The sequence below is a fragment of the Lytechinus variegatus genome, chromosome 10, assembly GCF_018143015.1.
Source record: "Lytechinus variegatus isolate NC3 chromosome 10, Lvar_3.0, whole genome shotgun sequence".
NCBI classification, from domain to species: domain Eukaryota; kingdom Metazoa; phylum Echinodermata; class Echinoidea; order Temnopleuroida; family Toxopneustidae; genus Lytechinus; species Lytechinus variegatus.
Genome location: NC_054749.1, coordinates 662,919 through 735,007, shown reverse-complemented (window position 1 = coordinate 735,007; position 72,089 = coordinate 662,919). Strand labels below are relative to the sequence as shown.

General features: G+C 38.5%; 1 protein-coding gene and 2 long non-coding RNA genes across 3 annotated transcripts; all 3 read right to left on the bottom strand.

Annotated features, from left to right (window-relative positions):
* Window positions 1–2,165: 2,165 nt before the first annotated feature.
* Window positions 2,166–6,216, bottom strand: LOC121422232. The gene is made up of 4 exons (XR_005971135.1): window positions 6,090–6,216; window positions 4,775–5,705; window positions 3,953–4,164; window positions 2,166–2,362 (listed from the first exon to the last, which is right to left on the bottom strand). It is a non-coding gene; the product is annotated as an uncharacterized LOC121422232 (long non-coding RNA).
* A 3-nt stretch (window positions 6,217–6,219) lies between these two features.
* On the bottom strand, window positions 6,220–30,535 carry LOC121422233. The gene is made up of 3 exons (XR_005971136.1): window positions 30,447–30,535; window positions 17,333–17,502; window positions 6,220–6,295 (listed from the first exon to the last, which is right to left on the bottom strand). It is a non-coding gene; the product is annotated as an uncharacterized LOC121422233 (long non-coding RNA).
* Window positions 30,536–38,624: 8,089 nt separating this feature from the next.
* Window positions 38,625–71,870, bottom strand: LOC121422824 (ubiquitin carboxyl-terminal hydrolase 1-like). The gene is made up of 9 exons (XM_041618035.1): window positions 71,760–71,870; window positions 57,282–57,454; window positions 52,730–52,879; window positions 50,692–50,863; window positions 50,152–50,255; window positions 44,263–45,527; window positions 43,354–43,546; window positions 41,469–41,668; window positions 38,625–39,526 (listed from the first exon to the last, which is right to left on the bottom strand). The coding sequence occupies exons 2-9, from the start codon at window positions 57,425–57,427 to the stop codon at window positions 39,327–39,329; spliced, it is 2,430 nt and encodes an 809-aa protein (XP_041473969.1). The 5' UTR covers window positions 57,428–57,454; window positions 71,760–71,870; the 3' UTR covers window positions 38,625–39,326.
* Window positions 71,871–72,089: the final 219 nt, after the last annotated feature.

Below are 72,089 nucleotides of genomic sequence, written 5' to 3'. Positions count from 1 at the left end.
ACTTATCATATATAATTTTTCCAACACTAGAAACTGTTTTTTTCTGGATTAAAAAAGAATACACATAACTGGCAATAGCACCGTATTATTGGGTTTACGGAAAATTTGAAAAAGAAAATCCAATAAAATTTCACTAATGAATATTTCTGAACTATGGTCATGCATACATCAAGTCATCAATGCATTAAATTCTCTTATGATTTCTTTGTCAGGCACTGTATGGGAATTGACTTCATAATTCTGATATCAATAAACTGAACACATACAGGCCATACACTATTAGATTTCATCGGAACCATCATATCACTTGGTTGGGGCCAACCTATTAATTTTGAGATTTTGCAGAATGAAAGTCAAAGTTCCATTCTATATAATTTGAAAATTCTATGAAGGAATTCGTTTTTTTCAGTATCCAAGAGTTGAAAAGAATTTCAAGGGATGTAATTGTGTGCATTTACAATACACTTATCTCTAATTTAACAATTGAAATCGATAATTAGACAAGACATTAATAGCATTCAAGGATAAACAAATCTGTACAACAAAATGTCTGTATCACTATCAACCTTACATGTACATAGCCGGCGGGGGGGGGGGGGGGGGGGGGGGGGGGGGGGGGGGGGGGGGGGGGGGGGGGGGGGGGGGGGGGGGGGGGGGGGGGGGGGGGGGGGGGGGGGGGGGGGGGGGGGGGGGGGGGGGGTGGTTATTTAGCCGAAATGTTTCACAAATTTTTCACTCGCGCAACTTTCAAGACCGAATTTGCATTGCCCGAATATGCGTTTCTGAAGTTCAACAGCATCTTGTAAGTAAATGTTGGACCCAAATTTGCTTAAAAACATTAAATTTTTGTCGTAATTGCAAGAACAGGCGCAAAGATTTGTGATTTATTTGCCCCCCCCGCTATGCAATTAAAAAATGGCCCAGGCTACACGGGGTATATCAAGAAAAAGGAAACCAAACTTACAATGAATAATTTTGAGAAAATATCAATTTTTGCACAATTGTGTCCAGTGGTACATGGTCCTAAACATGATAAAAATGTGATTTGAATGCTAATAAGATGCGCAATGGAAATATCAAATAGGAGTATTGTTGTCACTGATTTGACAGTTTTCCTTGGAAAACATATTGAAGTTGGGTTTCCTTTTTTTTCATACACCCAGTATAGGGCTAAACAATTCTACGACAAGTAGATCCAGGGTAAAAAACCAGAGATAAAACACAACAGGCAAAAACTCTGGAAAACCTTTGGATCCACTTTTGCAGAATTGTCAAATCATATCACTGATAAAAACCTAATCACGATGACATTGAAAAGAAAATTAAATTAGACCAAATTACACGTACAACACAATTTTAAATCTTATAAATTAAACCTAAACTTCAAAATACTCATTTCCAACCATATGCAAAATTATTATTTTGACTCTTTGTAAACATGCCTTACAGAAACAATAAGCAATGCAGATACTTTGAACTGCCTGAAAAAGATAAAAGCTTGGACCTGCTCCTTTGAGCTACACAAAAGTCATCATATAATACATTACATAATCGGGCTCAAGAGTAGCGAATACTTGCAAGTCACATATTTGACATTAAAATATGGTTTAGATAAATTGACACACACATTCTAACTGGCGTTTGGTTCGTTCAATTGACAAGACAGAATTTTTCTATAGAAAATATGAATTTGACTTCTAGAAAATGGTGTTTGCTTCTCCAGGCACCTGGGCCATAGAACCCAATGTTTTGCAATGGATTGAAAATATAAAACAATTATTCTGATTGGTTCCTGGTGCATGTAACAATGATATTGTCTGGCTTTTGCAATAAGCAATTGATTGCAAACATTGGTATTATGTAGCCTTGAAAAGACAAAACGATTGGGGGACTCAAAGGTAGTAACTTTGTCCACCAGGTTTCGAAATTAAAATCAATTATTCATCTGGTAATTCAATAATAATTGCAATCCTTTAGCAGGGCAATTTTTTTTAGCAAAAATGAGAGTTGGGCCACCAAAAGTACACACTTGGTTGAACAGTTTGGCTCGCCAAAGTTTTGATAAATTGTAATGTTTAATAGGGCCACCAAGAATATGAAAGTGGTACTTTTGGTGGACCATTCGGAACATCAAGAAAAAAAGTTAGCGTGGAGCCTTGGTTAGTCAGGAATGAACTATAAGCCAATCAATTTTAATATCTAAGAATATCTACAATCTCTGCTTCCATCAGGCACTGTTTCCATGTATCACATGTTGCTGTGCTGGGCCACCCACATGATCAGTCTGTCCTTGTCTTTGGTCGACCATCTCTCTCACCAGATAGGGGGGGGGGTGTCCATGTTGTATACTGAGTCACATGACCTGAGTAAAGAGGAAATTTTAACATTTTTTTTCAAAAACATTCATCTCACTCTGATTCATATTCATAGAAAAAAAACTTTGTGTACAGGAATATGCACTTCACGGCCAGTCTTATAAAGAGTTACGATTGACCAGATCACTTGTAACAATGGAAAGCCAGCAAAATGAACATAGAAAATGCATATTTGTTCAAAAACACTTCTAGATATAATGTATTACCATAAATTCATTGATTTGACAATTTGGTGTGTTTGCAAATTTTTGGTATAAATACTGATGACATTGATGGATTTCCATAGTTATGATTGTACAACGCCTACTTAGCTTGTTATACGCGAGGCTGAATGCCAAACATTCATACCGTTGCACAAAAGACGTACCATCCACAATGTACCGTTGCACGGCTTTAGGAGGCGACGTCACAATACGATTTAATTCATTGCGCTCAGTAAAAATGAAGGTGCAATACGCGTATAAGCCTGCTGGCTCAATGCGCAATGCTGCCCATGGTCATGTGCGCTTGTGGGATTTTGCTTTCTGCTATCAGTATTTTTGCTCCCATTTTATAGATTACTATAGGAATAAACTCCTTGTTTTTTTTTCATATTTTCGCTTAATTCTGAGGTGTTGTACAACACAATAGTGAATATTCTTATTCATGTAATGGTGCGAGATTTCGCATTCGGTGAAAGAAAGAAACGCTCTATTAAACTCGGCTAACGCCTCGTTGAATAGAGCATCATTCTTTCATCTCATGCGAAATCTTGCTCCATCGAACTCATGCCTATTCGCTATTTGTATATTGTTTGGATCAATCGTAACTCTTTGTAAGATAGGGCCCTGGTATTTACTAGGCCATTCCATAAAGTGGGGCCCTGGTGGGGCCATTCGATAAAGTATGCACATCCGACCCACTGGATGTACAGGACATTTCTGAACGAATTAGGTACGACTGATGACCAGGGTCCCGTAACACAAAGGTTAGCGATTAATCATACGCTCAATTTCTATAAATGACTGGACGTTGTAACCAATGGAATCAATCGTAGAAAGAAGTTGCTACTTTTTGTGTTACGGGCCCCAGGAGAGAACTTCTTGAAACTAGATAATTATTAACCTTCACTAGCTACTTGGTATAAGCCCCTGATATCCTTGCATCTGCTCGAGTCAAAGCAAATCAGTTCATGAAAATCACTGACAAGCTTTCCAATTCTTATCTTTAAAACAAGAGTCTCAATTTTGTTTAATTTCCATGATCAGCTAAAGCCGAAATCAAATTCTTATGCAGATAAAGATTTTGTAAATAAGAGCAATCTGAAAGTAAAGTTTCCTATTTATCCTAATAGTGGAAATTTCATTAATACAGGAAATTCAGTCCCAAACTGTGGAAAGTCTAGTGGAAATGCGGGATGTCTCATTAGCACAAGAACGGAGCACTAGTATTTCGTAACTCACAGCTTTATGAAATGGTCCTTAGGTTCTTTACTTCAGTCATGGAAGAAGAAATGAATTCATTTCTGGATTTTTCTTTCTAAAGAATAAGAGCAGGAATAGGGTAGAAAATAACAGCGACAAAAGATGTTGACCAACCTGCAGTTCCTCTGCTTCTTCTATGACATCATCTCTGCTTTTCACAAGTCTCCCTCTCTGCATAATACCCAGGAACTGGAGCTAGACTTCCAACTGGTGGTAGTGGAGCGGGACGGCTGGGTAGCTAGAGGAATAAACGATTCTTCATCTCTGCATAATAACCACGAGCTGGAGCTACCATAGGTGGTGGAGCAGGATCAAGGTCTGAGTAGCTAGAGGAATTAACAAAGATATTCAGGTTATCAACTTGATTAATAACAAAGGAAATGGCAGATGCTTCTATGACAGTAAGATTGACGATAGAAAATATTAAAACAACACCCACCAAATGAAAATTAATCACTTTTATCACTTCTTAATTACCAATACCTCTATAGGGTCATGATTTTGTTTACAGCTCGCAAACAATTACAAAATATGAAGGAGTGATGAATCTTCAGTTATGATGACAACCAATGATGAATGGCGATTTTTTTTTGTATTCCCCGCCCAAATTAGTTCTTTGACGGCACTTTCTCATTTTGGGGCATCTTTTACAAAATTGGTGTTGAAATGCTGAAGATATCAAACTGCATGAAATAATGTTAAAAAAAGAACCCTCTGGAAGGGTAAATAGAAATTCTTTTTTTTATGCTTCTGTGGTAGGCGGCAGATGAAACCATCACTCGAAATAGGCACTTTCCTGACTTGCATTAAAAATGGTATGATAAAGATAAGACCACAAAGTTTTCATCCCCCTAAACTCCCATGGCAAGGTGTGGGGTGGGGTGATTTTACTGACCAAGACTTAAAATTCCCTATCAACAACCCTGTTCAACATACCTCTTGATGATCTGCTGCAGTTCCTCAAGGTAGTCTTCTGGGGAATGAAGGATGTTCATAAGATTCCTGGTCTTAATTTAGGCTACCTCCACTCTTCTCAGGGCATCTCCAACCAGCGAGCGATAGCAGTAGACATCATCCACCCAATTGCTAAAGGGCCTTCTCTTACCAAAATGGTTAACCCTAATAAGACTGGGGTATTTTTTAAGGTTTTCAAACAATCCTTTTGGCTCATAATGGTGTGATCATGACAAAAAGAAATGTCCACATCAACCACAATGCAATCTACAGAACTGCATATTTGGTTCTTCCAAAATAATTCAAGATTGTGCTAACTTATGCATGGAATTAAAATTTGGCTGTAAATTAAGCCCTTAAAGCCCTCTAAGGGTTTCTGTTTGGATACACGAATTTTTTTTATTTTATTGTTTAAAGTTTCTCATGTAATTCTACCATGTTTTTTTTTAAATTGTTTTTCAATGGAAATTGTTGACAATTTTTCCGATCATAAACACGTAGTTATTTGTTTTTATAAAGTAAAAGTAAAGGTAATAATTCAAAGATGAACTTTGTCTAGAAACAGAATTTTACGGCCCCAGTCTTTTTAGGGGTAAGAGGTACTATTTGTTTTTATCAAGAAAAAGTAAAGGTAATGACACAAAGATTAATTTTTTTGCTAGAAATAAAATTTTACGGCCCCAGTCTTTTTAGGGTTAAGAGGTACATGTATGGCAGAGCGTGGACCTTATACTCTGTCAGAGTAGTAGGTCCATGGGCAGAGAGACACAGCTATGAAGAGGTCTTGATGATACAATGGGTAGGCAATGTAGCATTGCCCAGCAATTCCTGAATAGTTTGAGTTTGGTCGGGAGTTGGGTCGTAAGCTGGCAGAATGACCTGCTGTCCTGATGCTTGAATGATGAAGACAAAGCTGCCAAATGAATGAATACGGGATATGATGTGTAATATCAAATGAACATCTCAAAACCACAGAAGCTAGTTTTTACAGACATTAAGTAGTACAGAGATTTGTATATTATGATCATGATTTCTTTTCTATTCAAATGGAAAAGGTAACACATTCACATCATGATCTCCCATGAATATTAATCATGAAAAAAGAGAATGCGAGGTTGTAATCTTACATTCACTCTTGATAACTGGATAAGAAACAAATATTCTCAAAACACAAAACACAATGAATTTTTTTACAAAAAAATCAAATGTTATGAATATGATTGCAGATTGTTGACTTCACACTACTAAACATTATTGACAAATTTTATAAATTGAGAACATAGGGTGAGGTGGTTACCTTGCAAGTTTTGTATTTGACCTGCTAGTAACTTTTGACCCATTTGCTATGCTGAGGTCGTTGACTCTGATTGCATCTGTACAGTGATGGGTTGCATAACTAGCGAAGATCAACCATTCGTTCAGGTACTACTAACCTATACAAGCAAATAAAGAAAAGATAGTGGTGTTACTCAACCATTCGTTCAGGCGCTAGTCGCTACTCACCTATACAAGCAAATAAAGAAAAGATAATAATAATAGGCATTTATAAAGCGCCATCTATCTAGAAATATTCTATTCCGAGGCGCGTTGTTATTATTATTCCGGCTTTAGCTCGAGCTGCCTTCCAGCGCTCATGCATTCAAGGAATTAATCCTGCCGGGTACCCATTCACCTCACCTAGGTTGAGTGCAGCACAATGTGGATAAATTTCTTGAAGGAAATTACGCCATGGCTGGGATTGAAACTCAAGACCCTATGTTTCAAAGTCAGAAGACTTATCCACTGGGCCACAACGCTCCACTCCAGATAATGTTGTTATCATGATAATCTTAAGGGCAAGTCCAAGAAAAGGTCACCCTAGAAGGCAAAATTTCATCTTTAATTTAAGAAGTTATCTTTGGTGGGGTAAGAAAGCCCAAATGTTGAATTTTAAAATTTCATTAAGGAAAATTTGATAATATGCATATTTATTCTAATTTGGGGCACCTAATTTGCATAATCAATAAAATTGGTGTTACGTATGGGACAATTATAAAAACTCATAGAAAATGAAAACAAAACTTCTGAGATTTAGTCATAGGTGGGACATGGACCCCCTAACATCTTATTACTTTTGGCAGAAAAAAGTGGTGTCATCTAATTAATTATGCAAATTAGGTCTTGTCCAAGGATGGAATGTCCCATACGTAACATTTTGAGGATGTTTTTTTAAGTTATTTCTCATAATACAATACATGTACTTGTAATGTTGCATCTCTGGGAAGTTCTAATTTATTTAGTATGAAAATGTTATACCACAAAAAGTTTCAAAAATAGAGTTTACTTTTTAATTAAAAGTTAATTAAAAAATTGTTACGTATGGGACAACATGTTACGTATGGGACATTTACACACAATGTCAATGGGGAGATTTGTGTACAAAGTGAATGGAAAAAAAACAAATTTCAAGAGTGCTATAAATAGTGTATTTACCTTTCCTTTAGTTTTTAAGGACTGATTTGTTATGAATACTGATTAATGAATACAATTGAAGCAAAAAAAAATTGAAAATGGAAAAATATGAAAAAAACAAACAAAGAAATACATAAGAAATTCATAAAACCATGAAAAACAAGTAATAAAAGGTTGAAATTGCTAATTTCCCCTTCAGTCATATCAAATATGTCTCTGTAGAACATTTTCAGAGAAAGATACTCTTTTGTTATTTCCATTTTTCAAATTATTTCAATTTTTTGAATTATGGGGAAAATTGTGTACGTTCTCTATGGGGACGAAATGTCCCATACGTAACTGTCCCATACGTAACATGTCATTAATTTGTTTAATCAGAGTCTGTAATTAGAGAGATTTGGCGTATGGCATGAAACTTGCCATAAATATACTATAGAATTGTGACTTCTATCACACTAAGTTTCAAGTTGTCAAGTGAAATACTTTTCTCTCGAAAAGGTCAAGGTCAGGGTCATATGTCACAATTTTTTGCATGATTATTCTTCTCCTAGGTGTCTACCATCATGAGGGTATTCAATCTAATCAAAGTCATTTAACACTTTTTTCGGGTCATTAAACCCTCTGAAATGTCCCATACGTAACGCGCGCGAATTCTTGGACTTGCCCTTAAATAAAATATACCGTCCCACATTTTTCTAAATAATACAATTGTGACTGCTAAAATTAGTAGTAAAAATTAAATTTTCACATCCTTCTAAAATTGGCCCCGTATTACAAAAAGTTACGATCAATTGGATCAATTATAACTCTATGGAAATCCATCAGTGTCATAATTTTTTCTACATTAAATATTCAAAATGTCTTCTGTAACAAAGGTGAACACACCAAATTTTCAAGAAAACAGTGAATGTATGTAATTTATGTCATACATGTATCTAGAAAACATTTTTAACATTCAGGCATTTTAGATGTTGATGTCGCTGGCCGTCCATAGTTGTGATTGATAGGATCAATCGTAACTCTTTGTAATACGGGGCCCTGAAATGCTTCTTTTAAAACAAACTATGAAAATACTTACCTGATTTTCTTATTTACGAGATAACTCATACATCTACTTGATTTGCTAGTTCAGCCCTCTGGACTGCCATACCCGAATAGAACTCCCAAGGATTTAAAAAGCGCGAGCGCGCCCTCTCCCGTTCAGACTTACTACCCATGATCACCGCGCAACTAGCGTCCATCTTCCTCACCTTTCGCAAGCCCATACGTTGAAACATGTTGCTACGCAAGGCGGAGGGTCGGTGGGAGGGTATCAAGTAGATGTATGAGTTATCTCGTAAATAAGAAAATCAGGTAAGTATTTTCATAATTTACTTCAATAACTCCATATATCTACTTGATTTGCTAGACCAGCACGGACTCAAACCGTAGGGAGGCATGTTTTCAATTGTAAGCCTAAGAAAATTTTAAAAGAAAAAAACAAAAACAACGAAATTTAGGGAGAGGGGGAAAAAGCCGCAGCTGCTTTAAGCGCCGAAGCAGCAAATCTCGCCTCGCTGGACGGAATGTCCTTCAAGTAGAAAGAAGTGAAGGAGTTAGTTGAGCGCCAAAAGGCGGCCCTCAAAAATGTCCTCGAGAGGAATGCCCTGTATACTCAGGAATACTAAGTATCATGGGCCCTCGGCCTAGTGTCAGGAGAACAACATCACCTGCTGACTAGAGCGTAAGAATCGAAATTTGTTGAAAATTTCAACAAGAATCGTGATCGGAAAACTGAAGCTTTTAAGGCTCAGTAAGTGATCAATCGACCAATCTGAGAAGGCGAGATATCTCAGAACCCCTACCGAAATTTAAGCGTGCCGCTTGCTAGTAACTAGCATGCGACTAGCAGGGCACTCGCTTAATAAGCGAGTGCATGCTAGCGAACAGTCCCTGCTCGCTAAAAGATCGCTTAACTATTACTCTGCACGCATATCACACGCTTATTAAGCTAACCGCATGCTAGTTACTAGCATGCCGCAAGCTTGCGCAAGCTAGTCGCACGCTTCCCGCAAGCTTGGAAATTTCTGTAGGGGAAGCCTCCGCGTGGGAGAAAGCGCCCAGAATTCGATATCTGTCTCAAATGCGTGAGGGCAGAAATCTGCAGAATTCTGATAGAGAGCTGTGGTAAAAAGTTACTAGCGGTCCGAAGGGGACCAGGAACGACGGAGAGTAGGGATTTAGGAAGAAAACCACTCGTAAGGCAGACAAGGGTCGAGAAAGCGACTGAGTGCCATCCTGTTAATAAGGAATGCCGCGGACATGTTGCCTATGTAGAATAGAGCAGTCTGGTCAAAACAGCTCAACCGGGCGTGTCAGGGATACAGCGCGGTACACATCACGACAAAAGTGTGTTAGACCGAGTGATCGAGAGAGAACTCAGGATCCCCTTTCTCCCATACTGATTGAAGCACCCATCTGAGGGTGCAGTGCCCGCGGTGGAAGAGGTGGCTTGGCTCAAGCCACCATCGCCGAGAGAGCCCGTGAGGCTAGGCTGCGATGGCTGTCCGCTGGGCGGGGGAATCCCTAGCAGCAGCAAGTGTACGCCAGAGGGAGCTGGCGAAAAAAAATCTGTCACGATATTACGTGTAAACGACCATCAAGAGATGCTCTAAACGAACAGACATCGCCAGATATGATACCTCAACCGTTACATTCCCAACGGAATCGAATGAGGTAGCAACGGCCCTGTCCTATCAAGTTAGGGACGGAAACTGGCTAAGAGTGTCGAAGTCCTCGCTTGAAGAAACAAGCGAAGGAGACTTGAGGAAGTAATCACAAAATTTCCATCAGTCTGCGGTGAGAACCAGTTGTTTATGAAAACAGTCACAAGGCCTGTTTCTCAGGTGATCGTAAGAGCGAGCACCGCCGGCGCCGGTTGCGGCAGCGTGGAACAGTCCGATATCGGTAAGATAAGGAGCTCCAAAAAGCTGCGGGGGGCGGCAAAAATGACGCCCTAAGCAGCGGGGGATGAGAATCTAAATTTCTAAAAGAAGAACTCCAGTGAAGTAAATCACTTACATGGAGAGGCTCATCCACAGTCGGCCCGAGAGAAGGCGGGTCGTAGTGATCGTGGTTAGGAAGGCATAAGCATACATCCATCCACTGTTACATCATCCTCGGTCGTGCGGTGACCCTGGCCACATGCCTTGCATGGAAGGAGGATGAAAGCAGCATGCGGGGCGACTCGAGTGTGCCGTGAAAAAATTTCTAAGAAAGAAGCCGATTCGACTAACGGGCACGGTAAAGACATCCACCGTAGACCACTCCGCACAAGGAGGGAGCGGCGGAGACGCCCGCAAGATTGACCCACATAGAGGGCAGTCTATAAGATAGACAGTTAGAGCTCGACCGATGGTCTGGTGGTGTACAGTTTGGTGTGAACTCGCCGACCCGGTACGGTGGGTGTGCCCAGAAAGTAGGCATAGAATGCCAACAGAGAATCCTGGGGCTTTAAACAAGTTTGAACGCACGTACATAGCCAACAATCTCATGAGATGTACGGCGGTTACTTTCCTCCGAGATGATGTTTACCCAACCGGGAAAGACTCGGGGAACAGCTGTGAATGTCAACAGGAGGGATATCTAGCATATGAAAAGCTGATTCCTTCCACGTATTCGGTGCGGGTGCTGCCGGCGGTGTCCGGGGGGACGACGGTGATGGCAGCTCGGGCAGGGTTCGTACGAGCCGCCCGAATACGAGACAAATAGGTTAACATAACCATAATGCACCGGGTGGTGAAGGCATAGCGATTATTAAGCACAGGAGAACTTTTAATCGCCGTGACATTCAGATCCGATATACATACTCATAAGCTCGGAGAGCTATGAGATAGTGAGACATACCGCTGAGCGGTGATGGTGCTCATATCAGAGTCGCCCTCTCTTCAGCGGCGATCGCTGGAGAACGGGTGTCTGTACTATAGCCCTGACTCTGGCGTTGCAAGGGTAGGAGCTAAGTAAGACAGGGCACCCTTACTTTCGAATAGAAAGTGAGGTTCAGGCCAGAAAAGCGACGGTCCCGTCGCCTGGGCGGACGTGATAGGTTGTCCTCTCAAAGCAGCCAAACATTCTCACGAGAGAAGTGCGGCATGCGGTATGTAAGAGATTCATACCTCCAATCTACGGGCCCGCTTAGGGGGAAGAATGGAGAGTTACCGCTGAAGGAGTCGTCGCCGTATGTGAGCTTGACGTAGAGGGCGAATTCGGGAGTACCTGCATAATAATCGCCCCCCCCCCCTGCCTCTGCCTTCTCGCTAGCCTCGAGAGGCTTGAAAATTTCGAGACGGCGGCGCCGGAGCCTGGCGCTTCCGGGCAGCAGCAGAGCGGGGGTGGGTTTACACCCACGGAGCTGGCGGCTTCCTCGTCGTAGGAGCCGCCTCGTCTAGAGCGACCCCGTCACTCTCCGAGACCCCCAATTCGGCCGATTGAGCTCGGAGCGCCTGAAGAGGCGGGGCGAGAAAATATGGACTCCCTTGCTTCATCAATACCCCCGCTCGGAGGGTAGATGTGAGGTAGATACTTGTCAAGCAGCGCCTGAGCGCTTACTGAAAAGTCGCCCGCGGGATAGGGGTTGTCCTCGTAAAGGGAGTCTCGCTCTATGGACTGAACCGGGAGGTTGTCCAGTAAGCGCCGGGGTGGCCCCACGTGTCGGCTGGGACACGTGCTCTGAGATCGACGAAAATGCTGGAAAGCACACGCGATCTTGGGGCACCCGGTTAGTCGGTGCACTGGCTGGCGATTTAACAGAATCGCTCGAGGATTTCCCGGGTGTCTGGTGGTTATTGCCCACTTGTCTCGCTTGATGCTCAGGGGCATCAGCGGGGTGAGTAGACGTCGAGGGTGGGGTGAACCCGCACTACTCGAAAGCAGAATGTAGCAGCATGAATAGCTGTGACATCTGACCACCGACACAAGGGTCTGAAGGAGGGACGCCCATGGCAACAGGGCTGGCCGACCTCACCTTCGACCTCTTCTTCTTCGCGGCCTCCGCCGGTGTGGCCGGGGCAGAAGAAGGCACAAGAGGCACGGGTGATTTCTTACGATTTGCCGCCCCTGGCAGGGCGGCCGTCAACAACGAAACTTCACCCGAATCTGACGGGGTCAGATTGTGGTCACAGTCTGATGTGTGACGCCTCTCGCGGTAGCAGAATGTAGCAGCATGAATAGCTGTAACATCTGACCACCGACACAAGGGTCTGAAGGAGGAACGCCCATGGCAGCAGGGCTGGCCAACCTCTCCTTCGACCTCTTCTTCTTCTTCTCTTTCTGCGGGCTCCGCCGGCGTGGCCGGGGCAGAAGAAGGCATGAGAGGCACGGGTGATTTCTTACGATTTGCCGCCCCTGGCAGGGCGGCCGCCGACAATGAAACTTCACCCGAATCTGACGGGGTCAGATTGTGGTCACAGCCCGATGTGTGACGCCTCTCGCGGTAGCAGAATATAGCAGCATAACATGTATGACTGTAACATCTGGCCACCGATAAGAGGGTCTGAAGGAGGAATGCCCATGGCAACAGGGCTGGCCGACCTCTCCTTCGACCTCTTCTTCTTCTTCTTATTTTGCGGGCTCCGCCGGCGTGGCCGGAGCAGAAGAAGGCACAAGAGGCACGGGTGATCTCTTACGATTTGCCGCCCCTGGCAGGGCGGCCGCCAACAACGAAACTTCAACCGAATCTGACGGGGTCAGATTGTGGTCACGATCAGATTGTGGTTACAGTCTGTGTGACGCCTCTCGCGGTCAGGGGCTGGGCGATCTCTCCCGATGCTGTCAACGGAGGACGACTTATACGGCAGAGATCCTGACCTGTGCCGGGGGGAGAGAGAACCGCACTCTCCCTCCGGACTTCTGGTGACCCGGTAGCCGGTGGGTCGCATAGCCCTATGGGTGCTGCGGCGGCAGGACCTAGTTTAGGCTTGGAAGCCTTGGCTACCACTTTTTCCTTTGTCCGAGACCGTGGCACCACAGTCTCGGCCTTCCTTCTCTTAGCATCCGACCGCAAATTCGGAATACTGATCGACGCACCCTCATACTCACCGCCGCTGGGCGCTCACCGCGGCGTCCCTCCTGCTCGCCTGGAGGCGGCCGACTTCTGTAACTTGCAATCGGGACGGTCCCCGTGGAGGGCACCAGGTCCTCTGGGGCTGTGTTAGTCCCATTCAAAGATACCTCTCTCTACCTGAAAAAGGAAAAACAAGAATTTTTCTTTTTCTTTTTTTTTTACAAAGATCTCGCTTAGATTAAAAGTGGAGACCGGAGTGGTCTTTCCCTCCTCCTAAAAGGAGTTTGTTTGAGCAAACAGAACAAAACAAGAGGGGAGGGGTAGGGAGGAAGAAGAACCTAAGAATAGTTTAGGTATCTGCCTGTAAGAAAATAAAAAGGAGATCGGAGACTTTGAAAAAAGAAACTCCTACAAGGTTCCCCTACTATATTCTCTTTTTTGTGCCCGAAGGAAAAATTCGAAACAAAAATTCAAAAATGAATGCAAGTTCAGAAGAGAACGAAGTTTCCACCTGCGAAGAAACACAAAAACAAGCATTTCAGAGCAGGAAGAAAAGGGATTGAGAGACAAATAATTCCAGATAAGAGAAATTTTACGATAATTTCCAAGAGGAAAAAAAAAAAAAGTAACCTCCTGTGGAAAGGTAAAGAAATTCAGAACAGGAGGAAGGAGGAACGTCTCTAGTAACGATTCCAAGAGGAAGAACGACACAGTAAATCCTCAAAGGGAATCGTAGAGCCCGCCTGTCGAAATAAAAAAAAAATATATAAGACTAGGAGGGAAGAGGGAATTGAACGAAGAAAACAATTCCGGGACAGGTCAAAAAAATTTCTAACAGGAAGGAGACCCCACCTGTAAAGAACAAAAAATTTTTTTTTTTTTTTTTTTTTTTTTAGGGGGGATTGAATAACCAAACAATCATCAGGTATAATTGCGTAAGCCGAATTAAACAATCCCCGAAGCGTCTGTGAATAAAATATTAATCAAGAATTTTATTCAGAACAGAAAGGAAAAGGAATTGAGCTTTAGGATCCGCCTGTGAATAAAATATCAATCAAGAAATTTATTCAGAACAGAAGGAAAAGGAATTGAGCTTTAAGATCCGCCTGTGAATAAAATATCAATCAAGAAATTTATTCAGAACAGAAGGAAAAAGGAATTGAGCTTTAAGATCCGCCTGTGAATAAAATATCAATTAAGAAATTTATTCAGAACAGAAAGGGAAGAGAATTGAAGAATTAATCAATCAATAATCAATCGAAAATCTTAATAAATCAATTCCAGAAAGCAAGGAAGGAACAGAGTTGAAGATCCCAACCTGCAAAAAGAAATAACAATAACACCCTCGACAACAAAGTGTAGAGGCTGTCTAGAATTTAATTAAAAAACGGCACCAAAAGCCACCACGCTTTGAACGTGAAGAACAATAACCATGACAGGTGGTGAAGGCTTGCTGCCACGTAGGCAGGCCAAGCCCGGTGCCTCGCGAACGCGCTAGCGATGCGGCGCGACGAGAACTCAAACGTTAGAAAAACAATTTAAGTGTCACCAAAAACACGTCTAAAAAGTCACGCCAAGTGTAAATTCTGAACACAATCTTACACACAAATGGAAAGATTGAAATTAAAAGGGAGAATGCACCACAGATAAGCGAAAATAATATACCAAAGCTCAAAAGATTTGAGCTCTTAGGAGACTTATCTGAGCACGTCTTGACAGGTGGCTTGCCGAAAGCAAAAGAGGAAGATGGACGCTAGTTGCGCGGTGATCATGGGTAGTAAGCCTGAACGGGAGAGGGCGCGCTCGCGCTTTTTAAATCCTTGGGAGTTCTATTCGGGTATGGCAGTCCAGAGGGCTGAACTAGCAAATCAAGTAGATGTATGGAGTTATTGAAGTAAATAAGAAATAGGGGAAGTGATTGTCTATTTCAGAAAACCCTGTAATTCTTTTTTGTAATGGAAAATGTACACAGCAAAACTGTGGATTCCTTTTGCAAGGTAGATTCAATGAATTTTCACATGATAATTAAAGAACCAAACAGATTATCCATTTTTATGTAGGCCTACCTGTAAACTCAAAATCGCTATCCCTACAGAAATTCAATGAATTGCCACATGGTAATTAAAGAATCAAACAGATCATACATTTTGATCTAAAAATCGCTGTCCCTACAGAAATTCAATGAATTTTCACATGATAATCAAAGGTCAAGTCCACCTCAGAAAAATGTTGATAAGAATCAATAGAGAAAAATCAGACAAGCACAATGCTGAAAATTTCATCAAAATCGCATGTAAAATAAGAAAGTTATGACATTTCAAAGTTTCGCTTATTTTCAACAAAATAGTTATATGAACGAGCCAGTTACATCCAAATGAGTCGATGATGTCACTCACTATTTCTTTTGTTTTTTATTGTTTGAATTAATATTTCAATTTTAACGAATTTGACGATTAGGACCTCCTTGCCAGAAGCACAAAATGTTAAAATAATGGAATTCCATGTGTTCAGCGAGGAATGAAACTTCATTTCACATGACAATGAGGAGAAAATAATATTCAATATTTCTTTAAAATACAAAAGAAATAGTGAGTGAGTGATGTCATCAACTCTCTCATTTAGATGTAACTGGCTCGTTCACATAACTTTTTTGTTGAAAATACGCGAAACTTTGAAATGTTATAACTTTCTTATTTTAAATCCGATTTTGATGAAATTTTCAGTGTTATGCTTGTTGAATTTTTCTCTTTTTATTCAAATCAAGTTTTTATTGGGGTGGACTTGTCCTTTAAAGAACCAAACAGATCATCCATTTTGATTTACCTGTAAACTAAAAATCGCTGTCCCTACAGAAAGCTAGTGCTCTCAAAACTATTTTACTTTGTGACCAGATCCACAACAGTGTGGAGTCATGCTAGCATTGGTATTTTGGCCACTACTGCTAAATGGATCGAACACATGTAAACACACACAATACAAGAGCTATAAACATAAATATCTGTAGATGTATCTGTAATAAGAAATGTAACTCTACCTTCACATCTGAAATACCTCAAACTTTTGTAAGAAGTCATATCTAGAACTACATGTAAATATTCAGGAATTTTTTTTAATATATGTATATTTATCATTACTTTAATCCAAATTATCCTTCAACTTTCTATTTTTTCTAAGGTGACTGAATAAATATAAGAAAATAACAAAAAAAAAAGATATCTACAGTAGATATGAACATAGACTCTGGGTTCATATCTACTGTAGATACCAGAGCCATCTTACAAGGAGTTGAAATTGATCCAATCAACCACAACTATGGAAAGCCAGCAACATCAACATCTAAGTGCATGTTTTTTCAAAATGCTTTCCAGATATGATGGACATTAAATAATTTCTACAAGTAAATTTACCTTATCATTTGAATTCACTACATTCTTATTATTACTTCAATGCAGATTATCCTACCACTTTCTACTTTTTTTCTAAGGTGACTGAATAAATATAAAAAAATAACAAAAAAAGAGAAGATATCTACAGTAGATATGAACACAGACTCTGGGTTCATATCTACTTCAGATACCAGAGCCATCTTGCAAAGAGTTGAAATTGATCCAATCAACCACAACTATGGAAAGCCAGCAACGTCAACATCTAAATGCATGTTTGTTCATAATACCAGGTGGGTGTTTCATAAAGCTGTTCGTAAGTTAAGAGCGACTTTAAGAACGACTGGTGATCCCTTCTTGCGGTAAGTGGTATATTGAATTGGCGATGGTTTAGCGCATAAGAAAGGATCACCAGTCGTTCTTAAAGTCGCTCTTAACTTACGAACAGCTTTATGAAACGGCCCCCTGATATGAAAAAAAATCATTCATCTATCGTTTTCTTGGAAATTTAGTTTCCTTCTTGTTCACAAAGGATTTTGTGCAAATTTCTTGTAGAAAAAACTATGACATTGAAGGATTTCCATAAAGCTGAAGTTGACCAAATCAATAGTAATTTTTTTGTGAGACGGGGCCCAGGTGGCCAGCCGGTGTGCACTCACGACTCACCTCAAATGGGATGATCTCACAGCTTCTGATCCAGAGGGGAAGTGGCATCTGCACTTGTGATTTGAAACTATTACCGTAAATGAAAATAATTTGATGTCCACAATACTTCGCAAGAATAAAACCAGGATGGGAATGGCATCTTGACTTGATTTGCAAAATGCAGGAAAAACCTAAATTAAAAAACAAAATAAAGATGAAATAACTATAAATTGAATAATTTTTATTCCACTGTAAACCAAGGATTGACCCCACCACCATACATCCCCTGAAATATATGTGTTGAATGCATGTACATGCATCCCCATGCAATAATTGCTGCCCTTCAATAAGTGAGCTGATTATACTGAAAAATGGTACAGACAAAACACAAAAAAAAATCAAATCCAAACACTTTTAAAGTTATGATGGAAATTCAACAGATACCCCCAACATGGCTAAAGTCCATTGACCTTTGATCTTGGTCATGTGACCTGAAACTCGCACAGGATGTTCAGTGATACTTGATTACTCTTATGTCCAGGTTTTGGCCACAGTTCATTGACCTTTAAAGGTAAATGCTTGTTTTGGTAACGATATCAAAATGAGTTCGTACAGAATCCAATGAAATGACCAATGAAAAGTGTCTGTTTGTATGAATAAAAAACGCATGTGCCAAAAAATTCTGGAAGAAATTGTGTAATTTGCTGAGAAGCACAGGATTCGGGTAGAGCGTCAGGCCTGACGCTTTAAGCAATAATTACACTGTCCCACGTGCGCTTATCTGTGTTGGGGATCTTCGGTGTGAACATTTTTCAGCGTAGATTTCAAGATTGACAAAGTTCAGTTAATGTAACTGTACCAGATCTAGATCCTCGAAAATATACTGACAATGACAATTAAGCCTTGTTTTACAGACTTTCTCATGAAATCAGTGTTTACTGCAACTACTGGAATTTCTCTTTAATGACCTTTGAACTTGATCATGTGACCTTAAACTCACACAGGATGTTCAGTGATACTTGATTATTCTTATGGCCAAGTTTCATGAATCAGATCCATAAACATTTAAAGTTATGATGGAAATTCAATAGATACCCCCAACATGGCCAAAGTCCATTGACCTTTGACCTTGGTCATGTAACCTGAAACTCACACAGGATCTTCAGTGACACTTGATTACTCTTATGTCCAGGTTTTATGAACTAGACCAATCAACTTTCAAAGTTATGATGGTAATTCAACAAATACCCCCAATTGGACCAAAGTTCATTGACCTTTAATGACCTTTGACCTTGATCATGTGACCTTAAACTTGCACGGAATGTTCAGTGATCCTTGATTATTCTTATATCCAAGTTTCATGAATCAGATCCATAAACTTTTGAAGTTATGATGGTAATTCAACAGATACCCCCAACTTGGTCAAAGTTCATTGACCCAAAATGACCTTTGACCTTGGTCATGTGACTTGAAACTCAGGCAGGATATTTAGCAATACTTGATTAAACCTATGTCCAAGTTTCATGAACTAGGTCTATATATTTTTAAAGTTATGCTGTCATTTCAAAAACTTAATCTTCAGTTAAGATTTGGAGTTGATGCCGTCGCCGTCAGAAAAGCGGTGCCTATAGTTTTACTCTACTACAGCCATTCTCAATTACTTTTTTGGAAGCGCCACATTTCTTTTCCCCCAGAAATTTTGGAATATGAGGCCTTTTAAATTGCCCAGAGGGGCTCTAATTAATAACAGAAGAAATACAAATGCCAACAAACTACACGATATCAAAAGAAAAAATGGCCAGTGACTTTTTCACAACATTCCAATGATACCACTAGTTCAGACTGTTCTGCACCAGATCTATTGGCTGAAGCAAGTGGCGTAATGAGTATAAAAAAATGAGGGGGCTAGATATGGCAGCTGAAGCAAAAATATTTAACTTTTCAATACAAAAATCTATACTTTGACATATTATTCAGTTAATAATACAATATTTTCCTTTCCTTTTCTCCTTTTGTTTTCTTGGACGTGAAACACTTGGGGGCCCCCCATTCCCGCCCCCATCTGTACGCCAGTGGCTAAAGTTACGGTATACGTTCCCTGATTTTCCAAGAGCTGAAAATTAGGCGTTGCACCTCATTAGCGCCCCAAACTGCAACTCTACAACTCACGTGCAGTATCCTGGGGCAGTATCATTCATTCAGTTCGTGTTAGGCAAGAGTGCATGCAGGCAATCACAGAAGGCAATACATCTGAGCATACATGTATTTCACTTATACAACTTCGGATTTTAATTGGCTCCGGAAACAAAGTTTCTGCTTGTTATGTCCCAAATTCATAATCTTTTATGATCAGGATGCTTTGAATATCACATTATTTGATGTTTTACTCTTAAACAAAAAGGATACTCTGGAAATGCAAAATTTCTAACCGTTGAAATAGAAATCCTACAAACAGGGTTTTCAAATCACTTTTTACAGCTCATAGAATAAATAATAGAACAGTATCAATCCTCTATAAAAGAGGTTATCGAGTGCTAAATTTGACAAAATTTGAGGAAATCAATTAAGTGTCAAGTAAAGAGTTTTTGTTTTCTCTTTGTATTAAAATGATCACCAAATCCTTATTTCCAGGTAACTGGTAGATACATTTTTATCTCCCTAATTTTTCTTTATTTTTACTTTTTTATAACGGCTTCCAAGCGCCACCATTTGAGAATCCAATCCCTGCTCTACTATGCAGGTGAGACAAAAACTGCATTGTATGAATAATTATCTGATCGGTGTTGTTACGATACTGCAACAAATAACAATTAGAATATGAAATATGAAGTTTTAAATTTTCCTTTTTTTTATTACAGGAAATAATTATACATAAAATAAAACAAATAATGATCTTACATAAATCTCTTGAAGTGTCCGATGTAAAATCCCGAAGTGATGATGCTATATCCAAGTAATAATCCAAATGATAAAAATCCCAGTTGACTGGCGAAAATTCACAATGATGGCGATGATGAAACTGATGTTGAAGTCCGATGAATAATAAGAGTCACTGCAACGAGTTGAAATGTCCGTGAAGACGATGTTGATGATGATTAACAGTCAATTTCAGCAATCCATGGGTTGAAGCGTGTTCATTGAACAGGTTGATGATGTTGATGATCTCGATGAGAACTGATAATTTCTCAAAATAACTGCAAACAGTTCATTGATGCATAAACTGCTCTGATCTGATCTGGTGAAGTGATCTAATATGATGTGATGATCATCTTGAAAAATCTGCAGCTTTATACTAATTACAAGTGTTCTAGATCATTCTCAAATTTCGACTAATCTACAAGCTTCTAGAATTGTCTTCCAAAAGAACTTTCTCCTTTCAGGAGCAGTCAAAATCCAGAACACTCTTGAATGACCTCATTGAAATCAACAGTGTAAACAAAATACCTAAGCCTATTCATTTCCACTACCAATACAATTCTATTGTTTGGCTTTTCCTTATTCAACAATAAAACTCCTTGGCCTTTAAATAGGCAAGGCCTGCATAATAAAAAGACATCCTGGAATGTTCTTTACAATTCTTGGCTATCCTTAAAGGGAAATAACTAATAGATAAATGTAATTGCTTTTAAAATTCTTTTACAATTATTCATACATGTAACACCTCCCCCACCGGGGAAAAGAAAGCTTTACCGTAGTAAAGGTTTCTTTATGATTATTTTTTCTTTTAACTGTTCAAAGTCATCTTGATAAATCATTTACAGTTATCGTGTACAAAGATATAGTACTTAACGAACATGTTAAAATAAATGAACATCAAAGATGTTTTCTTCAAATGACACACTTGGTCAAAATCATGAATAATTTCACTTTTTATACTCTTGATAGAGCATCAGCAATTACATTATTCTTTCCCTTTATGTGTACAATTTTCAAAGGGAATGGTTGGAGCATTAGGCTCCATCTGTACAGTCTTTGATTCTTTGTTTTGAATTTCTCCAAAAACACAAGAGGATTGTGGTCTGTATAGACTGTAATCTCTCCATTGGTTAGATACACCTCAAACTGCTGAAGGGCTAGTACGAGACTCAGGGCCTCTTTTTCAATAGTTGAGTATTTCTTTTGAAACCGATTGAGTTTCTTAGAGAAGTAGCACACTGGTTTTTCGATGCCTTCTTCATCTTCTTGGAGCAATACTGCTCCTACTCCAACATCACATGCATCAATAGCTACTTTGAATGGCTTTGTGAAGTTTGGAGCTGCCAAAACAGGCTCATTCACCAAAATGGCCTTTAATTTCTCAAATGATCTTTGACATTCGTCAGACCAAACATACTTCACTTTTGCCTTCAGCAGGTTTGTCAGAGGACTAACCACTGTACTGAAATTTGGAACAAATTTCCTGTAGAAGCCACTCATACCTAAGAATCTGAGCAATTCTTTCTTAGTTGTGGGAATTGGGAAGTCTAAGATAGCTTGTATCTTGGCTTCTCTTGGTAGCACTTGCCCTTGACCAACCACATGACCAAGATATGTGACCTTTGCCTTGGCAAATTCACTTTTCATCAGATTCACTACTAGATTGGCTTTGTCCAGCCTGTCAAACAGTGCTCGCAAATGATTCAGATGATCATTCCAAGTATCACTGTATACTAGGATGTCGTCTATGTATACGACACAATTGTCAAGTCCGGCAATCACTTGATTTGTCAACCTTTGGAAGGTTGCTGGTGCATTTTTCATTCCAAAAGGCATGACTTTGCATTGAAACAAGCCTTCAGGTGTAACAAAGGCTGATATCTCTTTGGCTCGGTCAGTCAGTGGCACTTGCCAATATCCTTTAAGCAAGTCTATCTTTGTGATATAGGCAGAATTTCCAACCCTATCAATACAATCTTCTAACCTAGGAATTGGATACGAGTCAGTCTTAGTTACTGCATTTACCTTTCGGTAATCAATGCAAAATCTCTGAGAGCCATCTGGCTTTGGAACCATTACAATGGGGGAACTCCAACTACCCTGACTCGGTTCGATTATGTCATTATCTAACATAAACTGTATTTCCTTATTCACCATTTCCAACTTGCTTGGATTGAGCCTATAAGGATTCTGTTTGATAGGTCTTACATCACCTACGTCTACATCATGTACAGTTAAAGGTGTACGACCTGGTTTGTCTTTACATACATTCTCATATTCTCTTAACAGGCCAGATATATCATTTCTCTGATCTTCAGGCAGGTGTTTTAATGCCTCATCCATATTTCTTAACATCTCTGAGTTAGACAACTTTATACCACATTGTTCGTTCTTAGATACATCTGTATAAGACAATTAATGATGTGTCTTTCCATAGCATTCTTCTTCATGTACATCTACATGTTTTTCTTCTTCTTTGACCTGTGTTGTACCTATTGGCTGACTAGCCTCTCGCTCAAAGTATTCTTTTAACATGTTTACATGACAAACTCTTTGAGACTTTCTTCGATCAGGGGTACTGATCACATAGTTGACATCATTCAATTTCTTTTTGACTATGTAGGGACCACTAAACCTAGCTTTCAAGGGCTCACCTTGCAAAGGCAACAACACTAATACTTTGTCTCCAGGCTTGAAACTTCGCTCTTTTGCATTTTTGTCAGCTTGAGCTTTCATTTTTCCCTGCGACTCTTTCAAGTGTTCCTTAGCCACATCACAAGCTTTTGAGAGCCTTTCTCTAAACTTTGACACATAGTCTAGAAGGTTTACATCATCATTCTGAACCATAAACCTCTCTTTGATAAGCTTTAGAGGACCCCTAACCTCATGACCATAGACCAATTCAAATGGACTGAAACCTGTGGACTCATTCGGGGAATCCCTAGTTGCAAACAGTAGGAATGAGATCCCTTTATCCCAGTCATCGGGATAGTCTTCACAATAAGCCCTAATCATGGTCTTCAAAGTCTGATGATAGCGTTCTAACGCTCCTTGGGACTGTGGGTGATAAGCAGAAGACTTAATCTGCTTTATTCCCAACTCCTTCATAACTTGCTGAAATATTCCTGACATGAAATTTGACCCTTGATCAGATTGAATTTCCTTCGGCAGACCGTACCTAGTGAAAAACTGCACTAACGCCTGCACCACTGTCTTCGCAGTGATACTCCTCAAAGGTATCGCCTCTGGAAACCGTGTAGACAAGTCCATAATCGTCAGGAGAAATCTGTGACCCGACCTCGTTCTGGGTAAGGGTCCGACACAATCAACAAGAACCCTAGTAAAAGGTTCATCAAATGCAGGAATGGGTATCAATGGAGCAGGCTTGATAGAAGGCTGTGCCTTACCAATAATCTGACATGTGTGACATGTCTTACAGAAATGCACAACATCTTTGTGCATCTTAGGCCAATAGAAATGCCTCATAATTCTATCTTCTGTCTTCCGAATACCGACATGACCTGCCATAGGTAACTCATGAGCCATTTTCAGAATATCTGTGCGGTAACAAGGAGGAACTACAACCTGGTGAATTATACACCAATCTTCATCAGCTGGTCTCCGGGGAGGTCTCCATTTCCTCATCAAAATGTCATCTTTGACATAAAAGCACTCAGGAACCTTATCAGCCTCAGCCTCAGAACATGCTTTCTGTGACAAGCTTTTTAATTCTGGGTCTGCCTGTTGTGCCTGTACAAGGGAGGATTTACTAAACAAACTACCATTGTTAGCAACAGAGCCTTCAACACTATCCCCATTCAAATCCTTGAAAAAGGTTTCAGCTAACCAGACATCATTACTCTCCTCTACATCAGCAGATTCCGCATCATCCTTTTCAGCTCTACGAGTCTGAGACCTAGTAACAACACAATCCGGGAAAATCCCTGGAAAATCTTCCTGCAACAATTCAGTTTCAGCTACCTCAACGGGCTTTTCCGAAACCACTGGAGATGCAACAACTTTATCTCCAGCCAAGTCGTTACCTAACAAGAAATCAACACCTTTCATGGGTAATTCTGGAACGACACCAACAGTCACAGGACCACTAACTAGGTCACACTTTAAGTCGACCTTATGCAAAGGAACCGACATGAAATTTGGGCCAATACCTTGAACTAAGACGTTGGCATTCTCTGAACTCTCCGGAGGAAGAGCCGAATCACCTGGCACCATCAGGGACTGTGCAGCCCCTGTATCCCTAAGGATCACCACTGACCTACCAGCAGCACCAGTCGAACAAGGGGATACTTCACCATCATGCAAAAAACTTCTAAAAGTTTCATCAACCTGCTTGACTTTATCAGCAAATTCTAGAGAAACACTCTCAACATCTTGATTGGGCTCTGATGGAACAAACTCCATCGAGGGAACACTTGTTTGCTTGACAAAACCCATGTCTTTCTTAGTTTTGGTTGGCATTCCAACCAATTTCCAACATGATTCTTTCAAATGTCCCGATTTATGACAATGAGTACAAATTTTGGAACTACGACTCTCAGACCGTTTGGTTGATTCTGTGCCCCCACTAGCCTGATCCTTATTAGCGTCTTTGTCCTTGCTTGCATATTTTCCCTCACTAGGTTTATTGTGGGATTCAAATGACCCTTTACCTTTCTTTTTCCAATAATTCTTGAAAGGAGGCCTATCTCCACTACCTTTATGTGTGACCTCAAATTCATCAGCTACTATGGCTGCTTTACTGACTTCAGTAACTCTATGGTCATCTAAGTGAGATTTAATGCCAAAAGGAAGACTCTTTTTGAATTCTTCTAGGAGGACAACTTCCCTAAGGTGAACAAAATCTTTGTCAACTTTCAGTGATCTGTACCACTTATCGAACATCATTTCTTGTTCCCTAGCAAATTCAACATATGTCTGGCCTGATTGTCTTTGCATGTTCCTAAATTTATGTCTGTACGCTTCTGGTACCAACTCATATGCATTGAGAATTGTTTCTTTTACTGTAGCATAGTCACATGATTGCGTTTCAGAGAGTGAAGAATAGACTTTTGCAGCCTTTCCAACAAAAACACTTTGGAGGAGAAGAGTCCAGTATTCCTCGGGCCAATTCAGTCTCTTGGCCACTTTTTCAAATGACACAAAATATGTATCAACTCCCTCTTCATCAAATTTTGGCACAAGGCGAATATTTTTCGCCACATCAAAGCCTTGGGGAGATTTATCTTGAGTAGAGTTAGTATTTGCATGAGCTAACTCCATTTCTTTCAATTTCAACTGGTACTCTAATCTCATTTTCTCCATTTCTATTTCCTTTTTAAGGTTGATTTTCTCTTTTTCCAATTCTATTTTTGCTAGTTGGATCTGAGCATCCTCTGACATAGTAATAGAAGTTTCAGACTCCTCTGTAAGCTTCATGTGACTAGCTAATAAGTCAATTATCTCTACCTTCTTTAAACCTGGGGCTAGAGATACACCCAAATGATCACAAACTGTTATCAAATCATCTTTCTTCAGTGACTTCAAATGATCATATGACAATTCTGTCATTGCAAGAAATTCTTCAACATCAAATGTAGCCATAGTGAATATACACAAATACAAGCACGTAATAACACAGTACAGTATATTCTAGAACTTTCCAAAAATTTCCAAAATGTTTTCAATTCAAATTGGGATTTGTTTCAAATTGACTTTCGTCTCAAATTGGTTTTTGTTTCAAATTGCCTTGGCTTGTACAAATTTGGTTTCCGTTTCCCGGACAACTGGTTTTTAGTTTCAAATTGGCTTATACAAATTTGGTTTTTGTTTCCCGGACAAGCCCCCAAAATTATTTGTTACGATACTGCAACAAATAACAATTAGAATTTGAAATATGAAGTTTTAAATTTTCCTTTTTTTTATTACAGGAAATAATTATACATAAAATAAAACAAATAATGATCTTACATAAATCTCTTGAAGTGTCCGATGTAAAATCCCGAAGTGATGATGCTATATCCAAGTAATAATCCAAATGATAAAAATCCCAGTTGACTGGCGAAAATTCACAATGATGGCGATGATGAAACTGATGTTGAAGTCCGATGAATAATAAGAGTCACTGCAACGAGTTGAAATGTCCGTGAAGACGATGTTGATGATGATTAACAGTCAATTTCAGCAATCCATGGGTTGAAGCGTGTTCATTGAACAGGTTGATGATGTTGATGATCTCGATGAGAACTGATAATTTCTCAAAATAACTGCAAACAGTTCATTGATGCATAAACTGCTCTGATCTGATCTGGTGAAGTGATCTCATATGATGTGATGTGATCTCCTGCTCTCATATGATGTGATGGTGTGATCAAGCGATCTAATATGATGTGATGATCATCTTGAAAAATCTGCAGCTTTATACTAATTACAAGTGTTCTAGATCATTCTCAAATTTCGACTAATCTACAAGCTTCTAGAATTGTCTTCCAAAGAACTTTCTCCTTTCAGGAGCAGTCAAAATCCAGAACACTCTTGAATGACCTCATTGAAATCAACAGTGTAAACAAAATACCTAAGCCTATTCATTTCCACTACCAATACAATTCTATTGTTTGGCTTTTCCTTATTCAACAATAAAACTCCTTGGCCTTTAAATAGGCAAGGCCTGCATAATAAAAAGACATCCTGGAATGTTCTTTACAATTCTTGGCTATCCTTAAAGGGAAATAACTAATAGATAAATGTAATTGCTTTTAAAATTCTTTTACAATTATTCATACATGTAACGGGGCTTGAATTGTCTTATACAGATGTATCTAAGAACGAACCATGTGGTGTAAAGTTGTGTAACTCAGAGATGTTAGGAAACATGGATGAGGCATTAAAACACCTGCCTGAAGATCAAAGAAATGATATATCTGGCCTGTTAAGAGAATATGAGAATGTATGTATAAGCCAATTTGAAATTAAAACCAGTTTTCCGGGAAACGAAAACCAAATTTGTATAAGCCAATTTGAAATTAAAACCAGTTTTTCAGGAAACGAAAGCCAATTTGAGACGAAAGTCAATTTGAAACAAAAGCCAATTTGAATTGGAAACATTTTGGAAAGTTCTAGAATATACTGTACTGTGTTATTACGTGCTTGTATTTGTGTATATTCACTATGGCTACATTTGATGTTGAAGAATTTCTTGCAAAGACAGAATTGTCATATGATCATTTGAAGTCACTGAAGAAAGATGATTTGATAACAGTTTGTGATCATTTTGGTGTATCTCTAGCCCCAGGATTAAAGAAGGCAGAGATAATTGACTTGTTAGCTAGTCACATGAAGCTTACAGAGGAGTCTGAAACTTCTATCAATATGTCAGAGGATGCTCAGATTCAACTTGCAAAGTTTGAAATGGAAATGAAAATGAAAGAGAAAGTCGAAATTTGAGAATGATCTAGAACACTTGCAATTAGTATATAAAGCTGGCGGATTCTTCAAGATCATCATCACATCATATTAGATCACACCATCACATCATATGAGAGCAGGAGATCACATGAGATCACTTCACCAGATCAGATCAGAGCAGTTTATGCATCAATGAACTGTTTGCAGTTATTTTGAGAGAGAAATTATCAGTTCTCATCGAGATCATCAACATCATCAACCTGTTCAATGAACACGCTTCAACCCATGGATTGCTGAAATTGACTGTTAATCATCATCAACATCGTCTTCACGGACATTTCAACTCGTTGCAGTGACTCTTATTATTCATCGGACTTCAACATCAGTTTCATCATCGCCATCATTGTGAATTTTCGCCAGTCAACTGGGATTTTTATCATTTGGATTATTACTTGGATATAGCATCATCACTTCGGGATTTTACATCGGACACTTCAAGAGATTTATGTAAGATCATTATTTGTTTTATTTATGTATAATTATTTCCTGTAATAAAAAAAAGGAAATTAAACACAAAGAAGAAATTAAACACTTGTTATTTGTTGCAGTATCAATTAAGTGTCAAGTAAAGAGTTTTTGTTTTCTCTTTGTATGATCACCAAATCCTTATTTCCAGGTAACTGGTAGATACATTTTTATCTCCCTAATTTTTCTTTATTTTTACTTTTTTATAACGGCTTCCAAGCGCCACCATTTGAGAATCCAATCCCTGCTCTACTATGCAGGTGAGACAAAAACTGCATTGTATGAATAATTATCTGATCGGTGTCATGTAAATTTGGTGCAGAAGAACATAAAATTGCTGATAGACTTAATTGCTTATAAAATAAAGTACATATCATATGTAAATAAAAAAAACATACAACAAATCAGAATACACACCTTTAATATTTTGAACTTGAAAAAAATAAGCAAATAAGCAAAAACCATGAAGTAGATGTAGTTTTAGTATAATTCTTAATTGACCAGGCAGTGTTATATGTTCCTACTTACCTCGTATGGGGTAAGTTGGAACACTTGGAGCACATTTTAACAGTCCTGTTAGATCTTAATCCTGAATTGAAAGGTCGGGTCCAGTTTAGATCTATGCAACCTTTTGCGAATTAAGCTAGTCCATAATACGGTACATTTTCACAAACGCTAGTTCCCTATACGTTGGCTGTGCGTACGGGCCTCCTAGCTCTTCAGTCTATGTATTGGTGATTTGAGCCAACGTAGTTCAGTGGAACAACCAAAATACAGAGACTGAAGCTTTTGGTCAAAATACTATATGGCAGTGAGTCCAAACTTCGCGCGTGACCGCGTTTTTCAGCACAGCCCGCATTCGCCGATCAGAATAGAATTTTTAGATCGCGATACCGGCGAAACCCCTTGACCTACTTTACATTTTCGTCCATGATTTCATAGTTTATGATCTTGCCGTCAATGTGGTAACTATTTCTTGAATTGGTTTTGTATAAATTATATTTTGTGAAAAATATTAAGCCTGATGAATATTTTTGAAAAAGTGCGCGAAGTTTGGACACCCCATCATATGGCTCAGTCAAGTTGGTCCTGTCAAATCTGTAAGAAATTAAATATTATACAATTCAAACAATAACAATCAAAAGAAAATGTGAGGGATGAAAAGTTCTCTCCTTCTACCCCCGTCTCGATCGGCCATTTTTGTTATGAATCGTAACAAAATGGCCGATCGAGACTGGGGTAGGAGAGAACTTTTCGGTTTTTTTTGAGGTTCCAGTTTGTGCCCAGATGTCAGGAAACTGCCACTCGTTAGACCTTCATCCATATAATCGTGGTACTGGTAAGTGCTTGATTTCTGTTTTAACTATTTATTCGGAGAATTATTTTGACCATACTTCGCGCTTGTCAGGTGAGTATGCCTTTACACGTAAGATCCTGAGTTCCCTGGGTTACTTCAGACAGTACGTCGTGTTCGGGCTGCCGCAGTAGACAGTAGGCCTACTAGTTAGTAGTACTAGTTCAGCCTTCACAGAGATGCCAAGTTAAAAAAAAATGTAATGCGTGAGATTTTTATGACTCGACGTCTCTGTGCGCGCGCGGCCAGTACTTACACTCGTATGTTGCGAAAAGGTGCACGCGCAACGCGCGCGCATGAGATATGGGCTTCAAAACCATGCGATGCACGCACGCTATTCATCGTATCAGTACTATCACGTACTAGCCGTGCGCTGACTGCACTTTTGATTCGTCTCGCGTCCCGGGCTAGACGCGAAGGCGGTCGGCCAGTCGTATAATCTGGTGAATAATGCTACTTTTTCTCTGTCAGGTCCCGATGCGTGAGAAAAATGGATGCCATGCGTGAGACGGACCCTGATTGCGTGAGTCTCACGCACAATGCGTGCCGTGAGACTTGGTAGCTCTGCCTTCATTTCACATTCACTGCATTACCATATCCCCATTTATTCGCACCGATTATTTACCAGCATACAACTTGAACAATGATCACTAATAAATTAGCATGCTGTAAAACTTGCAAATTGTAATTACATTTGGGAATGACCATTCATTGCAGTGCACTCCTCGATTTGTTAACGCGCACTTGTGTACAAAGTGAATGGAGCTGGAGCCATGCATGGAGACACGTGCACTGAACCAAAATAATGCACCTTGCGATGCGGAGTGACTGATAATGATATTGATATTGCACTGGCCACTGCTGTGGTTGAAGGTTCCTGAATTCATGCCAATTTATTTCAATAAATAAATCAAATTACGGCATGCCCAAATTACTCACCACTAAAGTACCCGACTATTATTACAAGAAATAAAAATGGCTGTGTATCAGCCACGAACATGAAGATACAATGAAATTGGACTTTGCTTTCTTCTGTCCTAGTACAGTACATCCGAAAATTGAATCTGGCGCGTCAACTACAGTGTCGTCGAAACGTCCAATTAACAGCAAAATTAAAAAAAAGTACAGTGCAAAAAAGAAAGGTTAATTTGTCTGCTAGTCAAGTGTTTTTTTAATTTCTTAATTAGTTTAGTTTACTCCAACGATGTTGTAGGACGAAGCCTGTTCATCGATCAAAGTAGAAATGTCTATTGTTGCTCTCCTTCAGACAAAATTAGATGCGCTACTTATGTTGGCATGGAGGGGTGGCAGGGGTATCGTAGACAGTGAAAAATCCCATGGAAACACACAAGAAACGAAAATTACTAACTGCCCCAAGTCCCAAGTCCCAAACTCCCATATAAAAGCTGAAAGAGACTAGTGCAACCTCTTAGAATGATGAGGATTTATAGTTAAAGAGGAGAGAATAAAAAAAAGTGAAAATTAAAAAATGTTCATATTTTTAGCAAAAGTCCTATAGGCCTAGCCTAGTCCCCTCTATTTTTAGCAATTTTTAATTTTATTTTCGTAATAACTGCCCCAGTCCCCTTCCAAGTGAAAAGGTGACTCATGAGCTAGCCTATCGGGTGGTGAAGCCTTCATATCCTAATAAATGTAAAAAGAGAAAATTTTCATATTCTTAAAAATAAAATCATAGCTCCCCTTGCCATTTTGGTCAAATAGGGAATTGTTCATTGCGGGGGGGGGGGGGGGGTGGGGGTGGGGGTGATGGCTGCCCCTATCCCCTTGCAAATGAAAATCTTTTGAAGAGAGGGGGGGGGCTCTAGAGCAATTAAATGAAATGAAAAAAATAAGATGTTCAGATTTTCTGCAAAAATTGCCCCTTTTCATTTTTTTTTAAAATTTCATAACAGCCCCAAACACCATCCGACATATGTGACTGCTCAGCAACCTTTTCATAAAGACTTGTTATAAAGACAACATTAAAATGGATGATAAATATGGACGATCTCCATTATACGTTTTCTATCAGCCAATCAAATCGAATGATTTCAGTAGCTTTCAACAAGGTCCCGTTTCATAAAAATTACATGGTTACAATAACAAATGCACAATAAGAGTTTATACCAACGAACGTAGAGGGCAGCAACACACAAGCGTTGGTTTATACTTTCAACCTATCGAAGCAAATCATTTCAGTAACTTTGAAATGTTCTTTCATATTTTTTTAAATTTAATAAGAACAACTCTTATGAAAAGGTCCCAGGTACTAGTAGATTAATATCAGGAGAGATAGAGTATATCAATTAGGGCTGCCTAGCTTGATGGAACAGATCTTGATCTGGGCTATTTCACTAAAAAAAGGAATAAGAATCCATCACTCATTGAACCAGACTTGGTGCAGCAACCCCCTCCCCCCAAAAAAAAACACGTTTTTTTTTAATAGCCGTACATGGAAAAAAAATGTGATTCTGAGAAAAGGACAATATGTAACAGACAAGAATTTCTAAAAAACTATTTTGGGGGCTGCTTTTATTATTATCATTATTATCTACCTAAATTTGAGAAGCCTAAACATCACCTTGAATGGGGACTTAAGGTATTTTTTTTTCCAGGGCTCTTTAATGTCCAAATATCCCAAACTTACTTATTATTAGGTGAGCATAGCTCACATTTTGAAAAGGGTTTTAAAAATTTGGTTGTGCGGAAGTTTGCCTTCCAACTTTAAGGGGTATAGAGAGGCAAGTCTCTTGGAGCTTAAATCTCAAAGGTGAAGTTCCCCCTGAAGAAAAGTCTGTTGTAATAATAGCAGAAAAAATAATATAAAATATTGGTGAAGGTTTGAGGAAAATCCACTAACCATTATTAAAGGAAGTTATTAGAATTTGAAGTTTTGGATTTGTGACGTCACAAAAGAGCAGCTGCCCCGCATATTATGTAGTATAAAATGCACAAATTTCAATATTTTAATGGTTCGCGATGACTTATTATTGTTTTCTTTTTAGGAACAGTTGTTAAAAATGATTTGTCTATTGATATACTGAATGTACAGTAAAAACCATTTCAATTTTCTGAGAAAATGACATTTCATTGACTTTTACTATTCAATATGTAGGAAAGCTGCACGTATATGAATTCACAAATCAAATACCTTTATATTCTTTGATGGACATTTCTCAAACCTTCAGCAATATTTTTTATCATTTTTTCTGTTTTTTTTTTAATAGACTTTTTGTCAAGGTGAATATCCCCTTTAAACTCATAATCAATTACGATAAGATTAATCATTTTGGATGTGTTTATGGTTTATTACCGGAAATCAAAATTAACTCTGAACTCTGAAAGGCCGATTCCTGTCCAACCTAATTTCCATACCCCTTACAAAAGTGAGTTATGCTCATCCTAAAATTAATAATTTATCAACTGGGAGTTTAACTTTATGAGATTTCCATACATACAGATCATTCTCCAGAATCATATATAGCTTTAAATTGGCATTTAGTTTAAATTTTTTTTAAACGCAGTAATATGAAACCAACACATTGAACAAGGGCAGTCGACAGGTCAGGATACCTCATTCAATCATGCAATCAACACAAATGAAAAGTCTTCAGCCAAATAACTTTTTTTTATCTATCATACAAGTAAAAAGAATTTAATTATCCATACAAAATATTCTGTATCTTGGTATCGCACAATGACCATTACAGACCAGTCAAACTAGCATTAAAGAGATTCAAATTGGACAAAATTATAAATTCACATGAATAATCGAGGATGCATACATAAACAAGTGGTATCCACGCAAGGTTGACTGTATAGTGATGTATCAAGTAACCACAATTCATGATAAATTATGTACATCTGACCCCCTATATGTGGGATCCTTGTGACACTTTCTGTCTCTGATTTCTTGTTCTTTAGACAGTCTGTAATGTTCTCAAAGGACCATGACTTGGTCAGTTTTGGAAGTGAAGACTTTAGAAAAAAGGGGGGGGGCGGACGTACAAAATGGTTGATCATTCTATGGAATTGCCTTAGTAACAAAACATACAATGGCCGGAAATAAAGTGACTTTCTGGTAGGCAAGGATGGAAATCTCTCCCCGAAGGTAGGGGGACGAGGGGTTGGAAAATTTTACAAGCCAAAAAAAAAAAAAAAGGTTATCACCCAAAAAGTAAGGTCATCTCGCAAAAAATACACGTTTTATTTCGATTTTAAATAATGTATTTCATTCCTATCTTAAAAGACCAAAAATAGTAGGGGGACATTTGAGAATGATGGTAGGCACAGGGATTTCCCTTACAAACTTATTGTCCCTGGATAACAAAGATATACAGGGATCATTTCATGAAACAGACAGTCAGTCAATATCACTGACTATTGTTATAAGCTGGTGAAATCCTGGCATCTGATTGGCTGAGAACCAGCTGATCAGTAAAAACAACTGAATAGACTACTCATGAAATGCTCCCCTGCAGGAGTAACCATGGCAATTGCCATAAAATGGACAAAGTTACCAAATTCGTACGGGCCCCTGGGGTAAGTGGTGGATGACTGGTAATTTCACCAACCCAATCTACTTGACTGCTCCTGTGCAGATATACATCAGTATCTACTCTATAAAATAAATGAGATCTTGCTCATGAACTATACATATAATTCATTTCTTTGCCAATTTATTTCTTAACCAGTGTTCTAAATCTCTGAGCATTCATACACTTCAAATTGGTATGGAAACAAAACTTTTTAAATTTGGTATCTTTTCACAGGTTGCACGGTTCCATTTATGTACATTGATAGTCAATAAAAAAATCAAAGAGTACCAACAGGGAAATAACAATTTTCAATGTATAATAAATGTACAGGTTTAACGAAAATATAATGATAAACAATGATGATGTTGATGATGCTATGTACATATTAAGCACTCGTATCCACTCTGCTGAGAGCTCATGTTGCAAATTATCAATATTATCTAGGCACAGCACATATCAAATGTACATGTAAACATTATAACAAATCTTTACGACAAGCAAACCTACGCCCCCATGTAAATCTAGTGTATCTGCACCGTACATTCAAATAAATATCAAAATGTGTATTCCCAGAGGTAACTAAGTGTATGTGACTCATCTATCAAATATGAGGTATATATATCTATATATATTATTTACAAATATAGATCAGATTACATTGATAATTTGGCACTTGGTTCTGACTTCATAAAAATTATTTTCTCACGAATTCAATCACAAGGATATACCGGTATTTCACCACATATACAATTATATATAACATGCATTGAGAGGGTTTTCCTGTAGTGGAATTGGTTTAAAAACAAATATGAAAGACACTTCATGTGTCTTTCAAATGTATAGATTAAATTATCTGATATTTCGGGCAAAGCCCTATGTCACAGAGCTTTATCATAGGGCTATGCCAATAAAGGTCTTCGACAAAGTGCTTTGCCCACAATACCAGAAAATTTAGTCTGTATGGCTTTTTTTTCGCAACTGTCTTTCACATTAATAAATCACATGTAGATCTAGATATGATGAAATTAAATGATAGTTCGGTACGATGCACACAAAATATGATCTGGGCTCTATAACACAAAGATTAGCGATGAGTCGCAAATATGAAAGAACCGCACTGATTGGTCCCTGGTCAGTATTTAAAACCTAATAAGCGTGTAGCATTGATATTGATTGGTCAGTTCATTTAGTGATTGATCGCTAATCATTGTATTAGGGAGCCCTGGACTTGATTATCACATTGAAAAGTTTGAAACAATAAGTGTCTTGCTTCAACATACATGTACGTAATAAAAATTCCTCACAGGAAATCCAGGTTGTCAATACGGAATGCGAATAATACCATCAACTGACAAAAGGAAGCAACTCCGTGGAATGAGTACGAGGAAAATGTTTCATTGTTGTATGTGGAGATTTAATACTTGCTTTTGAAATTCCTATATTCCAGGCATTGGGGGCTTTTTGGTTCCTATTTTCTAGAACCATGTAGAGCATACAGAAAATATCCCAAATCTAGGAAAAATCCAATCTGGTGGGTACTTCATAAAGCTGTTCGTAAAGTTACACACAACTTTACGCATGACTTGAACATGTTCTTAGGTAAATCAATTATATAGGGATATCACAGAGCACAAGAAAGGATCACCAGTCGTGCGTAAAGTCATTTGTAATATGAACAGCTTTATGAAACACCCACCTGATAAAAAAAAATAAGAGTTGCTTCCTTTTCTCATTCGACCGCATACTGGTTAACATGTACTTTTCTTAACATTCTTAACATAAATGGAAGGGTTTTACACTTGAAGGATACACATCACAAGATATCAGCATCAGTACACAAATAAATCTCATAATTTTCACAAAAAAGACAGAAAAACATAAACAGTGCGAGTCAGTTTAGACATTCTATGGTTAAACAAAATTCAAACAACACGTTTTTATATCTATCTGAGCAGATAGAGAGGGCGAGAGAAAGAGAGAGAAGATTAACCAGAGTGATATCAGCAGGATGCTGCTTAGACTGGCCATTTTTACAGCCCATATACCAAACAAACTTTTCTGAAGCTCAATAGTTATACTGACATAGCATCCGGCTATATAGCCTTGCGTGACATTCATGTGGTACTACTCTTACAAGCAACCTACTCCAAAATCAAACATGAAAATCTTATTCCACCTAAGTAGCCAAAGAACAGTGGAGCATTCCATGAAATAGTAATTTACACCAACTTAAATGGCTACTGACATCCTTGCATCTACTATTAGTTCAGAGCAAAATATGGAAAATCAGACTATTTTCATGAATTGCTCCCTAGGTCACAGATTTATACACATTACTCATTTTTTAGACTGAGTTTTTTTTTTGTATTTGAAAAAAAAAGGATAAGACAAATTTCCTCTTGGAATGTTAAAGAGTTTCCTCTTGTCAAAAAGTATGTCACTCTTTGCTACAGGAAAAAAATCAGGAATGTCATGTATGTTGGAATGTGGTGTGCAGCCTAACGGCTGTAACAAAGTGTCATACTTCATTTCATCAATATAAATTTAACATGCAACATACAAGGCTGGGATTCACATCAGATAAAAATTAATGATATAGGACGTTAAGTGGAGGCCCCGTGTAGAGGAGAGTCACCACCTTTGCACATTAAGAACCCACTGCACTATTCGTATAAGAGTAGTGGGAAACCCCGGTGTAGTGGTCCACCTGCATTCCCCCCAATCAGTTATATCGGGAGGAGAGACCTGCGGGTCATAGTGATTTAGTTCGCTTTTCGCCTCCCAGGCACAGGTGACACCAAACAAATAATAATATAATATAATTTCATTCAAATTTAAATTTGGAACCAGTTTTATTAGAAGTGGTAAAAACTTGTAACCTTTTTCAGCTTGAGGATATTCCTACTAATAACACAGATCTGGAAACGTGGTTCAGAGGTAACGTCCCCTGCCTCATGAATGGAAAGACGTGGGTTCAATCCCGGGCCGAGTAATGTTGGCAAATTAAAATGGAGAGGGGTAACGATAATATGCTATGAGAAAATATTTTTTCTTCCACAATCAAGAAATATTACCTGTTTTTGGAAAGTTCCAGACTCGCAAGCGATAATAAGGTTTATCGCTAATCAGAACCGCAATGCATCATGGGATCAAAAAGCTAGCTCTGCGCACGCACTGTCCTTAGTGTGCAGAGCTAGCTTGGTTGCCTCCTTTTCGATCCCATAACACATTGCGGTTCTGATTAGGGACAAGTCTACCAGATGGACTACAGAAGGTATACACATTTGTGCAGAACAGAACCACCCCATTTCCTAGGACAACATGCTCTTTAAATATTACCCCTTTTTGGAAAGTTCCAAACTCGCAAGCAATAATGCCGAGTCTACCAGATGGATTAAAGAGGCTATACACATCTGTGCGGAACGGAACCATCCCATCCCCTAGGACAACACACTCTTTCCTCCACATACAATGATTTAAATCCCATTCTAACACTTCATCATGCTGCCCAAGCAACAACCGCAGCTACGGCAAAGGACTGACGAAGCTTGCAGCCTCGCAAGTGAAAGCTAACCAATGCAGGTGAAATTTCTTGATAATCGATGAAAGAACAGTTTCTCATGTCTATCCGATGGATCTTTTTAGGGAAATAATATATGTTATGCAGTGCCCGCTTGAAGACTAGCTAAATAGCTGAAGAGGCTACCCTAGGCAAATAACGTTGCGTCAGTGTAGGAGCGCCCTTACGCAATGCCCTTGTGCGTGCTACTAAGGGCGTTTCTGCATGCATGCAATGCGCGTAAGTGTGGTGCTAAGGGCGTTCTTGCAACGACAAAACGATATGAGAAGAGGACCCTGAAAATCCACTCATTGAACAATTGAAACAACCAACAAGGTAAAAACGTTCAAATATCATTTCATACCTCAACTTTCGACACTTTATCTACGGCATAATTGTGGCCCCCTCGTTGTGGCCCAGTGAGGTTAGACTCCGGACTTTGAAACAGAGGGTTCGAGTCCCAGCTGTGGGGTAACTTCCTTCAACAAGCAATTGATCCATAATGTGCTGCGCTTATCTTGCAGGAACTTATTCCTTTCAATAAAGTGTGCATAAAATCTGAACTGGTAAAGCCAGTGCAGCATTTCTGTGGAGTACTTATATGCTTTTCACACTGCACATTTTGTCCTCAATTGGTGGGGCTAAGGGGGGTCTTAGCCCCACCAATTTCCCAGGGTTAAGCTTAGCCCACTTCTTTTCACACTACGTTTAAGCAAAGTGGGCTAGCACGGTAAGTAGTATGGTACTATCTGGCCCTGCAAAAAAGCAGGGTTAGCCGGCTTATTGTGGTGCTAGCACCACAATTGCGGTGCTAAGAGATGCAGTGTGAAAACAAAACAGGGCTAAGGAAAGTGGGGCTAAGCATTAACCAATCATTAGCCAAGTCGAATTGCACGTTAATCACGCTCTGTTTGGTAAACCATCAATATTCATGAGCTGAGGGATAGTCCGGGGTTAAGGCATTAACCATGGTTGAGCAGATAGTATGGGGTTAAGACAGTAGTTTGAATCGAAAAAAAGATAGTATGGGGTTAAGGATAGTCCAGGGCTAAGAATAGTATGGGGTTAAGGAAATGCAATGTGAAAAGCATATTAGAGACTTCTGATAGAGTAAGAGTTAAGCAATATATAAGCAAGTATAATTATTACTACACTTCAGGGGCAACCTGAAAACATACCTGTATCAGAGAGTCTTTTGACAAACACTGACCTATTATTCAAACGTGTGTTATATGTAATTTGTTTTGGTTTTTTGTTGCTCTGCTCTGAATCACCTTGAGCATCTACTCAAGATGGAAAGTGCGCTATACAAATCTCATGTTTTAATATTATTATTATTGAAAAACTTTTTGGAGAATAAATAAATTCATTTCAATTCAACATTTAATAGTATATTTCATCACATATTTTTTTTTTAGAATGAAGGAAGTTCAATTTGGTCCTTTGCAAAACAATTTTCAGCTACAAGAGCATGGATGAGAGTAACCAAAGATAAACAGAGCTGAAAAACCACTCTATAAACTTTGCCATAATGTTTACACTTTTATAAAATAATTCACAAAATGATTAAAGTTAAAAAAAAATTAACAAAAAACATAAATAAAAGAAAGCTGAACTCCCACACTTCCTCTATATGGTTCAGGTGAGGTATGTTATCTGCAGCCTATCTATTATTATGTATAATCATAAAGAAACAAGAAATATTCAAAGATCTCCATAATTTCATCTTGCGATCTGACAAGTGTCTTTGTAGAGCAGAAGGTAAGGAGTAGCAGCCGAGTCGTTGCCCTGCAGAGGATTCACCAGGGATTCAAACTCCTCGTCGGACAGGACCTGAACTCTGTCGTCGTCAAACTTAGCCCAGGACTCTTTCATGGGACACTGATCTTGGGCTCCGGAGTCTGCATCACAGGATTGGGATTCTGCGAAAAGAAGCAGAGAGAAGAGCGATCATTTGATGGTATTACACAGTGCAGGGTCCAGGGGTGGTATTCTGGAACACTGACATAACTTTTGTCAAAAAATATTGTAATTTCTCTCCGAGATGTGACACCGCTATGATCGTCACAAAATCGGTATTCTGAACATTGTCTTTTCCCTGTCATATCTCTCAAAGGTCCCGCCAATCTTTTCGGAAGGAAACCAATCAAAATCGTCGTTAGTTCCCACTGGGAGCCCTTCTAGCCAATAGGAAGGCCCCAGAGTACCGATTTTTTCATATCTCTGAGAAAAGATAAAATATGGAGAAAAGACAATGTTCAGAATACTGCCCCAGGGTTCAAATTTCAGTAAAGCACTTGTTCTTTGGCAAGGCATTTATCTACACTTAGCACCCCCCACCCAGGTGTAGTTGATGGGTACCTGGTGAGAAGGAAACCCCTGGAGGCTTGAACACCTGATCAAGGTAGCCATGCTAAAGTCAAAGTAATAGTTTGCAGCATGTTTTAATCATATTCATTATTCTCACAGGACTTCTTAAAGGTCAAGTCCACCTCAAAAAAAAATGTTGATTTGAATCAATAGAGAAAAATCAGACAAGCACAATGCTGAAAATTTCATCAAAATCGGATGTAAAATAAGAAAGTTATGACATTTCAAAGTTTCGCTTATTTTTAACAAAATAGTTATATGAACAAGCCAGTTACACCCAAATGAGAGAATCGATGATGTCACTCACTCACTTTTTCTTTTGTATTTTATTATATGAAATATTTTTATTTTCTCGTCATTGTCATGTGAAATGAAGTTTCATTCCTCCCTGAACACATGGAATTGCATTTTTTTAACATTTTGTGCTTCAGGCAAGGAGGTCCTAATCGTCAAATTCATAAAATTTGAAATATTGTATAATTCAAACAATAAAAAACAAAATAGTGAGTGAGCGACATCATCGGCTCTCTCATTTTGATGTAACTGGCCTGTTCATATAACTACTTTGTTGAAAATAAGCGAAAACTTTAAAATACCATTACTTTCTTATTTTACACCTGATTTTGATGAAATTTTCAGTGTTATGCTTATGTTATTCTCTATTTATTCAAATCAAGTTCTCATTGGGGTGGACGTGTCCTTTAAAAGGATATTAGCATGGCAATGCATTGACTCACATTTTGCCGCACTCATTGAACACAGCACAAAACTTGTTTCTACATCCTTTCCAAGTAAATCATACTATGCTCAGAATTTCTCATAAAAACAGTAAATTGCCAATTCGTCTAATGCCAACTCGACCACTCACCACATGGTCTTCCTTCATTTAGTCCAATGACATTCCATCCATCAACATTTCGTCTAACAACCATTTGGTCCAATAAACACTTGGTCCAATTATCACTTTGTCTAATCACCAGTTCGTATTCTGAAGTCGGGTTTAACTTAAGTTAAAGTCAGGTTTAGAGTTGTGGTTAAAGTATGGATAGCCAATTGTTGAATAAATCACTAACAGTAGAGATATCATATTTGAGCTCACTTGGCTCTCAAATCATTCATAATTATCTAGGAAGTACAAATAGATGAATCAGGAAAGAGCACAGTAAACATAAGAAACATACCACTTAATAAAATTGTTGACACCTTTGGCTTCCCATAATTTTAGCAGAGTTGGACCATGGTCTAAGTTAAACCTGACTTCAGAATACAAGCCTTAGTCCAACTAGACCAAATGGTATATGGACTAAATGGTTATTGGACCAACTCGCTATTAGATGAAATTGTGAGTGGACGAAATAGCAATTACCATGTGGATACTGGACGAACTGATGGCATACAAAATGATAGTAGACGAGTTGCTATTGGACGAATTGGCAGTGGACCAAATGAAAATAAACCAATAAAATCTAGTTTGTACGAACATTAAGAACTGACCTGCATTTTTTTGAGGTACCCGAGCATAGGCGATGTAATGACCGCTGGAGCTAGATGACCCACTGTGAGCGACCACTGCACAGAGCTCATAGGGCGTGTTCCTCTGCTGACAAGATCCAGAACACCACTTGGCGAGGCTCAGGGTCAACGGGATGGCCAGATGGTCATTGACCTTTGACACAGATCCTCCAGGAGAGAAACTGTTGAAAAAAAGATAAATCAAGTGTCACCATTACCTTTAAATATTAATTATACTTGGCTATAAGGGATATAACTTTTATATTTACAATGGTATTTTCTTGGCATCATGGCAAAAAATGCCTCTTCACGACCTAAGGGAACCCAGTGGCCCCTGATCAAAGGCAATGGAATTAAAGAATATTGTATTCAATTGGATGAAAGATTGATGGCATGACACTCATTATCTTGTGTAATAATAATACTACTAACAATATTGTATTTATATATAGCCCTTGATATCAAGATCTCTAAGCACTTTACATGGATTAACTAGATGACTTATTCATTACATATACTGTACATTAATTACAATTATTCTACATTTTTATACTTACATTAAGTATACATTACATGATTTATCATTACAAGGTATCATACTATCAAATTAAACTACATCACTGAACTATATCAATTACAACAATGAATACTACAACAATGAGAATGGAATAGATATATGTAATTTTCCTAAAGCCTGGCTGGAATGCAAGGCCTCTGCATTAGTCTGGGTAATGACATTGTATGAACTTGCTTCCTTTCCTTTTGTTGTGCTTGTCTGCTTTCGGGTGAGACGCAGCTAAATCCAAGCTAAAAACACAAAATCCCAAATTCACAAAGGTGGTTTTGAAAACCCACGGTTGAGTCCATGGTTTATGCAAATTTCCTGTATAACATACGCTTATTTTACCACGTATATTAAAAAAAGCTCAATGCTGATGCGCGCTTTTGTCACAGGCTCCCAGCGCACCACATTGATGCCCGTTGCCGTTTTTATTTACGCTATTTTATTCAAGAGTCCACTCTTTAAACAGTGGACTCATGAATAAAATAGCGTATATAACCATGGTTGCACAATGTGACAAAAGCATGCATCAGCATTGGACAGTTTTTATACACACGCCCGATACATGCCAAATTAAGCGTTATTTATTCAGAAAATCTGCACAAACCATGGATTTAACCGTGGGTTTTCAAAATCACCTTTGTGGATTTGGGCCAATAGGTGTAAACCAGGCTTTAGAGCCAAACGTACCGGTTGATGAAAGCACTGAATAGGACGAAAGATTGATGGCATTACACTCATTATCTTGTGTAATTTACTTAAAAGCCTGGCTAGAATGCATGACTTCTGCATTATGGCCACTGCACACCTTACCTGGTCGCCGACTGGCTTGCGACTGAGTGTGGGGAAATGTGATGTCACAGCTCTTGTCAGCTTGAGAGTCGCAGATCGGTCAAAGACAAGTCGCAAGGAAAATCGGAAGGATTTGACATGTCGAATCCTTATGACTGGATCGCAAGCTCAATCCAACTTCCAGCCAATCGGACAGCAGAGTTGCATGACGCGTATATGATAAACAACGCGCATACGCAGTAGTAAGCACACTTTCTCAGTTGCGATGGCAAAAAACAAAAAGTGCATGCGTGAGTCGCAGATCGGATGGCAAGGTGTGCGGTGTCGAGGCTTATGACCACCTTGCGATTCATCTCCCCTCACTCAGTCGCAAGCCAAACACAGACCAGTCGGGTCGTAAGGTGTGCGATGGCCTTTAGTGTGCATAGTGACATTGCATGCTATCGGGCGAGACACAGCGAAATCCAAACTAAACACGCAAAGGTGTTAGCCAGGCTTTAGAGCCAAACGTACCAGTTAATGAAAGCACTGAACCTCTTCAACTGGATGATAAGCACACCGGGTAGCCTCCCAAAGAGAACAGATCTCTCGGCTTCGGTCAGATGAAAACAATGCTCACAGAAGTACTTGTTATCATCCGTCAGTCTCTCAACACTGGTGAACTCGGACAACGCCCAGCCCAGAGACAGGTTACGAGGGTTGACATCTAGATTCAAGAAAACAGACCAATCGGACGAGCTGATGAAGCACACAGGGTTTGATGACGTAGAGTTTACTCTGATAATCAATTTGCAAAGTCTCAAAAAACATCAAAAAATATAAGTAACTTATCAATTTGGGGAGGGAATATGGTTAAAAATCTATGGCATAGCTTAGACATAGGTTATGAGGGTTAACATTTAGATTAAAGAAAAAAAAACAAACAGAAGAGCTGATAAAGCACCAAGGGGTTCGATGGCAAAGAGTTATTCTGAGAATCATTTAATAAGTCTTTATAAAGCATAACAAGAAACATCCCATATATTTTTTGTACTGATTAAAATTCATTCCAGAAATCAACAGAAACGAGAGAAATGGAGCATGTATGATAGGACATTCAAATACTTTGAATATATATTCTTGGAATTATATAATAATAAATCGTAAAGCATAGGAAATATCCTTTTTTTAATGTAAAAAAATCTAATTACATACTAATTTGTTTTTTTTGAAACCAGCATTTACTGACTTTAAACATAAATCAATTGACATCATACAAATCTTACAGAAAGGCCTAAAATTTTCAGGGCAAGGCAATATTTTTAATAGGGCATAATTATTTATTACAGCACATAAGGGGGAAAAAAAAAGGGCACCAGAAATTTCCAATAAGAGGGTTAGTTAGGCCAATTACTATGGCATCCATGGCCTTAGGGGCCTTACCTGGGGCATGTTCTCCTTGCTCTTCTTCACTGGTGAAGGCAGGGATACTCTGAACTGGAACGCTGACATCCTGGAAATCTTCCCTCTTCTCCGAACAGGATTCACACTCCAGGCAGCGTGTCTGGAGTACCAGGGTACCCTGAAAGAGCCTCTCAATCACTTTCATCTCACCCAGCAAAGGCGCAACACCTGCACTCTCCACTGCCCCACCCTGGTCTCCAACTCCTTCCACCACTGCTGTTTGGGCGCAGTTGGTCGTTGGTGGCTCGGGGACGGTACATTCTTCCAGCTTTGTCGACGTTTCCTTGTCTTGGGTGGCTGGTGGTGAATGCTCTCCTTGCAGTCTTTCGACTGTCTCCGAATCATCCTCCACTTTCGGAGAAGCTTTGGGTGTATCCACAGACTTATCAGGGTCATTGGAGTTATTAGCGGTCACATTCCTGGAAGCAAATGTTCCAACTTCAGGCGCTTCCTTCGAAGCCTCGGCCAAATCAAAGTCAGCACCATGATGGTGAGATGCATCATATGGTGTACGCTGTTCAACCGGTGGTGCTTTGTCTTTCTTGACGATGCCAAACTTGCCCAGGGAATATTGCTGCAATGCAAGGCGACCGATCCCAAGACGCTTCTTCTTACAGCTTCCGCCGTCTCCCGATCCGTTCGTCTCCGGAAGGCTACCATTCATCCCATTGCACTCTATCCCTGATAAGTGTCCGTTGGTCAAGGCGCTCTTCCTCCCCCCTCGTCTCCGCACAGAGTCATTACTTGGGGAAATCCCTCCGTGGTGACCCACGACCACCCCGTTGATTGTCTCAGACTTTTTCAGAGTGCCTGTGATGTTACCATTGCATAGTTTAATGTGTTCAACATTTCCATCACTATACCCATTAGGATGATCACCAATGCCGTTGTCCTGGTGAGTCACAAGAGTATCATTACCAAGCCCTTTATAATCCAACTTCTTTTCACTCAATGTCTTTTCACTCCTAGGCCTACCTCCACCGAGGGGTCTACCTCCTCCCAACAGTCTTCCAGACTCTTTCTCCGTCGAACCATCACCAGCTCCGCCCATGTCAAGCTTCCTCACAGCTTTCAGGCAGGTTCCCGAAGGTACATCCATGACAGCAGTCTGATTGGTCTGGTTCTCTTTGTTCTCCTGGAGGTCACCAAGTCGCTGGCAAGCCTCTTGGACGTTACTGAGGATGCAACAGAGAAGCTCCTGGGCATCATGCTGTAGATAGCCTTTGAACATTGAGTTCAATTCCCTAAAAAAATAAAAGCGTATTTTAAGACTTATTGTCCCTACACCCCTTGAACACAGGTTGGAAACATCAGTAATGGCAATTCAAACAAACTGTATTCTTTCTCTATAAAAAATCACTAAAAAAAAATGCATTTGATTAGACACTGCAATATCAAGGCGTAACTTATGACAGGAACAGAAACAGGAAGGCACGTAAAATGTTTAGTCAAAATTATAAGAGATAAAATTTATCCATTCAACAAGAGTCCAGTCGGACTAAAGTTGTATGTCCATTCCTAGTTGTACAGTACAGTATGTGATCTATCACCACTTTGTTCAGATTAAGGGAGCAATGGGTACAATTGGAGCTTCCTGAAAAGTGTTCAAAGTATTATTTTTCTTCTGGCATTTACTGGAGGAACTGTACTTCTCAGCCAAGCAATATCAAGGAAGGCTGTCCGATCCGACAACTTGTAGGAAAAAAACCATGATAGTTACTATTATGGTATCTTTGCCACCCAGTGGTAACTACCATGGAAACAACGCTGAACAGCTAATCAAAATCAAAGATTTCATAATGGGGCCCAGGATGATCATCAATGCAATTATTCTTCAAAATACTAATGAATGTTCTCAATTCATCAAGTCCAACCTAATTAATCATTAAAAATTTCCTTAAACATAGCACTATTCCTCAAAAGAGAAGGTAAAATACCTTGTAACAGCTAAATCCATTGGACAATTAAGACTCCTGCTAATGTTGCCATTGGCCGATAGAAAGCAGCAATATGTCGACCTGCACTTGCAACAAAGTTGCTGAGCTCAGGGCTTTTGGTAGGACATAAAGCTTGAAATACCCACAATGATAATGCACGCTACACTACATCAGTCAAATAAACCTAACCATCCCATTTTCTAAACCTAAACATCAATTTGCAAGAATGACAAGACTGCATTGTGAATTCCTTATCAAGCTTTGTCTATTAAACCATGGTCAAAGGCTGCTGAAATATTCTCAAGATGAACATTTTGATTATGATACGAACGGCTTGAGAATTCTTATCGGTTCAACAGGAACTTTAAAACTAGTGTTTTCAATATCTTTATTTGTCAGTATGTGTGTTCCCATTTTTTGTTCTGAAAGAAAATTTTTTATCAGTCCATCCTTAATTCGGCTGACCCATTTTATAAAAATCTGATCGATACGATCAATACTATGAATAATATTAGGGAGATTTTGCAACCACTATTTTAACATTTAATGGAACATAGAGAATCTTTTGTCATACGCCCTTCATAACAAAGCAGTCGTTGGAGAAAATTGGTGAACCCAAACAGCAGTGTTGTCTGTGGCCCGTATTCTGAAGTCGGGTTTAAAGTTGTGGTTTAAGTATGGCGAGCCAATTGTCACACAAATCACTAACAGTAGAGACATCATACTTCAGCTCATTTGGCTCTTAAATCATTCATAATTGTCTAGGAAGTCTAAAAAAAATATTGGCTTCACCATCGATGAATCAGGAAAGAGCACAGGAAACATAAGAAACATACAACTTAATTAAAAATTTGATACGTTTGGCTTCCAATACTTAAACCACAACTTTAAACCCGAGTTTAACTTAAACCCGACTTGAGAATACGGGCCTGTGACTCTAGACAAACAACACATTAGCAAGTTTTTTATAGCTCCGGAACTTACAACGACCAACTGTCCCTGTTCACCAATTATCGTTAGAGACCTCTCAGTTGTTGATTGTGATTCTGATAGGCACACACTGTAGAATCCATCCCTGTTGCAATTATGAAAACTTGCTATTGCAACATTGTATGCATCAAATGTCGTGACTGGTGAGAAAATGTCAGAACCTATGCAGCACTGTTACATTGCGCGGGTTGTATTCTTGGTGCGCGCGTGCAGCCACAGTTCACCGTCGCTGCATTGGCCTTCTTGTTCGTCTTGCAGGTGCTTGTTGTCTTTCCTGCATTTAATTTTCACAAGAAACGAAATGGACTTAATCTTTAATACTTCACTTTTCTTGTCCGAATAAATGGACCCCTATGAAAAACAGCAAGTGCTGGTAGGGTGTTTCATCCCACAAGTGGTAAATGAAAGAACAACAAGTGGAATGCCTCTGGCCGTCTCACCTGCATCACGCGGTTCAATATAGCAGCAGTGCTGACTTTGAATACTACTCTAACTCGCACAAGATGTTCAGTGATACACTCTTATGTCCACTTTTTATGAACTAGACCAATTAACTTAGAGATATGATGGTTATTCAACAAAAACCCCAACATGGCCAAAGTTCATTGACCTTACATGACCTTTGACCTTGATCATGTGACCTGAAACTCGAACAGGATGTTCAGTGATACTTGATTACTCTTATGTACAAGTTTCATGAATCAGATCCATAAACTTTCAAAGTTATGATGGTAATTCAACAGATACACCCAATTCGGCCAAAGTCCATTGACCTTTGACCTTGGTCATGTGACCTGAAACGTGCACAGGATGTTCAGTGATACTTGATTACTCTAATGTCCAAGTTTAATGAACTAGACCAATAAACTTTCAAAGTTATGATGGTAATTCAACAGATACCCCTGATTCGGCCAAAGTTCATTGACCCTAAATGACCTTTGACCTTAATCATGAGACCTGAAACTTGCACAAAATGTTCAGTGATGCTTGATTACTATTATGTCCAAGTTTCATGAATCAGATCCATAAACTTTCAAAGTTATGATGGGAATTCAACAGATATCCCCAATTCGGCCAAAGTTCATTGACCCTAAATGACCTTTGACCTTGGTCATGTGACGTGAAACTCATGCAGGATGTTCAGTGATACTTGATTAACCTTATGTCCAAGTTTCATGAACTAGGTCCATATATTTTCTAAGTTATGATGACATTTCAAAAACTTAACCTCAGGTTAAGATTTCGATGTTGATTCCTCCAACATGGTCTAAGTTCATTGACCCTAAATGACCTTTGACCTTGGTCATGTGACATGAAACTCTAATAGGATGTTCAGTAATACTTGATTAACCTTATGGCCAAGTTTTATTAACTAGGTCCATATACTTTCCAAGTTATGACGTCATTTCAAAAACTTAACCTCAGGTTAAGATTTGATGTTGACGCCGCCGCCGTCGGAAAAGCGGCGCCTATAGTCTCACTCTGCTTCGCAGGTGAGACAAAAACCCCAACATGGCCAAAGTTCATTGACCTTACATGACCTTGATCATGTGACCTGAAACTCGAACAGGATGTTCAGTGATACTTGATTACTCTTATGTACAAGTTTCATGAATCAGATCCATAAACTTTCAAAGTTATGATGGTAATTCAACAGATACACCCAATTCGGCCAAAGTCCATTGACCTTTGACCTTGGTCATGTGACCTGAAACGTGCACAGGATGTTCAGTGATACTTGATTACTCTAATGTCCAACTTTAATGAACTAGACCAATAAACTTTCAAAGTTATGATGGTAATTCAACAGATACCCCCGATTCGGCCAAAGTTCATTGACCCTAAATGACCTTTGACCTAAATCATGAGACCTGAAACTTGCACAAAACTTTCAGTGATGCTTGATTACTATTGTGTCCAAGTTTCATGAATCAGATCCATAAACTTTCAAAGTTATGATGGGAATTCAACAGATATCCCCAATTCGGCCAAAGTTCATTGACCCTAAATGACCTTTGACCTTGGTCATGTGACGTGAAACTCATGCAGGATGTTCAGTGATACTTGATTAACCTTATGTCCAAGTTTCATGAACTAGGTCCATATATTTTCTAAGTTATGATGAAATTTCAAAAACTTAACCTCAGGTTAAGATTTCGATGTTGATTCCTCCAACATGGTCTAAGTTCATTGACCCTAAATGACCTTTGACCTTGGTCATGTGACATGAAACTCTAATAGGATGTTCAGTAATACTTGATTAACCTTATGGCCAAGTTTTATTAACTAGGTCCATATACTTTCTAAGTTATGACATCATTTCAAAAACTTAACCTCAGGTTAAGATTTGATGTTGACGCCGCCGCCGTCGGAAAAGCGGCGCCTATAGTCTCACTTTGCTTCGCAGGTGAGACAAAAAAACTGCACGGCTGTTAAATACCAACATTCATGAAGGGTACAAGTACATGCAAATTCTCATACTTAGGTTTAAAAAGGTATTGCATGAAAGCTTAACCGGAAAAGGGGATGGAAATAATTCATGATGGATGCTAGGAAATATAGCAGGCAGGCAGGAATGCAATTTGCACAGTTTCTTAAAAGATTATTTATTGCTGAAGCAGTGTGGAGCATTTTGGCTTAGTGGATTAGTCTCTGGACTTTGAAACAGTGGGACATGGGTTTGAATCCAAGCAATGGCATATATTTCCCTCAGCAAGAAATTGATTAACAATGTGCTGCACTCAATCAAGATCAGGTCAACAGGGATCGTCAAGAGAGTAATTCTCAAAAGCTATAAGCACCGGAGTCGGTAGCCTAGTTCAACCAGGGTAATATAGGAGCACCTTAAGCACCTAAAAAGGTGGATATGTGTGCCAGGCAAATACCCTATAATATTTTTATTATAGAGGTTAAAATATGATATGCATTTGTTTATGAATACCTGATAGCTTCCAAGATTTCTTCAGGATACATAGCTAATTCCTGACCAGCTGGCATCATCTGCTTCAAGTAAGATTGCTCCTTCTCAGACATGGTGTTGAACAACTGACAAAAAAAAAGAAAAAAAGAAGAGAACACTTTACAACTAGGACTATCAATTCAAAGATCTTTACAACTTTCTACAAAAATTGAAAAGCAAAAATCAAATTTTAATGATTAAAGAAAATTCTTGAAACACTTCTCTTTAAAAAGGAGAGGTTTGAGGAATCTTTTTTTGTTTTTGAGGGGGCACAGTATGGAATCTCATGCCTGAGTGGATGTCAAACTTCAAACCTGAGTTTCTGAATCTGTCCTGAAAATTCTTCTCCCTGAATCATGTAGTGAAATTGATTTGCAAGATCAATTTTGGCAACCTATGCATCACTTTAAAGTAGGATCTATACTTTTAAATCACACCCAAAAGAAAATTTACTTGGACTACTGATTGCAGTTTTTCACTGGGAGGCAACACAAACAGAAATAGAGATGATCTAAAACTCACTTTATTCATTGCTTGAACCAATTTAAGCTGTCCTAAGAACTCAACTCTTCTCCGCCTACTCCTCTCATCCTCAACAGCAGTATCGTCCTTTTCTTCTTCATCATTCTTCTTGAGTTTGTCAGAAACCAACCCGGAAAGTCTCGCCAGATTCTCGCTAAAGCTTGGACAATACCTGCCAAACCATCAAATGGAAACATCACAAGTATTAACTTAATCAGCATTTAGTATACACTCTAACAGATTTGATTGCAAGTAGAAAAAGAAAATCATAAAGTTTCAACAGCAATCTGGGTAGTGTGAGGGCGGGGGAAGTACTGTATGTAAATCTTGATTCATTCATCCCCCCCTCTAGTTTAAATCTTTATGTTTTGGCAGACATCTCTGCCAACAGATTCATGATGAGATACACCATAAAAACAGAGATTACATTAATGTGGAGAAGGTTTACCGTTCACCATGTGTAATATGAAGAAGGGAAAATAAACATAGGTAAAAAAATTGAAATTGAAAGACAAGAAAGGATGCAAATGAGGAAATCTATAGCATCCTTTCTTGTCTTTCCATTTCAAATTTCTGCCTGTATTTCATTTCCCTTTTTCAATTAAACATGGTGAACCTTAGAGATTACATTATATTTTGTTAACACAGAGAAGAGAAAGAGAGATTCAGATCACATTCTCACTTCCCAACATCTGTTTGATTTGCAAAAAACTGTTACAATAAAATTCCCTCAATTTTCATTTAAATTTCTACATTTGCACGAAGCGGGTCAGTTTTTTTTTAATCAAGGATGTATATATACAAAGGTCCATCTTAAAGGTGCCTTATTTTTTAGCAAGGTTTTTGCTTCTGACCTTGTGCCCCCCTCCCTATTACAGGTCAAATAAAATTGCTACCATCGTACAAAAGGTATTAAGCAGAGCTTGTATCTTCTTCCTTCAACCTTTTATTGTTTTTTCTTCTTTCAAACTCTTCATTCTGCTTAAATTCCCTTCAACAACACCCATTTGAATTGACGTTTTCAGGTTGTTTTAAAGGACAAGTCCATCCCAACAAAAACTTGATTTGAATAAAAAACAAAAATTCAACAAGCATAACACTGAAAATTTCATCAAAATCGGATGTAAAATAAGAAAGTTATGACATTTCAAAATTTTGCTTCATTTCACAAAAAAAGTTATATGAACGAGCCAGCTACATCCAAATGAGAGAGTCGATGATGTCATTCACTCACTATTTCTTTTGTTTTTTATTGTTTGAAATATGAAATATCTTGACTTTCTCGTCGTTGTCATGTGAAATTAAGTTTCATTCCTCCCTGAACACGTGGAATTCCATTATTTCAACATTTTGTGCTTCAGGCAAGGAGGTCATAATCGTCAAATTCGTAAAAATTGAAATATTGTACAATTCAAACAACAAAAAAAAGAAAGAAATAGTGAGTGAGTGACATCATCGACTCTCTCATTTGGATGTAACTGGCTCGTTCATATAACTATTTTGTTAAAAATAAGCGAAACTTTGAAATGTCATAACTTTCATATTTTACATCCGATTTTGATGAAATCTTCAGCATTGTGCTAGTCTGTTTTTTCTCTATTGATTCAAATCAACATTTTTCTGAGGTGGACTTGACCTTTAAAGGGGGAGTGAACTGTGTATGGTCTCTCATTAACTGTGTGTTATAAATAAAAGGGTCTTGACATAATACATTCTCAGGTATCTACCTAAACTACAGAGAATAAATTGACATATAATTGTATTTGTATGGAGAAACTAAAATGTTTTGAGAGGAAAAAAGTAATTGTTCTGCTACTTGGTAATATGATTATTGCAGAATACATGTAAATGCATTGAGTAATAATTGATTAGCATGATATCATTTAAATGGGTCTATATTACTAGACTACAGTACACTAGCATTATGGGTCAGGAAACTGGACAGGTACGAGTAGTTGAGGACTCAAGATGGCGCTATTGGTTCGTATCTGCTTTAAATTTGAATGTGGCCTTTATAAGCAACTTCATGAGACGCTACCTTAGAACTTGTAGCACACTGTTGAGATAGCAGGTGTTGCCCAGGTTATGCAGACCGGTATACGGAGCTACGCTTATCATATACTCGCTTGGAATGGTGGACGATGGCGGTTCACTGTAAGTAGGTGCTACACCATCGGTTGCTTCATATCTGTAAAGAAATCAAGATAACGATAATTGAGGACGTTCCATAGTTAAAATGAAATCCATGTCATTTTCACCAAATTTGTGACAATGACTGGAAAACTCAGCCGACACTTGGAGCGGATTTCTCAATTGTGCACTTCTTGTGATGTCAATGTGCATGACATAAAATATGCACAGATAAGGATGTGCACAAACATAACTGGGGAAAATCCGTATTAAAAAGTCAATGAAGTTTGCCACTGAAAACTTATTCATTTATTTTATTATCATTATTATTTTTTTTTGGGGGGGGTAATAACAATCAAATTAATTTACAATGAAAGCATGTTTGCACTTACAAAATATTGTAATCAATTTTAGATAACACAAATAATTTGATACGGGGGGGGGGGTGTTACACATAGATTTAAGTATGACTTAAATCGCACTAAAATGCCAACATGTATGTAAAATGCAACGCGCAATCTAATTGATCAAAACGCAGTAGTGTGCGTCCTCTTCGCACGGTCTGACTTATGCAGTCATGCCTTTCATACCATGCACAACTTGACATATAAGTGCGACTCTAATTCATACTTAAATCTTTGTGAAACAGCCCATGCGTTTCATCAGTGATGCAGTCTTTAGAGGCTGGAAAAGGGATATAATAAAAAAAATCATATTAAGTGGAGTATGCATGAGTTAACCTTACATAAGTCAAATAAATTGCCCAATTTGAAGAAATTTTTAGAATAGATTATGCAAACTATGCGTTATCTGCCTGTTCAGTTGAATTTCAACAAAGTCTAACAAATTATTTCTTTGGTCCCTCAACCTGGGCAGATTCACCCCTACATGTATAAGGTATGATTCCTTATTACTGATTAGTATTTATGAGTATTTTATGAGGCCGCCATCAATTCAAGCCTAACCGCTCACGATGGCGGTCTCCTGCGTTCATTTATTACATTATATATATATATATATATAGGAATAAAAATGAAGGTCCTGCGTCGGTTGTGGTAGTAATAAGCAAAATACAATGTTAATAAAAACAACCGTAGATAGAAAAGTTGATCAAATTTTCGCCCATAGGGCTTCATCAGGAAATGATGAATTTATTAGTCAACAACACCAAGAAATGCAGTGCGCTAAACACAAAGCGTAAAAAACAACGCACTAAGAGGTAAGACGCGAAGCCCATCAGTACAAAAGAAAAGAGAGAGAGAAAAAAAAGAAAAAAGAAAGAAAGGGGAAGGGAAGAAAAAGAAGGAAGCCGGGGAGACAAAAGGAAGAGAAAACGGAAAAAGAAAACCGACTAGAAGAAAAAAAAAAGAGGGAGAGAAGGGGCAGAAATAGAGGACAGCTGGGGAGAAAGAAAGAGAAGAAAAAGGGAAGGACAACAGAAAGAAAGGAAGAAAACAAGAAAGGGAAGCAAGAGATAGAGAGAGAGAGAGGGAGGGTGGAGAAAAGAAAATCACACCATGGGAAAAGAATGGAAAGACGCATTCATTCCATAAGGTTGGAGAGAGCCGAGTGAGTGGATGAGGCGTTCCTCCTTCTCTTTCCTTATCCCATCTGAATGAAAACCAGCCAGAAGAACGCACACCTTGAAGTACCCGATGTTATGGTCCGGTTGGGTAAAATGATGGGCTACCGGCAACCCTGCTGACTTGATCCTGATGGAGCGAAGATGTTCGGTCACTCTGTCAGCTAGCCTCCTCTTCGTTTCTCCGATGTAGATCTCCTTGCACTTGGAGCAGTAGATGCAATATATGCAATCGTTGGTGACACATGTAAAAGAGCCGTGGATATGCCAAGTACCCTTTGGTCCGGATATCTCTGTCACTGAAGAAATGACCCCACACGTGTTGCAGCGAGGTCTACTGCATGGTTTGCTTCCGACACCACATGCAGCATTGATTGGAATTAGCTCGGATTTCACGAGGAGCTGGCGTAGGTTCTTGTCCTTCCGGAACGAAGTCAGAAGGGGTTCGGAAAAAATTTCTGTAGTTGCAGGATGCTCAGTTAAGATGTGAAAGTTATCCCTCACAGACTTGGCAAGGCGTTCACTAGTGGGATGGTAAGTGACGACTAACGGAATCCTTCCTGAAACCTGCTTCTGCTGCTTGGGCCGAAGGAAATCCGCACGTGTTGATGTATCAACTCTCTTAGCTGCCTTAGTCAGGATCTCATCCGGGTATCCTCGTTGCTTGAAGAAATGTTGCATTTCATCTGCTCGTTGGTTGTAGTCATCTTCCTCTGAACAAATACGACGGATGCGAGAAAGTTGAGAGAAGGGAATGGAATTCTTGCATGCAGGAGGATGTGAAGATGCGTAGTTCAGGTAAGCATGGGAATCAGAAGGCTTGTAATGCACTGACGTGGTGATACCCGAGCCTTCGATTGTGACTTTGAGGTCCAAGAAAGCCACACTGGCGTCTGACACTTCGTTGGTAAGTTGAACTGAAGGATGCATGTTGCCAAGTCTGTCAATGAATTCCATAACTTCATCCTTGGATGACACTGTGATTCCAAGATAATCATCAATATATCTTCGCAGAAGCAGAGGTTTGGGCCCTTCGTAATTGGACAAGAACCTGCTTTCGATGTATCCCATGAACAGGCAAGCATAAAAAGGTCCCATCTTAGTACCCATCTTCACGCCCTTCTGTTTGTAGTATTTACCATTGAAGCTGAATGATGAACGTGTGAGAACGAGGTCAGTCAAGCGCACTATAGTGTCCTCGTCAGGTCTGTTAGCTGATTGATGACTCCGTAGAAAGAAACGAATAGCATTGAGGCCATCTGATTGGGGGATGATGGTATAGAAAGACTTGACATCTAAAGTGAAAAGAAACTTCTCTCCATGCTCTGGGAGTGTGATCGTCTCAAGAGTCCGGATCATCTCTGACGAGTCTCTTACGTAGGTCGGAAGGCCCTTCACAATAGGAGAGAAGATACTATCCAAATACTCACTGATGAGCTCAGTGGGACAGTTTATCGTAGAAACAATCGGGCGCCCAGGATATCCCACCTTGTGTATTTTAGGAAGCATATAAAAAATGGCGGATTTGGGATTCCTCTGAAGGAGATGCTTGGCTTCCTTGGGTAGCTTCTGGCTGTCAATGAGAGATGTAACAGTTTCCTTCACATCTAGCTGATGGTCATCTGTAGGATCGTGATCTATCTATCTATCTATCTATCTATCTATCTATCTATATATATATATATATATATATATATATATATATATACATATATATATATATATATATATATATATATATATATATATATATATATATATTTGTTTACATTTATAAAAGATTAATTTATACTCACATCCTTATTTGTATTTATTATGTAATATGACATTGTTTATATTGTGAATTATTATTGTAAATATTTTTGTATTGTGTTTTTGAACGCAGTTATAAATGCAAACAAACAAATTTAAGGTGAAAATAAATTGCAGAAAAACAAATAATCATCACGCTAAAAGAGACATGACCTTTCATGTCACTTTTATAGTAGGAAAAAATCAAATATTGATATTGTTTTTTTTTTAATATTCAGTCTATTAATAGGAGACATCAGTATGCCGTTCACTGATTTCTTTATCAATACTGGTAAATATCAGGTGATGACCTTTCCAGATCCCAGTTATCTCTCTAAAAAGTGAAGCATCTATTTCATCTGAATGGAAAGGCAGTCTGATTGATAGACCTACGATAATATGGCAGCAACATTCCCCCCCCACCACACCCCTTTCCTCAGATAAAAAGAATTGCCACCCAAGTTGACAATCCTATGGAGTGTTATAACAGCAATATCTTTCCAATTATCTCCCCACTTTAAAACATCCACCACCCAAGTAATATCACAAACATGAATAATAATTCAATCATTTCCTTTTACTGTCTCTCCTGCAAAATATTCAGATAACTAAGACATGGAAACAATAATTTTGTAAAATAGCCTTAAAAATTATCCTGCAAAATATTCAGACAACTAAGACACGGAAAAATAATTTTGTAAAATAGCCTTAAAAACGGACATCTTGAAGCTTTCGCCATGCACTCATCGGAGTAAAATTGCATGAATGACTAGAACACTAGAGCAAAACAATATACAATAGAACCAAAAGAGACAAAGGACACTAAACGGCGAGCTGTGATTGGTTGTCAAGGTAAACAATATAATCTTAGTAACTGCCGTAAATTGAAGTGAAGCAATTAAAATAATGTTAGGGTTCTTACAAACTCCTTCAGGCGGCACAGAAAGGGTCTGTTAGCTGGATATACGCTGCCTCGAGCATGTAGTTTCGCTTTAGCGTTCTAATCATTCATGCAATTTTACTCCGATGAGTGCGTGTCGAAAAGCTTCAATTTGTCCCTTTTCAAAACAATAATTTGGGAGCCTACTTTGGTTGTTCATCTCTGGTCTCTTCTTGTTCTTCACTAAGAGGTGCGCTGACCTTGCTGGTCTGTTGGTCTTTTCTCACAAGCTTCAGTGATAACCTCGCTCTCTTCCTGGGTGGACTTTGCAGTGCTTCCACACTCGCAGCCATTGTAGTACGGTCATCAAAGTCTGCAATCTGTTAATGAATGTGAAGATAAATTTACATTTAAAAAAAATCAACCTCTGGGCTCTAATAATGCATTAGTGGTTTGGCATTAAAAGCCTTATCTAGAGGTCTACTTCTTTCAACTTGATTTCATTAAAAAATATGTTTTCACAATAATGTGTAAACAATGTGTAAATATTTATCAAGCTGTGGTACTCATGATATTTATTGGCAAATGCACACATTTTTTATCTAGCACCACTCATGATGTTGCCGCAGTCAAGAAGCATCTGATAGCTAGGCTACAATAACAAAGAAGACAAGATGGCGACAATAACATATATGAGTAAATGCTCATCTTCTTATGTTTTTGTGAATTGCGCATGTAATTTTGTTTTAAAACCATAAAAATTTGGGCCAAAAGGGTTAAGAGGATATTGTAGTCCATTGACATGAGTTTGGGCTCAAAACCCTTCAGAAAAGTTGTGATTTTGATTCGAGAGCTTTTAATCGTTGGAAAAATGATGATGCGTGTACTGCCATGGCATGCCGTCCCTGGCTCCGTACAGATTCACATACGTAGTAAATGAATTAATCTCTAGGAGCCTTCTGGCTTAAAGAAGCCGGCCCAGCCCAGGTAGGTACTCCCATGGGCGCTAGATGGTGCTCAAATAGTCAATGTGTGAGTTGGCTCCAAGTTTCCTTGCATATTTTGAGTGATTCCTTTAAGTTATGCTTAGCAATATCTTCACATTTTCTTGATATTTCAAGCTCCATATCAGCCTATTGAGGAAGAATCTCATGTACATGTAGCCCTATCTCATCAAATATGCAATGCAAGCGCGAAGCAAAAGCAAAAACTTTATGGAGTGACATAAAAGTTTTTTATTTTATCTTCCAAGTTGTCCCCTCACCTTAATTTGTTCACTCTTCTTCATCCTCTCCTTTTTTCCTCTCTTTCCCTCCTTTTTTCTTTTTTAAAAATGCCTTCCCCCCGTATTTTTTTGCCCCGCCAATAGGGAGTCCTGGGCCCCTTCCCCCCCCCCCTGGATCCGCCTATTGAGAAGCCAAAAAAAGGTTTCATTAAAAAGTGAAGGTCGTTTTGGTGCCAAGAAATTTGATAAGCCAAAATAGGGGTTTCAACATAAGATGTTGGTCATTTTCTTCTATGTGACAAACCAACTAGAATTCCAGGGGGTGCTGCCTAGATGGAAAATAATAAAAAGGGGGGAAGGTATTCAAAAAAATAAAAAGATAAAGGGAAAAGAGAGGAAAAATTAAGAGGTTGAAGAGTAAATAAAAAAAGGCAAAAGCAATTTTGTGTCTCGCCCACTTATGAAAATAACCAGAAATATCGTGATTTGCGAGGGCACGCAAGAGAATTATATCCAAACTTCATTGTGAAATGACTGGGATGGATTAACACTTGTCATAAGAGCCTTGCACGTAAACTTTAACGTTGACCTCAGCATGACCTTTGACCTTACCATGTGACCTCCGACTGCAGCATAACATGCAGATCCCCCAAGTCCATCTACCATCCAAGTTTGGTTGAAAAGTGACTTACGGTTGCGGAGTTAGGTGTCATAAAAGAGTCTTGCATGTAAACTTTAACGTTGACCTGAAAATGACCTTTGACCTTATCATGTGACCTCTGACTGCAGCATAACATGCAGGTCCCCCAAGTCCATCTACCATCCAAGTTTGGTTGAAAAGCAACTTTTGTGGAGTTATGTGTCATTACAGGTTTGTGACGGACGGAAGCGAGACAATAAGGTGAGGAGACGACTCAGAAAAATAAGGTGAGGGGACAACTGGGAAAATCTTTGGGGGTTTTCAGCACCCCTTCGAAGCACCCCCCACCCTGCTTCCTAGGTCCATGGACTCATATTCCACAAACTTTCCTGACAATCGCTACATCAGCATAGAATACCAATTCAAATGACCATCCAGAGAAAATTACGAATGATATCTATTCCCATCAATTTGGAGCTATTGGATCGAACTAAATCTCAGGCAGGTTACGTACTCTCCGCTAGCATAGCACTTGTTGGCCGGCAAGTATCCCTGTCGTTTCAGGAGAGTGAGTGTACGGGGTTGTAGTGTGTGAGACCAAGAGCTGACCGAGAATCGTTTTATCGACTCTGCGTGATTCATGCATTTCATTTAATTTCAAACATACCATAGATCTATTGTTGTCATTCACAAATATTGTTTTAGATATTTTGGGAAGAATTCTGCATTGGATACTTTTCTTTAAACGAACTTTGCTCTGTCAAGTGTCATCATCATGATCATGGGCATCTTATGCAACGCAATACCCTAGACCAAAAGCTTCGGTCTCTGTTATGTTGGTTGTTCCGCTGAACTCCATTGGCTACACTCACCAAATAAAGACACCGTTCTAGCTCGATATGTACAGGGACTCAATGGCCATATGTTTATGTATTAAGTTCAGATAAAACAGGGAAGTGAAGTTGCGCGACAGCCGAAGTAAGTCACTGTTTTTTTCCCTTTCATTAATTTTCCCCATTTTGGGGGCATTTCAGGTCAAAACAGAATTATTTCTATTTTGGTACATTTATTTTTATATATTTTTATGAAATAAAGACAAAAATCGATGAGCCCCATCGGGGGGATTTTTCATGGTTAACCCCTAGTAATGGTGGCTGCACGATAGCGAGCCGAAAAATAAGAATGTTTAAAATTAAAAACTTCTCAGAACAGGCAGGCGGCTGCCAGCTGTCTACGCATACCCCTGATCTCAGTGCAAATCGTTGCACTTGCGGTGCAGTGCGTGCATCAACATACCCCTAAATTGGCTTCATTTTCCTGCCTCAAAAATTTGATACATCGCTGTTCAACCAAATTGAATGATGAAGGCAGCTGTCATGCAGCATTAGCAATCAGGCCTTCACTTCAGCCTTGGGTTTATTGCTGTGCCCCCTCCCGGCCCGGGGCCCCTTACCCTGTTCCTGTCAAATGAAGAATTTTTTCATTTCTAAAATATTGCATCTCTGCTTAATTCGGCAAGACTTCCATATGTCCCCTCCACTAAAATTGAAAAAAAAAAATAAGGAGAAGGTATATCAAGAATTATCTAACATATATTTAAGAGATTTAAGAAGGAAAAGTCGGATACATACCAAAATATGGCTTTATTCCATCAAAAATTTGAGTGTGTGTAGGTATTCCTAAATGGGATCGGTTTATTTAGTCAGAAAAATAAATACCCAATACTCTTGAAGAGTAGACTAGTCGTAATATCGGTTGATATTTGTTATGAAACCATGATTTGCAACAATTCCTGCTAACTCAGTGAGTAAGGCGACAGACTGGAGATGCTTCGTTCTGCAGCGAGAGGTTCGAATTCTATGTGTAGAATCTAAGTTTCCACCGGAAGTAAGAAGAAAAAAAAGAAGAAAAAAGAGAAAGACAGAAGGGGGTTTTGAGGAACTATTTTTTTAAATTAGTGGAGGGGACATATGGAAGTCTTTCCCTTAATTCTTTGCCAAAACAACTCACTTCGTCAGACTCAGTCTGTGTGACTGTGAAGTGGTAAACACTCCTAGTACCAATGAGGTCCAAACATTACATGTATGGACCTCATAGGCGACATCAGTGGAATTGCGGGGTTAGAAATCTTTGAGTACAGGACATTTCGATATTATTTCACAAGTACGCGCTCTATTTCTTTCTTTGGCCAATATTATAATTAAGGATCGTAAATACATTGTTTGCAACAAAAATAAAATGAAAGATATTAAGGGAAACTTACATTTTGACGACTTTTTCCTGATTTTCTTGGCAGTTGCTCTTCACTTCTGACTCGCGATCGAAGCTGTTATGCAGATCACGTGATACGCTTTCTCGTCAGGTGATCGGTTGGTTATTCTTTTCGCCAGACGTTGATAATGATATATTTCATAACGCTAGCATTCTTCATCGCAAATTAAGGTGAAAGCGATTGGAGTTAACAGCGCAAGCTTTAAATTTTTCAAAAAATAAAGTTTAATTTATTGCATAAGTTTCGCGCCGGACATGAAGGATCATTTGGTCCCATATTGGCGTAATGCATAACGGGGGGGGGGGGGGGGGGGGTCTGTTGCACCCACAAATGTAATAACGCCCACAAATGTAATAACGCCCACAAATGTAATAACACTTTACCCACAAATGTAATAACGCCCACAAATGTAATAACACTTTACCCACAAATGTAATAATTTTTGATCGCCCACAAATGTAATAATGACTTTACCCACAAATGTAATAAATTTGAAGGGATTTTTGGCGAATCCGTTCTAAACTAAAATCCTATAGTTATACGTTCATATAGCACAAAAGTGCAAAGTCTTTTTTTCAGACCGGGATAATAAAACATCAAAGTACTTGTTCAAAGTCTTTTTTCCAGACCCGATTGTTTCAAAAATTATAATATAAATCCAAAGTCTTTTTTCCAGACCCGGTTGTTTAAAAAAATGTAATAAAAGTCCAAAGTCTTTTTTTTCCAGACCCGGTTGTTTAAAAAAATGTGATATAACTCCAAAGTCTTTTTTCCAGACCCGGTTGTTTCAAAAATTATAATATAAATCCAAAGTCTTTTTTCCAGACCCGGTTGTTTCAAGAACTTTAATAAGTCCAAAGTCTTTTTCCAGACCCAGTTATTTAAAAATTTATAATATAAGTCCAAACTAAGATACGATAATGATATTCCTGTGGAAAAAATGGGAATCGAGCTTAGTCTTTTCTCCACACCCAGTTAATTAAAACTGGTGAAATTAATGTCTTTGTTGTTGTTTCAACTTACGGTGTATATTGTGAATATATGCACTAAGAGTAAATTGAGAATCAAGCGTAGTCTTTTCTCCAGACCCGGTTACCTGTTATTTAAACATTATGAATAACAGTTTAAAAACAGTATAAAGACCCCATAATCTTATTAATGCTGGATATAGCGTAGTCTTTCAGCCCGACCATTTTTTTCTTTAAAAAAACGCTAATAGTAAGAATTAAAAAAGTCAAAGTCTAAGACCAAACAAACCTTCAACCTAAGAACCTGTTTTAAAAGAGGTTTAGAGTGTTGTCTTTATTCCAGACCTAAAACAGTTACGAAAAAAAATCTTCTAACATAAGACCTTATATTCTTATTCTCGTGGAATAACACGAGTTTTAAAACGTACTCTTTCCTCCAGACCCGGCCATTAAAAAAATGTAACTGAAAAACTTCAAATCTAAGACCAAATTTCCAAAGTTTCACCCAGTAAAAATATGTCTTTTTTTAGATAATACTACTACCCATACTAACGCGTGGGTAAAGCAGACATCCTTTCTCCAGACTTGGTTACTATTTGAAAAATAAAACAATTTTTACAAATATTCTAAAACGAATACCCAATAATCTAATTACTGTGGAACAACATGAAGACCGATTGTCGAAGATCGACTTTCCTCCAGACACAATTATTTCAGGAATAAAAAATCAATAAAACTCAACCCCCAACAACGAATCTAAGAACCAACAATCCTCCAAATTAAGACCATGCATGTAGAAAGGCACATGTTTAGAGCGCTGTCTTTATTCCAGACCCGGTGATTTAAAAATGATTTAAACAATCCGAAAAACAAGACTCATATTCTTATTCTTGTGGAATAACACGAGTATTATGCTTAGTCTTTCGTCTGGACCCGGTTATTTAAAAGATAAAGAAGTATTGAAAAAAAATGACAGCTGAGACCAATCTTCAAAATTAAACCCACTTAAAATGCTTGGGCTTAGAGTGTTGTCTTTACCCCTCACCGACGTATATTATAACTTTTGAAACGACCGGGTCTGAAAAAAAGACTTTGGACTTGCATTATAATTTTTGAATTAACAGGGTCTGGAAAAAAGACTTTGGACGTATATTATAATTTTAAAACAACCGGGTCTGGTAAAAATACTTTTGACGTATATTATAATTTTGAAAAACCGGGTCTGGAAAAAGACTTGGACTTGTACTGTAATATTTCATTAACCGGGTCTGGAAAAAAGACTTTGAACTTTTGTGCTCTTTGAACGCATTACTATAGGATATTAGTTTAGAACGAATTCGCCAAAAATCACTTCAAATTTATTACATTTGTGGGTAAAGTCATTATTACATTTGTAGGCGATCAAAAATTATTACATTTGTGGGTAAAGTGTTATTACATTTGTGGGCGTTATTACATTTGTGGGTAAAGTGTTATTACATTTGTGGGCGATCAAAAATTATTACATTTGTGGGTAAAGTGTTATTACATTTGTGGGCGTTATTACATTTGTGGGTAAAGTGTTATTACATTTGTGGGCGTTATTACATTTGTGGGCGATTATTACATTTGTGGGTGTAACAGGGCCCCTACCACTTCAACGACTATAGCCAGAAATTATGATTTTTTTTTCTCTCCTATAGCTTTTTTAACCAAAATACCCCCCCCCAAAAAAAAGGGAACTAGTGCTAAAGAGAAAGAGAATTATGATAGAGGAACACAAAATACTTTATTTTTTCAGCTTTTATTTATTCGACTTATAATCCCATAATCAAATATTAAATGGGGCTTCCACAGTTTTTTAAGCCCGAGGGCCACTTACATGAGTGGATACCATATGCGCGACCAAAAAAAAAAATCTTTTTTTACTATAGGGCACGTTACGTACGTAACGTGATAAGGGTGTCAAAAACACAAAAATAATGAAAAAGGGGTATATCTATTTCGCTAGGAAAATTACGTGTTTAGGGTCGAATTTGAGGGGATGATAAAACAAGATTAAAATGTTTTATAAAGGATGTCCTTGTTTTCCCCAACACTTCGTGTTTAGAGTCCAATTTGCGCAAGGTGTAGAAGCTAGGTGGGGTCGTATACTAAGCCAATTAAAGGTAAAAAAGCCGAAGACCGAAGGACCCGTAACAATAAACATTCCTGTACTTGTGCATTTCAGGGAATATTTAAAGAGTATCGTTTTGTTTCCAATTCTTGTCAAGGGTACGGTACACGTCATTACTTGTTAAGGGGTGCATTTTCAGAATCAGGAAATTACGTGTTTAGGGTGCTTTTTGAGACCCCATGATCGCTCATGGTATCCACTCGTGAATGGAAGTGGCCCCCGGCTTTTAAAGTCAATTCATAAAAATATTCCTCCTCGGGATTTGAGCTTTCTTTCATGAAATATCAATCTTTTTCGTGATTACCAAAAATACTTAAAATGTCATTTATTATCTTTGTATAAAGCTTTAGCTCATGCGTTGCGCCTGCAATATTTTAATGTTGAGATACAACTTTATGCTTTTAATGAATTCCTAAAAACACTAAATTCTCAGATCATTTGTCGCAATCGAATGATTGGAAATGAATGATTAATAAGTTTCATGAATAATGTTTAAAATGCGTCTCTCTATCAGTTTTGAATATTTAAAAAAAATGTCAGCTCGTGCTTTTTGCTCGCAATATTTTGATTAGTAAGAAGTTCTTGTATATGCGAGTTTGATAGATGAATAAATGAGAGAGGGGGAGGGTCCCTCAGCTACTTGTCCTCGCTTATTCCATTTTTTTTATTATGCTCGTACGTGTTGTGAGGTTTTCAAAGTCTTCTTTTCCTCACCCTTTTTATACCTACAACCGCTAAATCCTGTCACTGTCGGTATGAAGCAGTGATTCCATCAGCTTACGGTAATAATTTTTGCAACACGGGCGCCAGTCCAAGAAACAGACAGGCATTTGCCCAAACGGACAACATCTCAACCTCTGCTCATTTCTTTTTGCACGGGCACATAAATCTCGACGTAACCCATCACATTTCTCCCTATTTTCTCCTCCCTTTTATTTTCCATTAATTTTTCTTTCGTTCACTTTTTTCTGTCTTCTTTCCCCAATTTTTTTTACCCATCACATTTCTCCCTATTTTCTCTTCCCTTTTATTTTCCATTAATTTTTCTTTCTTTCACTTTTTCTGTCCTCTTTTCCCTTCTATTTTTGTTCTCGGCGCCGCTTTTCCTCATCCCCCAGCCTCCGACGCCCGTCGGCAGATTCGCAAACAATATCAAGAGTATGTCTACTTGCAAGGGCGGAAATCTCTCCCCAAAGGTAGGGGGACCAGGGGCTGGAAAATTTGACAAACAAACAAAAAAAGAAGGTTTATCACCCCCTAAAGAAGGTCATCTTAACCAAAAGAAATTTGACAGGCAAACAAGCAAAAAAAGGGGGGCATCCCAAAAGTCACTCATGGTTTCAAATCGTCTCGTGTGTGAAGGATTCATATGCACCTGGTGCACGCAAATCTTTCACACCATTTTTACTAAAATAACTATGACTTTACATCATAGCTATGAATTATGATTTTTCTATAATACTTACCGAACCATATGGACCGTTTGTTGAATTCTTTTTGTTGTTTGTTTTAATAAAATAAGAGCATTTTTCGTGATCTTCACGTAGATGCCTCTTGGTCAGCGTTGATATCAACTTTTGCCTAAAGAGGGCGCGCGATATTATTCACCAAGCCGGTAGGCACTTAAGAACCAAGTTTGAAAGGATACTCGTAAAATTATGTCACTCTCGCCGATGAATATTCATTAGATCGTGGTCGTGCGTGTTCAATACACACCGAGTGCATGCATGCAGAGAGTTTGTATTGAACACGCACAACCGGATCTAATGAATATTCATCGCGAGAGTGACATAATTTTACGAGTGTCCTTTCAAACTTGGTTCTTAAGTGCCTACCGTACCTTTGTTTACGGTGTTGCAAGCTAGCTGCATTCTAGGCGATCAGCATTATTTTCTTGCTCGTTCAATCCACTTTCATCATCATCTTGTCAAAAGATGGCGTACTTTACCAATAAGTATATACATGAGATTCAACCTGTTGATTTTTGGTACAATTTCCTATTACGCGCTGACGACTTGAATTGAGAATGTTCGATACAAAAAATTGCTTTTCGATTGTTGTTTGCATACTTTCCACCGCAGTATTAAGGACGGATCGGAGTATCCTGGTTGAGACTTGGAGGTAAGCGATAAAAACAGTTTTATAAATAATTTCCACTTCATTTTTTTTTTAAACTAAAACTATTAAAAAGAAATCATTAGTGGAGAAATACTGAAACGTTTGGTGTTTTTAATTCCCTCACATTCGTGTGATGAATGAAAACATCAAAGTCCACTATGAAACCACATGCGTTGTGCGAGGTTAGTATTACTAACCTCGCATGTTGTGTGAGTGCCCAAAAGTAAGATCGTCTCTTCCAAATGTTTTATTTCGATTTTGAATGAAATGACCAAAAATATATAGTAGGGGGATATTTCATAATGTGCCCCCTACCATTAGGTATGTGACAAAAAAAATGAAAATCCTCAAATCTCAATGAATTTGGTATCATTTGAAAGCCCTTAAAAAGACCTTTCAAATGATACCAAGAACTCAAATTTTCATCAAGAAATTATAAAGTTATTCCAGTTTAAGTCGCGCATATTTATCCAAATTTGTGGTCATTGTCTTAATGTAAAGTCAATGGAGTGCATAACCGATTTTTGTGACCATTTTGTGACCATTTTGAACCCAAGTCTTCAACGGGCTCTAACTTCTTTGTTTTTGAGCCCTTTGAAGTAATTTTGGTATCAATGGAAAGGTGAAAGAAAACTCAATTGATGTGTAATCATTTCACTTGGTAATTTTTCTTCTTATTATGCGTAAAATAATTTCTTTTAATTAATTCTAATTAATTATGCAAATTACAATTACTCGCCTCTTTTTTTGCCAAATGAAGGTGATAATGAGAGATAATTTGTATATAATTTAGTTGGCATCAAAACAGCATCATGTAGATAATTTCCTAAATGAATTTGTTTAAAGTATTGTTTTTGTAATTTCTAATGTATTTCTTTGTTTTTCTGATATAAATTACAATTAGCTCTTTTTCAACTTTAGTATTGTGTACATGTATGTATGGGGTCTTTTTTTTTTACAAATGAAAAATATCATTCCTTTTGTACATGTACTTTGTATGGTATAAAAATACAAGTGTGCTTTTCTGATGTATTTGATTGTTTCACCAATTCTTTATGTATTTTATTGTTTCAACAATTTGTTTATAGATGGATAATGTAGCTTTCATTTTGGAGACCGTGGGCATTCGATTCCAATTTTTTTTAGGAAGGATGAGCAGCAGAGTCTGATTGTGTAAAGATGTAGCATTGCATGTAATTCAAGTATCAAGAAGGAAACATAAAAATTAAGCTTTAATTAGGAGTGGGCTATAAATGGGTGATTTTTGGTTTTACTGTGGGAACAGTTTTTTTGTGTTCCTTTTACCTTATCTCAACATGAAATGACAATATTTTTTGTCTCGGGTCCGAGAAAAAAGTGTGCCGGGCCAAAATCCCAAATGGCCGCCAAAATCCCCCAAAATCACAGTTTTGGCCACAACTTCTTTATTTGGTGGTCTTTTTCTCTGGTTTTGGTGTCTATTCATATGTTTTAGGGGGCAGGCAATTTGTTTTTCCTATAATTAGCACTTTTAAACCATTATTTGTAGAGTTAAAAGGTAATTATACCTAAATTTTCCCATTTTTATAGCCTTTTTTCAGCCAAATATACATGTAGGTTTTATCGTCCTGGAGTTCTTGGATATTAGATGGTACGGGGTCAACAATAGCAAGCAGCTTCATAGAGCTATATTGCTTTTATTCCTCTACGATGGGTTTTACGGATATTTGTGAAATATATCTTATTAAATAAAAAAAAATGTGAATTATCCATAGGGGCTATACAGTATACAATGTATTGTTACTGTACATACTACACTGCATATTTCCATGCATTGACCATCATGACATATGACAAGGCCTGTACTATAGTGTCATAGAAATAAGCTTTTAAGGTTTAAAATTAGATTGTGAATTTGATTGCTTGTCAGCTGATGTACATGATAAAACCAGCATAGTAAATTGCACATAAAATATCACATATCATATATATGTACATCACATATCTACATGTAGGCATATCTTCTTCATTTGGAGGCTTTTTTTACCTGGTTGTGATGTCTAACTGGCCTGTGTTTATGGGGTCAGGTAACTTTATAATCATGGTAATGTTGATCAACAGCCAATCAGAACCAAGGATTCCATGTAAGTTATAATTAAGTTAACATAATGGTCAATTTTTATGCAACGAGGCCCAGAATATCTACAGTGTAAATGCCATGATGTGGGGATAATTACCTTTCTCTGCCCCCTGAATTTGAATATTTGACAAAACATGTCCTCAGTTTCTGAGACAAAACATATCTTCAATTTCTGAGGCATCTAATTCTAAACCTAAGAGCTCATTTCTACAAGTACATAACACTAGTTTATACATGCCTTGTCATGGTGGCCAATGCATTTATGCAGTGCAATACATTGTATGTACAGTACATTGTATAAGTAACGTTTTTTTTTATTTAAGATATATTTCACAAATATCCGTAAAACCCATAGTACAGGAATAAAAGCGATACAGCTCTATGAAGCTGCTTGCTATTGTTGACCTCGTACCATCTAATATCCAAAAATCCCAGGACGATAAAACCTACTTTTTGGCTGAAAAAAGGCTATAAAAATTGAAAAATTTAGGTATAATTACCTTTTTAACTATACAAATAATGGTTTAAAAGTACTAATTATATGAAAAACAAATTGCCTGCCCCCAAATACATATGAATAGACACCAAAACCAAAGAAAAAGACCACCAAACAAAGAAGTTACGGCCAAAACTGTGATTTTGGGTGGTTTTGGCGGCCATTTTGGATTTTGGCCCGGCACACTTTTTTATTGGACCCAAGACAAAAAATATTGTCATTTCATGTTGAGATACATTACAAGGAATAAAAAAAAACTGTTCCCGTATTGAAATTACAAAAAAAGTATTTTTGACCCATGTATAGCCCACTCCTAATATAATATATGTATTTCTTAGATATGTATGATTACAACAAAGGCCATGTTCGAGCACTCCTTTTTTAATGAAAAATAAGTTCATATTCTAGCGTGAAATCACTGCACATAAATAAAGCTCTGAACGGCAACAAAAACAGGCATCAAAGCTCCAACACTCAAAACAAGAGAACAAAAGTGACACAAAAACTTATACAAATCCCATCCCCATTTCAACTTATGAACACAACCCCCCCCCCCCTCCTTTAAAAAAATAATAATTATAATAAAAATAGAAAAAAAATGAATAACATAGAAAAAAAAAATAGACAATAGTGGAAGTGAAATATTTCCTCTGAGAGTGAAAAATTAAACAACAAATTTTTTGCATTTTAATCATGGGCGGAAATTGGCCCCAAAGGTAGGGGGACGCTGGCATCGGCGGCTAAAGCCAACAATTTTAGGGGGGACCACCAAATTATTTTGATAATCAAAAAAATACACCAAAGGTTATCAACCAAAAATTATAGGGGGACGCAGAAAACTAAATTTGACAAGCAAAAAAAAAAAGAAAAGGAAAAAAAAGGTTATCAAAAAAAAAAAATTGAGGTGGGGGGATCGTCCCCCACCTCAAATTAAGGGCGGGGGGGTACACTTCCCCCAGCTTTCGCCGCCTATGGATGCTGGCAACTCTGACAAGTTAAAAAAAAGTTTATCCCCAAACTGTTGTAAGGTCATTTTGACCCAAAAAAGTTTGACCAAAAAAGAAAGAAAAAAAATGTATTATTGTTACATGTCCCCCTATTATTTTGGGTAGGGGGACGTGTCCCCCTGGGATTTCCACCCATGAATTTAATTTTAGAAAAGTCAACATTGATATTCCACTGTCAAAAGCAAATCCAGTTTCCAAATGAAACGATAATCAACCACCTAGACTCTTGACTTGAGTCACATAACCTTGGGATGATAAAATCTTTCTGTGACAAATGTATGTATTAAAATCAATATCAGAATAATTATCTACGGTATAATGACAGAGATTTCCCAAAAAAGGCACAACATAATCATCAAGTAAGCAATTTACGATCTAGTTCAATCCAGCATGAACGACTCACTATCGACCGCTCCCATCACCCTGCCAACCGCAGGCGCATCGGGCAGCTCGACTGCCGAGAGACCGGCTGTGACAAGGGTAGCATCGCCCTGCCAACCGCAGGCGCATCGGGCAGCTCGACTGCCGAGAGACCGGCTGTGACAAGGGTAGCTGGCATCTCTTATATCTGGACTGCGCAACGTCAGAATCGCGTAAGTTTGGATTTTTTGATAATTCAAATATATTTCCAGTCAAATTGTATACCTAATCGGATTCTTGTTTTACTTACCATAAAAAAATTTCGAACATTTACGCGTCCAAAAATTTGATGAACTTTCAAGCTCCGATATCCACACTTTACAGGCGAGTTTCCACATTGAAACTTATATGTACAGAAAGAGCGCATCTTCAGCTGTCTGTTAAAAGGCACGAGATTGCACCTACTATGTGCGCATGCGCATTAAACCCCATTTTCAATGAGCCGCCCAGACAGAGGCAATGCCACTCGCAGCAAAACCCGCGCGAAAACCGTGCCACCAAAACCAGCGCTCGCGATGCCCCGTATTCGCACATAGCTACTACTATTTTGGGTGAGGGGTACGCCCCAGGGGTACATGTCCCCCGGCCCTGGGATTTGCGCCCATGTGGGTGGGGGTGTTGCGCCTCCCTATCGGGATCATATCACAGCGAGTATACACTCTTCCATATGGAAGAGTGTTTACTCGCTGTGATTTCGATCTCACACATATGAAAAAAAATAGAACAGCTAAGCCTTGATCACAGGCAAAAATGCCTAACGATTTCTCCGCGGCATTAACAACTCTCGTAAGGGGCGCTCCATTTATAAATAGAGTTGCATGAACAGCTGTCTATGGCGACAGAATCGTAGGCAGAATTGTTGCCAGAAGCGTGGGAATTTGGTAGAAAATTCAAGAAAAGAACCGGTGAGTACCGATTTAAGAGTAATTTATTCATTAACATTTATTGAATCATAAGAATAAAGATTTTTTACGGAAAGAAAGCTTAGCCTAGTTCTAAGCTAGGGCTGCCCAAATGCGCGTGAGTGGAGTCTCAGTTTCTTAACACGGGTAAGTATTGCGGTGTCGCCTAGAGTGGTGGTAAATGAAAATCACGAAATAATTTTCATAACGAAAAAAGATACGCGTGGGACTGCATTAAAATAAACAAAAGTCAAACACGTGAAAATGCAAAAATTGAAACTGCAAGGAAAACTATGCATTAAACAAAAATAACAGACATCGTCTGCTATAGTTTATTATGATTTATTCCGTCGATTTACTTACATGTAAACTTCTAGTTGTCACTATGGCTGAAAACCTGTATGTTTACACTTAAAAATTTAGCGCCATGTCCGTGTCCAAAGATCACAGAACGGAATGCGCATGCGTCATTCGCATGCATAATGCATGCGCATGCAGTGACAGTATCGTATAGCAGTGTGCACATAGAGATGTGTACTAGTATATATAAGTATATATATTTTTGAGAGCTATGCTCCTTTCAAAATCTATGATTTTATTTCTACGGCATTTACTATACCTTTTATGATTATTAAGTATATATCTCTATGAGTGTGCATCATGACAATATGATGACACTGATCTGGGCCCCGT

Excerpts from the sequence above, each read along its gene's own strand:
- LOC121422824 (XM_041618035.1), bottom strand. The coding sequence starts at position 57,427 with ATGGCTGCGAGTGTGGAAGCACTGCAAAGTCCACCCAGGAAGAGAGCG. Across the intron at positions 50,256-50,691 it reads TGGTTCAAGCAATGAATAAA|TTGTTCAACACCATGTCTGA; the intron begins GTGAGTTTTAGA and ends TTTTTTTGTCAG. Across the intron at positions 43,547-44,262 it reads GCAAGGAGAACATGCCCCAG|ATGTCAACCCTCGTAACCTG; the intron begins GTAAGGCCCCTA and ends TCTTGAATCTAG.